The sequence below is a fragment of the Rhipicephalus microplus genome, chromosome 1 (assembly GCF_043290135.1).
Source record: "Rhipicephalus microplus isolate Deutch F79 chromosome 1, USDA_Rmic, whole genome shotgun sequence".
NCBI lineage: Eukaryota > Metazoa > Arthropoda > Arachnida > Ixodida > Ixodidae > Rhipicephalus > Rhipicephalus microplus.
In genome coordinates this window covers 103943484-104011382 of record NC_134700.1, presented here as the reverse complement: position 1 = coordinate 104011382, position 67899 = coordinate 103943484, and the positions used below count along the sequence as shown (strand labels likewise).

The window sequence follows — 67899 nt, the reverse complement described above, 5'->3', positions numbered from 1 at the left end:
TAAATTTCTGGAGCCATCCACTACGGCCTATCTCATAATCATATGGTGGTTTTGGGGCGTTAAACCCCACAAATCAATCAATCAAGCAACTTGTATTCAATTTCTATGTAACCAGTGTGTTGATTTTCGTCTGCTTGTGTCTGTGCTCATATTGAAGCATGGCACCGTTACGAAGCGCGCCGCCGACACGGTTCCGAAGGCGCGGCTTCTCCGAGCTCCACTGCCAAGGTCACCAGCCATTTGGTATATATAGCGTGTGTAACCGAGCTCGCGACTGCTTCTGCGCAGAGCTGATAGACGAGCGGACGAGACGACGGTGAGTTAAGGCAAGGTTAATGCACAGCATAGAAATAGAGGCATTACAAATTCGGCACTGGGGCCGACAGCTTAGGGACTCGAAGAGCCGAGGCGTCTTCTCTCGCACGCATCCGTCGGCTTCTCTCTGACTCAAAGGTCAACTGCTGGCGACGCGCCGCAGGGATTTTTTATAGGCACCGGGTGGATCTTTTGAGTCAGCAACGTTGAACCAGCGCCGCTGGCCGTCATATCAGAATCTTCCAATGGGGCTCGCTGCTGGGCTGCGTCATGCTCATAAATCCGGAGCTGATGCGCATGGTTGCAGCCAAGGACGAGCGACGTTGCCACGCGTTGCGTAAGACTCGCCAGATTGGAAGGCGTTGATTGCTTCAACGGGCTCGTGGGCTGAGGGAGCTCGCTGTGCTTGTCGTGACAGACCAGCGCCGCAGCTTGATGACGTCGTTGAGTTGATCGCGTCGGGTGGGTTCGATCGTAGGCCTTGGCACAGATTGCCTTTGGAGAGGTATTGACGTTCGCTGTGGATTCCCAGGCGTAACAGCACCTCCACCGCCAGACAATGTGCCGGAAAGACGAGCTGCTTCCACGTGGCTCGGATGTCGGGCGCGCTCGTTCACCAGGTTCCTCCAGGTTTTCCTCCAGGGCATGTGGAGAATGTAGCTCTAGGCTTAGTTCGGACAAATCCCAGCTCCACTGGCTTGTCACCACAACTTGTCGGCCAGCCTCACTCGTCTCTTCTGACGATTTTCGGTTTCAGCACTTGTCGATGGTTCTGCAACCTTTCAAGACTGGTTCGACAACAGACAACACACGACACAAGGAAGTGCCCTCGGTCACCCGACAGAACACCAGACAAAATATAACCCGACATTTACCTAGCTACGTGTCTATCGGGATTTCGTTCCCTCTACATCAAGAAGCACATGTGGGACACAAGACTCTTAAAATGAGAACTCAAATTTTGACACGTACAACAACGTAATGAAATAAAATACAACATAAAGTTGGCCCCTTGGATCACTCTGGACGAGAGCGCTCAGCTAAGGCCGTGATGAAGATAACATTTTGCCCCGAATCACCAGCGAGAAACCGAAAGGTGGAGAAGGTACTTACCAAAACGCACGGCTCAATGCGTCTGCATTAGCGTTTAGCTTTCGTTTTTTGTAGCGAACATTAAACTCGTGCTGTTGGAGTATCATGCTCCACCTCAGTAACTGGCCACATTTAGGCGACAAGTATTTAACCAGGTTAGTGGACAGCGGTCCGTTTCGACCACAAACCTCCAACCGGAGACATAACAGACTAGCTTTTGAACGGCACAAACGAGGCAAGCGCATTCTTTTTCAGAGGTACTGTGTGCCTCTTCCCTGCAGCTGAGTTTTCGTCCTAAATAAAAAAACTGGCATTTCGTTACCAGCACTGTCTTTCTGGCACAATATAGCTCCCATGCCCTCATCACTCGCGTCACATTGAATCACAAGTATCTTACAGAAATCGGGTGCCATGAGAACGGGCCTTTTGCTTAGAGCCTGCTTCAGCTGGCGAAATGCATTCTCCTTTTCTGAGTCCCATACTACTTTAACCGGCTCGGACTTTCGAAGTGCGTCAGTTAGAGGGCAGGCAATGCTAGAGCAGTTTTGCACGAAATGCTGATAGTATCCAGCTAGGCGCAAAAATGCCATTATCTCAGATATTGTGGTTGGTCGTTGATAGTTCACGATGGCGGCTACCTTGTGTTCTGAGGGTCTACGCTGCCCACGCCTCACAACGTGTCCCAGGTAAGGCACCTTGCCACACCCTGACATTTAGTAGGTTTCACGGTAAGACCAGCTTCTTTCAACCTGTTCAGCACGACTCGTAAATTCTCGACGTGTTCTTCCCAGTTGTCTGAGAAGATGGCGACATCGTCAAGATACGACAGAGCGAACTCAGAGAGGCCTTCAAGAACGCGGTTCATTAGGCCTGAAAAACAAAAGGGCGCATTTTTCAATCCAAAGCTCAGCTTAAGTGGACGATACGTTCCAAATGGAGAAACGAATGCGGCATAGTGGCTAGCACGCTCCGTAAGGGGGACTTGCCAATACCCTCGCACGAGGTCTAACGTGGAAATATAGCTAGACTGTGACACAGTTTTTACCCTCTTCTCTAGGTTTGTATCGGGTAAGTTTGGTCTCAAGTTATGACGTTAAGACGCCGATAATTGATACATGGCCTTGGATCTTTTCCCAGCACTTGAACCAATATTTGAGGGGATGTATAGTCACTCTCTTCCGGTGCTATGACTCCCAACTTCAGCATTTTATCGATCTCCTTTTTCATGATCTGCTTTTGCACAGGGGAACATCGATACGGCTTGTTACGGATTGGCTCCTCGCAAGTTAGCTCGATATCGTGTTCAATCACCGTGGTGCTTCAGGGACAGTCCGAAATCACGTCTTCAAACTCGGAAACAATCCTTCTCAGGTCCTCTTTCTGTACTTCCCTTAACCTAGGCGCTAGGTTCAACTGCTTCAAGATTACCTCCAATCCCCTTTCGAGTACATCACTAGAGGTCAAAATTTTTGCTATCTCTCCCTCTGAAGCATTCAAAAGCAGATTTGCGACGCTTGACGTTCAACGTATATCATTTCATTTCATTTATTTTACCCTCAGTCGCACATAGCTTTAGAGAGGGGAGTGGGGTACAAAAATAATAAACTGTAAACAAGAGCAAACATAGTAACATCAAAATAATAAAGATTACAAGACATGAAAATTCGATGTTAAGCAATACCCTGAGTGTATGTGCAAGTATCATCAGAAACATGGGGGAAACAGAGTACCATAATATATAGCTTTTTCCGCCCGCCCCGTCGTATCATTCATTGTATTGATGCGAAAATAAAGTTATTCTCATTGTCATAACGTATGGTTTCATCAAGTTACTGTGGTAAATTTTGTTCGGCCACTTTCCTCATTTCACTTAATAATTGGTATCCCAAAGCTTCGATATTACTTTGGCGGGCCCTTCCCCGTGAACCTCAAGCTCTTTTTTTTTTTTTTGGACGGCTGCAGCGGCATTACCTGACTACCTACTTCAAAGGTGCGCTTATTCGCCGATTCGTCGTAGTACTCCTTCGACAACACTTGTGCAGCCTTCATGTGGCTTTCCACAAGATTTTTTGTTTTTCCAAGCATCTGAAGGAGGTATAGAACATACGCAACTACATTAGGGTCCTCATCGAATCCCCCCAGGACTCACGTAGCATTCGCAATGGTGTTCTCAAACTCCTGCCATACACAAGCTCTGCAGGGCTAAAACCAGTGCTCTCATGAGGAGCTGATCTCAAAGCGAACATAGCGGGAGGAATACACGCTTCCCAGTCACATCTGTGCTCGTAGCAAAGAGCTCTCAGTATCCCTTTCAGAACGGAATGCATACGCTCCACCAGATTAGATTGCGGGTATTGGATCTAGCTGTGCACTACTTTTACTCCACATTTATCCAAAAAGGTATAGGTAAGGCGGCTGGTGAAGACACTACCATTGTAGCATTGGATTTCACAAGGAAGTCCGACGCGTGCAAATATAGATAGGAGTGCATCCTTGACATTAGGGAAATTGAGATCCTTAAGTGGTATCGCTTCCGGAAATTTTGTTGCTGCAAAGAGGGCCGTCAGGATGTACCGACAACCTTGCATTGACTCTGGCAATAGCCCGACGATATCAACTACTAGGCGCCGAAAAGGTTCTGTGATAATTGCCACAAGCTTCATGGGTTCCTTCCACTTGTCCGTAGATTTCCCCTTTCTCTCACAATTGTCGCATGAGCGTACAAAGTCTTCGATATTCTTCCAGCATTTCGCCCAATAAAATTCAAGGGAAACTCTAGCCTTGGTCTTTTTTATGCCGAGATGCCCTGCCCACGCGTTTTCATGCGCCAGTTCCAATAGTTGGCGACGATACTTTTGTGGCACCAATAGCTGCTCATACTTGCGACCTTGATCATTTGTGTAGCTCCGATACAGGAGCCCTGCTTTCTTAAAAAAGAACACATTCTTTTTCTTTTTTCTCAAGTTTACGCTTTTCATTGGAGCTTTAATCGAGAGGTCCTCACGCTGCTCTCGAATGAGCGTTTCTCGATCAACCCTCGACAGCTCACTCAAACTTTCCGCTACAAGCGAGAGCGTTGCACCCCTCTCGCTCTGACTCAATGGCGCCATGTCGTCTCCTCCGCAGACAGAGACCGCGCCTGTCGCTTCGGCGACGGGCCGCACGAGTGACTGCTCAAATGACTCACACGGAGAATTTCGTGTATGAGGTTCCGTAGACTCGCCACCAAGGTCACTTGAAGGTTCACAGCATTGAACAAGATCAAGCTCCTGCGAAAGCTTCCGCACTTGCGATCACGTGAGGGCCATGTACGCTAAGTTGGGGAAGAACGATTTACCCTGCTCTTTGAGAAGCTGCTCTAAATCGTTAGAGAAAAGATAAGGAAAACGATCGGGAAGCGTGGCAGACACAGCCGATTCGGGGGGAAGCTTACCATACGAGCCTTCAATGACAACCGTAGCGATTGGTAAGCAAGCACTCTGCTCCTCGGCGACTTGTCTGATCCACGCGCATTCTCCTGTAAAGTCATCTGGATACACCAACGCAGGATGGATGTCTATGAATGCCGCTGAGTCTCGAAGTGCTCGACACGTTTTCCCATTGACACTAATTTCTGGGAGATACGGCTCTAACAACGGCATGTTCTTTTCCGATTCTCGGATTGCTGCAAAAGCAAACGTTTGCTTACAGTTTATCGGGATGTGCCCTTCTTTTTTGCAGTTGTAGCAGATTAGCGGCTTCCGTGATTCAAACGTTCGTGCGGTATCAGTGCGCTGTTTAGGAACCTCACTGGATTTCTCCGCTTCCGTTTACTCTTCTCCTACAGTGTCCTTCGTAAGAAACGGGTCCTTCCTGAAATTACGGTGTAGAGTGGATTTCCACTGATCAGTTTTCTTTGAAAAGCCCCCTTTTCTTTCATCCGTTTCAACGCGCACTGCCCTACTATGCAACTTTTAGCGAGCGTAATACTCCTCAGCTAACTCTGCCACCTTGTTTAGGTGTACGTCACCAAGTTTGTCCTGCAGCCAAAGCTTGGCATCCTCCTCAATGCAGTGCTATAATTGCTCCAATGCAATGCATTCTACCACTTTATTGTGATCGTCATGAACAACTTTGCCCTTGACCCATTCTATCAAATCGGCTTTATGACTAAATGCGAATTCAACGTGTAACGCATCACCCTTTTTAGCATACCGGAAACTTTGCCTGAAAGCCTCGAGTGACAACTTATAACGTCTCAAGAGCACTTCCTTAATCTCGTCATAGCTTTCAAACGCTTCCCTCGACAAGCACGATATCACGTCGGACACTTCGGCGGAAAGAAGGGCTAACAGGTTCTGCGCCCAAAGACACCGCTCCAAAACATTTAGCTCACAGACGTCTTCAAACTTGACGAGATACTTCTCCATGTCCTCGCCTACTACGAACGGTGACAGTTGGTCCCGAATTCTATTACCGCTGACCTGAACTGTCGAAGAAGCTACGCTAGGCACCTGCGAACACTGTAGGATTGTCCATTCTATTCGTTTCAACTAGAGGTGCTCCTGTCTATCGGCTTCCTCGTGCTCGCGACGTACTCGCCTTTCAGCCTCCTCGCGACGTGCTTTGATATCCGCCCAGGCCTCATCGACTTCCTCAGCCGACACTCCTTCATCCTTCATGATCTCAAGGATCGCTTGCTTTCGTTTCGCACGGCCCAAAGTAATGCCAAGTTCCTCACAAGTTTCGATGAGTTCCTTCACTTTAAGGTTCTCCATCGTTCACACAAGCCTCTTGCTGTTTGCCCCTGTTAAGAATCTACTTGCCGTACCCACTATAAGTCTACTAGCAAGATACGCAAGCAATTTTTGACACTCCCGCGTTTACACACTCCGCTATACCTCGTGTTTCAAAGCGCTTCGATTGGCTTTAAACGATCAAAGCTCACTCTAATGCTTCACACAGCCCTTCTCTAAACTACTATAACCTGTGCTAGGGTTGTCTGGTGAACTTAGGGGAAAACATCAGGCACTCACCGCATCTAGGATGGCTAGAATGAGGTGGTGTGATAAGCGGCCGCTGAAACCGGACCCCAAAGCGCGCTGATGCCTCTTGGAGCGCTGCACGCAGAGGCGTGGGTACCCTTGCGCAGGTGACATACGAATGAGCACGCGCTGCTCTACGCAAAAATCTCTTTCACGCAGTTAGGCGCAGGCCCGTAGCCGGGGGGGGGGGGAGGGGTACCCCCTAGTTTTTAGCAAGTTCCCCCCTCCCCCGATAAAAATTTCTGGCTACGGGCCTGCTCTCACGCTATATGGCGGTCGCCTATTTTCGGTGAAAACCTTTTTTATTGAGTCAATGTACGACAATACTTAGGATACTTAAGTTACGTAATGTCTTACGTGGCTTAAGTACCTCTATATTTTCTCGCCTCTGAAAACAACGCTCGAGAAGGCATATGAGCGAGGCCCGACACCAACGTTTGTGGATTTCGTAATATTGCGGTTCCTCACGGCAGATCTGCAGGGGTTTTACGATACGTTGCGATTACTGGAAGGCTTCATATTACTTAGGGCACGTTAAGTTCCTTCATCCACGAGCAGAAACATCGGTACAAGAGCCTCGTTTTGCTGCTCCGCCGCGAACGCATAATCTTGTGCGAGTCGCAGCGTAAATTCTCACTTGGCATTCAATTATCGGTTTCCGAACGTAGACGTTTTAGCAGCCTACAATTGCTCATTAACTTAGACGAGTAACGCTGTAAGAGCGCTAAAACTTACGTATGCCGCGAAGCCTGTGACTCGAGAATTGTCCCCAGCAGCAGAAATAGAGGAGACACTTTTTTAACAAAAATATAACTTTATTTTCATGCATGCCAAGGTATTCATGCTCTGCCACTAGAGTACACATGGCTTAACTCTCCGCCCTTTCTTTTCGTCTTCTTTTTGGTTCATGCCTTAAAAAAAGTGGACACGAGTGAGGCAATAAAATCGCACCATGCACCCTTTTGGTCAAGAGAGCATCATGCTTTGGGATGCCGATTTGTTGTGTCTCGCCAATCCCCTTCAGCATCTCTACGGCCGACTTGGCCTGAAGACGTGCTGAGCTTAAGAAGCGAGTGATTTTGTCCTCAAGGTTCAGGATGATGGTATAAAGGGAATTCGACGGATGCAAAAGTCCGCCCAGATCTCACAGCTTGCTTGCCTGGGCTGGGAGATTTCCTGGCACATTTTCTCTCGAGACAAGACAGGCGTTCTTGCTCTTATCACAATTATTGCTAAGTGTAGCCTGCGACATAATATACAAGGCGAAAGTCACTTCGCTCAGCAGTGTATGATGCATGATCTATCGACACTATCAGCACCCAGGCACAAAGCACCAACGCTGGGTCTTCTTTTTTACCGTTGACATCCTCGGGCATTTCAGAGGGACCTAGCGCAAACACTGACTGATGGCAAACTTGCAATGTAGCGACTTCTTGCGAAGAAAATCCCAGCGTACCTGCAGCAAACACAGGGAAGTGCGCCGCTCCCTACCCACGCCGCTGCTATAGGCGCCCCTTGCGGCATCGGCGCGCCGAGTGACACTCTCCGACAAGCGAAATGTTCCCCGCTCATCCCACCTCCCCATTCTAGCCACCCTACCGCATCGACGTCGCTGACGCCGGCTGATCCCGCGGCTGCCAACCACTTTTACGAAAGCGCGCCGCCGACGAGGTTACGATGGGCGCCACAAAACTCGCCGCCTCCGTGCTCGCCGCTTACAGGGAAATCGGCCGCGCTGACAGCGAAGGGGCTCGAAGCAACGAGTGGCTTCTCTGACACATAGGTCTACTGCTGGAGACGTGCCGCAGAGCTTTTTTTATAGGCACGGGGTGGATCTTTTGAGTCACCAAAGTCCAACCAGATGCGCCGCTGGCCGTGATGTCAGAATCCTCCAATGGGGCCCACCGCTGGGCCGCGTCATGCTCATAAAATCCGGAGCCGCTGCGTGGGGTTGCACCCAAGGACGAGTGACGTTGCCACGCATTGCGTAAGACTCGCCAGACTAGAAGGCGATTGCTTCAATGGGCTCGTGGGCTGAGAGAGCTCGCTGTGCGTTGCGTGACAGACCGGCGCCGCCGCTTGATGACGTCGTTGAGTCGATCGCGTCAGGCGAGTTAGATCACTGGCCTTGACACAGATTGCTTTTGCAGAGGCATTGGCGTTCGGCGTGGACTCCTAGGCGTAACAGCACAAACTATGGAGGGACAGGGACATTTGTCAGGTTAATTGCCTTTAGCCCTTTACACCTCTATTAGCTCTGTAATGTGCTTACTGTAAATAAAGTACTCTTATTTTTAACTTTGCAATCGTAGTCCGTTGCTAACTAGTGTTTTTAATGCATCAACGTTGCACACTTCGCGAAGTGTTAATGTTTCATGTAGATTAACAGGTGTTGATTTATTCTAATCAGAAAAAAATGATAGAAAATTGGGTTAACCTTTTTGTACAGCCTATTGACATGTTCGACATTATGTAAGTCAGACCGTCCCCTGCATACCTGCATGCTAAGTTAGTATAGCACTGGGGATCTACAACTGCAACAAGGAAACTTGTAAGAAGCAGTTGAAAAGCACACTGCACTATAGGTGACCTCGACAGTCTGAACGATAGTGCCTGCTAGGAGCCAACTTTTCCATTGAGCATCACAGTATCGTGCGATAAAATTGCAATTCTCGTCTAGTTTACCACATGTCAGGGTGTGTTGCCAAGAAGTGTGTGGAGAAGAATCGGTGTGACACATGCCGTGCCCTCCTCCTTGTTTAAGCGTCAGAAGACAGAGCGGATACAAAGTCTGCATTTACAAGTTTTTGTGACAAAGGTGGATCACTATAACCATCAAAAGAGCGGTTGGATATTCGTCGAAAAGGCATATTCACGGGCTGCTTCAGCACGAGCCGTCTGCGCGCCGACAGCAGTTTGTACGTACTGCCACTTGTGGTGGGCAAGGAGAAAATTATTGACTGTGCTGTTCATAAAGATCTAGTGAAGGCGAAAATTGGGCACCTGTACATTGTTACTCGTCTGCACTTCCTAATAAAAGGTGCAAACACGGCGAAAGAAGAAAGACGCAAAATGGCACACCATTTGAAAGTGCGCAGGTACACATTACGTCACTGAAATAAAGTCACGGCTTCAGTTTCTGAGTGGTATATTAATTGGTTCTTGTGAATAAATACGTTGAACGGCACTTCCTTGCTGTGTTGACACAAATGGTGAAAAATTTCGTAGACTTGGTTTAGAGCCGATGTATGGTTAAGTTGGCCTTTCTGTTTCAAATTTAGACCCTTGCTCATTTTCTCCTAATTGATGAAAATACAGCAATATTACAAATTCTTGAATAATGCCTTAAATTTCTTTCGAGCATTCTTCTCGGCAGTTTGTTTCTGAGTAGCGTATTCTCCGATTATTTGAATAAACTTGCGTCTGGTCACGGCATGCTCAAAATGTTGTAAGTAACTGCAATTGATGGATGAATGGATGAATTTTATTTGGTCCTTCGGAACGTGCCTTAGCACGTTGCGGGCCGATATCACGTCGGAACCGAAAGACCAAGCCTATCTGCTGCGTCGCGGGCCCGATGGACTGCCCATAGCTGTTGTTCAATTCCGGAGCTTGCAATAGCACCCTTACATTTGGGCGACGTGATGAGTTCCCCACAGCCTAACGTGGGGCACTGCCAGAGCATATGTTCCAAGGCATCTGTATCGTGGCAGTAGGAATAGGTATCAGTTGGCAGTATTTCGGGATAAGTTTTGTTCGATAGCGCGGGATTAGGGTACGCCCTGACCTGAAAAAGCCTGAGTGTCAGAGATTGAGGTCTGCTTAGTTTTCTGTGCGGTGAAGGGTGTCTCCGCGCAACGTAAAAATGTTTTTTCAACTCATTATGCGATATGGGAGGGCCATGGTTTTCCAGGACATCAGCGCCGTGCCCCGATAGCTACGCGATTCACTAGTCCTCGCGCAGCTATGGGGGCTGACTCGTTGAAGTTGGGTGGGGCTCCCTCAATGCGTCCCATATGAGCTGGGTACCAAACGAGTGTGTGGGGCTCGATGTCTTTGTCCCGAAGAATTCGCAAAGCTAGTTCAGATGTTGTTCCTTTGGCAAATGCTCAGATTGCCGATCTCGAGTATAGCTGTAAAAATTGGACCTCCTGTTATCCAGCAAGGCCAACGCTATCACCACTTGCACTGCTACGTCAACCACCGTCCTCTGGACTACTGTCTAGTTGGTGATACCCCCTTCGTGGTTGACGCTCAGTGCCGCATAAGCCTTCCCCTCGGGATATCGGCCGCATCGAAGAAAGAACAGTCACCGACATGTTCTTGAGCCCTTTGTAGTGGAGCCTTTGCCCTTGCTCATCTTCTACCCTCGTTATGCTCGGAGTGGACATTTCGTGGGATCTGGACAACGATGATTTGTTCTCGTTGTTGACGAAGAATGCTGCAGAAGTGAGACTCGATTTCCATTGGTTTAATCCCCAGCTCCCGCGGGATATTTCTACCAGAATGCGTGGTGGACAGCCTGACGAATTGCGCACTCTCCTATGCCTCTGCAATTTCTTCCAGCGTGTTTTGCATGCCGAGACGAACCAGTCTGTCTGTGCTTGTGTACATGGGAAGTCCGAGAGCTCTCTTGACGGCCTTTCTTAATAACGTGTTGAGCTTGTCACTCTCCGACCTCTGCCAGTTGTGAATGGCTGCAACGTAGGTGAAATGGCACATCAAAAAGGCGTGCACCAACCTTACGAGATTACCTTCTCCAAGTCCCTGTTGTCTGTTGGCAACCCTTCATATTAGTCTGATGGCATTGACAGTTTTTCTGGCGAGACTCGTGACCATCAGGTTACAGGAGCCGATCGACTGGATGGTCATACCTAGAACTCGGGGGGATCCCACCCTGGGGATCAAGTTGCCCTTATCTGTCCTAAGAGTGATTTCAGTATCCTCTAATAGCTTCGAACCTCTTGGTTCGGGGCCCCTGCGCTTCGGCCTGTACAGAAGCAGTTCCGATTTCTGCGGCGCAAACACCGAAGACCAGTCGGTTTAAGGTTTTCCGGGACCTCATTAGCTTCCTGTAGCACAGGCTCTATTCGTCCACCACTGCCACCGGCACACCATATGGCGATGTCGTCAGCATAGATGGTATGAATAATGCCATCCTCATCGGAAGTAACTGCAATAATTAAAGAGAATACAAAGGTAGCACGACAGTTTTGAAGTGTGTGATAAAAGCTGTGCAAGCGGTACTGCAATGGTAGCGATCACTAGAGAGTTATAGTATAGTGGACTTGACGGGATAGCGGGCTTGCCGCAATAGCGGGGTCGAAGTGCGCATGCGCACATACGTACTTTACTGGTACCGCTTATACGCATGCTATGTTTCAGATTTAACGTTACCGCGTTAGCGTGGAGTACGCAGTCTACGAAAACATGGCTGCGTGTTCGGACGCCCATCCCGGGGTGATTTTGGTGGGTTGCTCGAAAATTCACTTCGTACGCAGCAAACGACTGTTTAAAATGACTTCGTTTGCCTTTGGTTAGTTTCGATGACAGAGTAATATGAATGGGCTAGCGTAATTTTCGAGATAGCTTCCCAATCTAAATGTATCTAGGACTAACTAGAAGAACAAAGTAAACAAATTGGCAACAGAAAGGTTCTCGCATTTGGTGCGTGTACGTGGTTCATATTTATTAACTTTTATTATTACTAAAACAAACTTGTAACAATGCTTCGCGTGGTGACAATGACAAACATTCCCATCTATGACCGAGACTGCTGCGCCGCGCGGTGCACGAGCCACACCCACAAAGAAACGCCTGAGCCGCGCCGCACGGAAGTGACGTCATGCACTTTTCTAATAAGGCGCTTCGTTTAAATAGTCGGAGTCTCTAGTGGTATGTCTAGACCTAACGATAGAAGCCGTAAAATTTACTTCCATACGTAAAAGTAAAAAACAAGTTAGTTAGGTCCAACGGGAAAACAATACAAAACCGGCTTGTTAATCGTTCCGAACAGAATGGCAGCTGTGGCGTAGTTGGTTAGAGCGGCACGTTAAGAGCTGGTGAGGTCTGTTGTTCGAGCTCCATTGCAGTTTTTGTTACTTTTTTCTTTTCACTCATGTATTGTTTTAACATTTGCGCCTCCTCATCGACCTTCCGCCAACTTGACTTGATGGTCCTGTCCACTGCAGGCCCTTTATTATTGGATGTTTGATGACTCTCGCAGAATTGGCTATATTTATTATGATAAAAGATTTTGCGAAATAATGTTCTTAATCTACGAGACGCAGAAGGACACGAAAACCTCAAATTCAGCTGGCTGCATTGGTTTCTGCGGCACACGTGTGAGGAATGTTGATTTTCACGATTTATCAAAGTTTTGATGACAGAAAGGCGCACTGCAATGAAGCCACGGGAAACTTTTTTATGTCGCTCAGTGTATGTCGCTCAGTGTATTTTTTATTTTATGTCGCTCAGAGTAATTTTATGTCGCTCAGTGTACTTTTTTATGTCGCACATAAAACGATTTGGTAACTGATGAAGCTACCTGACGAGGTAACTGACATGCCAATCCAAATACTGATATGCAACCACAATGCTCTAGGCAATCAGCACTTGATAAAGGATGCGCAACGGCAAGTGCCGGTGACATTAGTCGATCTAACTACAAAACAGCTTGTTAACCTTGCTGAATAACACGCATGGCCTCTGACAGCACGGGAGAATTTACGTAACAATGGATGAGAACGGCCGTACGTGTTCGAACTTCACAAAACAGGCAGCAATGCAGTACCTTCTTTGTCCTTGGGATATCACAGGCTTCATACGAACACTACAATAAAGTTGTTTCCATCCATCGTCAGAACACTTCGCAGACGCATTGGGGTTTCATGCATGTGCGTCTGCGGTCAGTCACACGTGAACTGGGCAAAAGCATTTATTTCATTGTCGACCTTGCCCTTCGCGACAAGCAAAACTCGGCAGCAAGGACACTTTCACCTTTGACAACACCACGCTGGCTGCCATTGCAATTTAGAAAATGCTGCACGTCCAACAAGAATAATCCGCACTTCATACTGAGAAACTTTATGGCGCACACACTCAGATAAAGCTGCGGCGTGGTGGATGGCCGCGCTAGCTCCAACGTACAGGTTCAACTGCACATCCAGCATTTCCATGAAGCAGCGACGACACAGGGTCTCCGGTCCTCCTTGGGGGCGGGCTAGGCCCAGGCCACGGTTTTGCCGGAGTTTTCAATAAGGTTGTCACCACCAACACACATCGCAGGGAGCTACCAATGCCTATACCATCTCACACTGTTTACCTTTCACAGCCACAGCGCCCATGATGCAACTGTATTTAAAATGCTTGCAATATCTGTTTATCTAACAAATATAGGCTAATTGAATCGTCAAACACCTGTTTAGTGACATTTCTACAAGTCTAACGTACTATACAATAATAATTCCTACATTTGAATAGCTTTAAATAATAATTTCTAAAGTGACGTCACTTTAATGGGGCGCAGGAGCCACTTCTGGGTTGGGTGGGCTGCTGCGCCACGCGGAGCAGGAGACGCTACCGAGTATTATAGCACAGGGCGCTGCATGGAATTTTCAGTAAGTTCTAAACGCCAGCTAAAAACCGCTTTCTGTGCTCTCGTCAAATGATTCAACACACTAAACAAACAATGCTTCATAGGCCAAGTATCACGCCTACAGTGTACTAGAATAGAGGCAGTGTGCTCACAGGCGGCGGTGGGTGACTCACTTTGTGTCGACGCCGAGAGGCGGCGCGGTTCGCAGTGTCACCTGAAACTCCTTTGCGCGCCGAAGTAGAGAGCCACAGCGCAATTGTTGAAATGCCAGAAACTATGCAACGTTCGCGACATGCAGTGCACGACACTTCTTTTGGGGCATCTTATCAGTGTGCAGGGCGTGAAGCAACTGACATCGTATTATTTTCCTGCCGTTTAAATGTTCAAAGTGGTTTCGCTAATGCCGCGGTCATGTCGACTGCGGTTCCGAGGTGCGAAAAACACTACGCACTTTTTTTTCGCAATCTCAGAATTAAAATTTTGGAGTTTAACGGGCCGAAGCCACACTTCCGCTATGAGGTGTGCCATAGCGGAGGGCTGCAGGTTAATTTAGATCCCTTTAGAATTTTTAACGTCAGCCGAAATGCCGACACACGGCTTGTTTCGTTTTTCTCCTCCGTCAGGAGAACAGCCACCGTAGCTAGGATCGAACACACGTCCTTGGGTTGAACAGTACAACGCCTTAGACAGCCTCCACGCCGGGTTTTCTTGATTACGTGCCTGCTGCAGGAATGCGCGCCCTAAACCCAAACTTTAACCACCATGACAACCACGCACAACGTTTAACATTCTAGCATCCCTGCTTCGAGACTTTAGGTGATGATTGGTGTGTGCCGTGATTCTTGCTGTAAACAAGACGTAGCATCATTATTATCAACAGCCTGTTAGGTCCTGCAGGACGGAGACCTCTTTCATTGACTTACACCCGCTCCTGTCCTTCACTGCCAGAGTCCATTCCATTCATTGCCTCTGAATTTTCATATTTCGTGTATCCATCAAGTTAATGACGTAGCAAATTAAAAAAAATGATAAAAATCCATGTAAATTGATGAAATAATGTTTATTTACAAATAAGTGATGAAAGAATTTGCACAAGAAATATTGGGGTAAAAAAAAGGCTGAATAATGGCAAATAAAAACATTCACACATTGATATGCACCATTACTTGCAAGGAGTCTTTAAAACAATAACAAAACGACAAGCGATGCTCGGGCTCCGCTGGAACGTCATCGTATGTCAAGTCGCAGTCCTCCCCTGAATCACCAACAGCAGCCCGTGGAAATTCAGTGCAGTCAGTCTCGAGAGCACTTCAGCTCTTTTTCTTTGCGGCTGCATGGTCATTTTCGCACATCTTCCTTTTAGCTCTAGGTTTTGGCATCTTCTTCGTGAGGTACAGCGGCAAATTTGGAAGAATCGTGGGGACGGCGTTTTCCGACAGCATCGGTTTATCACAAGGAATGCGTACCTCTTTGCCATCTATATGGTGCACGAACTCCTTGATAACGAACCTCGGTTCGAAATGCAGTTCGCAGACCGCAGAAAACTCATCCAGTTTCTTATCTGCACGGTGGAGATTTCTTTCCCACTCCTTCCGCCGTTCTTCATCACGCGGGACGCTGAACAAACACGCCTGTGGTGCATCCTGCACACGACTGTACCCAGTTCGACAACCGGGCGCAAAACAGTAATTTCGACGGCGGTTAGGCATCTTCACGAACACATACTACAGAATGATCCAAGCATAAAGCACAGAACACGCACACGGGGTACCCACGTTGATCCAATCGAACCGATCGAACTGAACTGAGCGAACCAGCCTCGTCCGCCAACACGGCCAACACGAACCAAGAGAAGTTTTTCAGGTGCGTCAAGCGTCAGCGCCCCTGGTGGGCATCGTGGAAGTCGACACAGAGTGCGCTACGGCGGAGCGCCGCAAGGATAGGGCAGTGAGCACACTGCCCCTATTCTAGTACACTGTAATCACGCCGTTGTATGATTAGACCATGGCAAGGTCGAGTTACTGGAGCCACCGCGAGAGGCCGCGATGTGTCCCCCACGTGACAGGAAAAGAAAAGAGGAGAACAGGAAAAGAAAAAAAAAACTTTGTGAGCACTGTTAATTTTTTATTTTCTGTCCACGTGCTACATTTATTACTCTGTTAAATTGTTTTTTTTTCTGCGAACGGAACAATTAAAACAGGTGCACACGTTTTCCTATGCATAGAAAAAACTTCAATGAAAGCGAACAAATGCTTTTCTTTGTACGTTATTCCCATTGAAGCCGTGCAGCAGAGTGGCGCAGTGGAAGCGTGCTGGGCCCTTAACCCAGAGGTCCGTGGATCAAAACCACGCTCTGGTATAATATTTTTTTATTTCTTGCACTTACAAAACAGGGTTTTTTTTTGGTTTAGAGATGTTATAATTGATGATTGGGACTACAAGCACTTTGCACTTACAATATTTTTTCCCGTTTCGTCAAACTGAGTCGGGTGGTGGCGACATCTCGGGACGTTTTTCTCAGCCTGAAAACACATACCACGGCCGGACTGGAGATGTGCGCTCGGCCTGAGCAGCCACGGAAAGTGGTCTCTGGCCACGGTGAGTACAAGGACAACGGCGCGTATCAGCTGGAGAGGGGAGGGGGTTGGGGAGGGGGGCGTTTTCACTGAGAAATCTTTGAGGGGCTGAGGACCCCCACTTTCGCCAGTGGTCACTCTTGCTGCACGCTGGTGAAACGAACAGGTGGAATATTTTGTAACCATAATCCATCATGCAAGATGCTATAAGTAGGCGCTGCTTATGTGATTGGCAGCTCGCCTATTGAATTACATTTAAATATAGATACTCTCGGCTTGCTGACGTCATGTAAAATCAGGCAATTTTGTGGCACACAGAATATATTAAATGCCGAAGAGCCAATGGCAAACAATATGCCGTGTCGGAAATAGTTTATTCTGTTATTTTTTACGTGGTCGTGCATAAGTGGTCATTACGCAATGGATCATTTTCGCGTGATTTGTTGCCTCGCGTAACAAGTTTGTGCTGAGTGCATGACAAATACTGTTTACACCAATCATATACATGCTCGCGACCATTTCGAAAGAAAGCAACGGGGGATATAACATTATACTTGCCCACATTTCTTTCTTTAAGGAAAATTTTGTTTGTACCGTTTGCATTGACGTATGTATGCAGGTGCCTGGGGGCCCCTTAAGAAATGTTATACAAATACAATGAGTTTAAACAATGTAGTACGCCCCTAAAACCACAAATTATAAATTTGAAGGGAAACGGTCGAGAAGTTCATAATATGTAATTAACAGTAATATAATAATGACATTATAATTAATAATCTTACGCTCCAGAAACAGTGTTAACACTATTAGTGAACGAGGCAAATTATAATACACATTCGTTGAAAAAAAACATGGCTGATCCCTCCTTCATGGGAATTGGCATATAAAGTAAAACGTACCTTTACAGGGGTCATTAAATGTTTACTGTTGATAAAAGAGGGTTTGCTGAATGTATATTTTGGTGTTTGGCAGCTATAGCCCCCTTCGACGTGGATGTATTCTCGTTGATGCTTGGTACAGCTCCATCCGGATGACTAACATCCATGATAAATTTATTAAACAAACTATTGTGGTATCAGTAGATGTTAACCGCCAAAGCATACGAAGAGAATGAGACGGTATAGCAAGAAGAGCGTCGCATATTGGACGCGGGAATTGGGCTAAGGGCGTTATTCCTCGGCCATGTTGAAGTTATAGCGCAATACTTGGCCAAGGAGCGCAATGAGAATCATAAAAGAATGTGTGTGATCTGCGATTTAACAATGGTATATAAAGTACGTTAACTATGAGATATATGATACTGCTACGTGGCCGTAAAGAGGCTTAAAATCCCGCGCCGTGAGGCAAGTTCAAAGATAGGCATATTAAAATCATGACAGTGACGTGAAATGCCTGATAGCCTGTAGGCTGATGAGTAAGGTAAACTTGACCCCCCCCCCCCCCCCCCCCACGAAACACGTGGCAACTTTTCAGAGAACGTTTCTCTCCATACGCTTCGTATTATAAACCATCTGCTCCCTGGCACTTTCTCGTGCTAGTTACTTCTTCGGCTTGTAGGAAGCAGCGAGAGTAGTAGATGTGCGTGTGGGGACAGCTTGACTCTTCCGGCTCCTTCGCGTTCGGCGGCGAAGACGCGCACACGCAGCGCTACTACAAATATGACTTTTTGCAAGGCTCGAACTCCTTTTATTCGATGAATTCGAACGTTTTCGAGGCCGATGTGCTTAGAATAATTTAGGTGCATGTTTAGAAGCCCCGTGAACTAGTTGAAATTTCTGGAACGTCCACTACGGTGTCCATATCATAATCACATTGCAGGTTTAGCACATTAAGCCCCAACAATTATTTGCTATCCCCATACTATGCCACAAACACAAAAGGCAATGCAGATGACGCGGGGTGACGAGGAGCATCCGTGAGGAATTAACATTTTTATGCGGCAACACGACCGCACCATAACAGACTGCCGGTATTTTACACAGTAAATCCGAACTCTTTCGTTAACAGTGGTATGGTCGCATGATGATGCATATATAACCGACTGTGTCCATTCAGTGAATTGCTACAATGAGTCGTGTAATCTCATACTTATGGCCGCTTGCTTGCTTGCTTGCTTGTTCCTTTCTTTTGTGGCTCTCACCCACTAAGGGGGATTGGCCAAGAAGCCGGTGGTTAATGCTCTCAGTCGTGGGATTGCTCACGTCATTGTTTTTCTCTGGGTGCCCCACAGATATTGCAGGGGAATGGCTGCGAGTAGTGGGCGATTTTTTGAAAATTTCTGCAGTGTATCATTTGTATAGAAGATACAGCTCGAATTAATCATCCAATTCTTCGGTGTTACAGAAAACGAAAAGAAGCTTTGTTATTACCTCGTATGTGCTTCCCCGAGCAATAAGATTGAAACGAGTTCATCAGTGGCTTATTTTTCTTCTTTCTTTAATACTTGTGCCTGCCTTCGACTGCGTAGTACTTGCTATGTCATGTGATTTTTTGCTTGTGCCTTTTAATTTGATCATTGTTACAATTATTATTATTATTATTATTATTATTATTATTATTATTATTATTATTATTATTAATATTATTATTATTATTATCAGAAATAATATATTGTTGTTGTTGTACAATGGCGATATTTTTCTTTATCTATATTGTAGCTAACAAAGTAAAGCGCCTTCGGAAAACTTCTACTTATTTAAACGATCCGACCCTAAAGAGCAAAACGACTCTTCGCATTTTAGCGAAGAACTGTTTCACAATCACGAAAACAGCACTCCTGGTGGGACAGACACTACGTACTATTCTAGGCACTGTAACGCTTGGTAAGCGAAAAGAAAAGAAAGAAAACGCGGGAAAAGAGAACGCGGGTGCAGACTGTAGACGCTACTTTCAGAATCCCGCACCAAACACCGTGATATGCCATATACTTTGGAGGAGTTCTGTGCGTCCACTGGGTCACACGCAGCCTAATTGAGGTTCATTGTCATCTGGGGGGCCCATAGACCTTGCTTATGGAGATTAAGATTTTTTCATCCAGCCAATGTCACAAAAATACAAGAAATATATTTTGAGAATTTGGACATCACGCACCGAGATATCAGCATGAAATTTAAAAATGAAACTTTGACCTTTATTTTCTCCGCTTATGATGAACCTGTGACAGGGAAAAGTATCACGTAAGACTTCTACAAGTGCACTATCGTGAACCTGCGCTCATCAACTGAAGAAAACAACATTTAGATGCACGCCCACGCTCGCTAGTCCGAACCTCGTCGACTTGTTCTACACTAAGGCTTTCGTTCGGGCTAGCTCGTGCTTTCTTAAAAACATATTTGCGTCACTCGAAAAGAAAATTGGGGAACCCGTCAGCTCCGCCTTTAAGAGTTGAATGCGATAGCGAAATCCGGCCCCTAGTGCACCCTCAACCACTAAGTGCATACTTATTAATATGTTTTGTTGCATACATGCGCACGCACACAAACACGCACACAGTAGATTGGCACAGCGCGTGCTATTATCACCGAGTGGGCTCGTTTTTGTCGTGAGACCTGACGAACAAAATGCCCTGAAACATTTTTTCAAGGAACTGCGTAACGAATTCAGTAGAAGAGCTTATTGCCTCACGAATTGAACAGCTGCAGAAATTTTAGGAATCCGTCCAGTGCGAGTGGAGTTGCAACAGTTTGTAGCATGCTTCAATCGCATTATCTATTCTCTCGTCCCGACGAAAGCGCTGGAAGCTAAGCAGGGACGGGTGGCAGGGTCAAAGAAACTACCGCGCCTCGTCACCTTGAGCACATTTTTTTTTCTTGGAATGCCCGACTTTTCCAGTAAAGTGCGCGCGCACGCGTGGACAAGTAGCGGCCTCCCGCGGCTGTCTCTGTAACCTTATTTTTCGGTCACAGACGCACAGACGCTCACAACCAACGGGGCCGACGGCGGCAGCGGTATTTCTGTGGCACGAGCTCTTTAACCCCATCGCGTTAAAACACGGACAAAGGTCAGTACACAGGAGGGGCACAAGGTTCAACTGTTTAACGGCAGGCCAATGCAACTCAACATGAATAGACATCCGTCTGACACGTGTTCAATAATCGCAATAACAAATCAACAAAAAAATTGTACGCATAACAAATCAACAAAAAGAAATCGTACGCATAACAAACTACAGTGAAATGGCCAAACAAGGTTCTTTTGCGCACGTGTCGTCGCGTGCCAGTCGTTCCATGATTCGTCACTCTTCTAGCTTAAGGTTCTTCAGCAGTAGTGGGGTGGCACGCTTAGTGCAGCTAGAGTTTACTACTACAATGTAGTCCGGCATCGCATTGTGAGCTTCGTATGCCACTTGTGTGGCGGAATTAGCGAAAGCGGTGCGAGACTTCAGTGAGTGTCAAGGGCGTCCGCGGAGCCTTATCGCACGAGGATGCATTGACGGGGAGTGGAGCTAGCATGGAATGGCGTGTCATTCCGCCGTGTCGTTACCGCAAAACTTTTAAAAAAGTGCGAAGTTGGCTAACAATCCTGAACGCTGTTTCAAACGAGTATGCTCATTTCCGAAGGAAGCGGAAATGCTGTAGGCCTGTGTGCTGAGATTTGGGTGCACGTTCATGAACCCCAGGTGGTCGAAATTTCCGGCGTGCTCCACTACGGCGTCTCCCATAATCATATTCTGGTTTTGGGACGTTAAAGCCCACATATCAATCAATCAATCAATCAATCAATCAATCAATCAATCAATCAATCAATCAATCAATCAATCAATCAATCAAACGAATATGTGGAGCTTGACTGTGCAAACCGACGTCTTCTGCAGCCTCTCGCAACTCCATACGATAATATTATCAGACGTCAGACATTCCGGGGGGCAGGGAGAGGAGGGCAGCTCACCCTCCGCTTGCACTCCCATTCCGGCACCCCTGGCTACAACCACGAAGCAGACGTCGACGTATTGGAATCTTATCGCAACCATTTCACCAATGATTACAGCTACGTGTTGGTGAAGTGTCGGGCCGATTTTCGAAGACGAGTGTGGGACGCCCAATACGTTTTCTGCATGGCGACATGCTAAAGAAGCTAGACACAGCAGCGTGCCAGGATGTAGTACACCAGGTCCACGCTCCCACAATTTTTTTCACTAGTTTAACACAACACAATATTACACTGGATCACATCTCTCTACCGGGTCCCCACTTCCCCACGCCCCTAGATAGAAAGGGCTTTGTTTTGTTCTCTACGTCCTCCACCCCTGCCAACAAGGACTAATATAGGGATAAAAGTAAAATGCACAAGTTCTCTTTGTTGATTTCGCTACAAAATGTTGTCCGTTGAACCAAGTGAAGGCGCATCGTTTAAAGTGGGAAGGGGGGAGCGTATTCGCTGAATGAATTGGCCACCGACCGGGGGCACCTCGCTGACGGCGGTTTTCGTGGTGTAGCGGTTATCACGTGCGCCTCACACGCGCAAGGTCCCCGGTTCGATCCCGGGCGGAAACAAATTTTATTTTTTCTCAGTAGATACCTCTTTAGGCTTTCTTTTTTTGTTTCGTCTAAGGCGTGTCGTTAAACGATGAGCTGATGAAATTTTCTTTTTTCTTCAGAGATACTTGTTTGCGACTGTAAGGCATTGAATAATTCAAACAACAATAGCGAACATTGACTCAGTTGCAAGGCATCAAAACGTAAAACGATGTCGGTGCTTTTTCAGTGTCGAAAAAAAATCATGGTTCCGTGAATATTCCATTTTTTTTAGTTGAGCGAACTGAATGAATATTAAGGATGATATTAAGTTTTTTATGTAGATTTCATTCAGTAGATTTATAGTAGGTTCATCAGAGTGAAAGGTATGTACTCTTTAAAACGTTTCGTTAGCATATTAGTATGACGCAATTTGGCAACAATTTTTGTCCTATGCTATAAAAAGTGGGATGGCTCAGACATCTAGGAATGTCAGATAATTTCTTTGTGGTGGGTTGCTCAACACCTCCAAAAAGTCGCCCGTAAATTTGTCTTACTAATTAATTTACCGCGAGGCCTTACGAGAAAGAGCGACGGAAGCAATGGATCACCGCCGTGGGTTCACATTGTGTGACTTAATTCGTCACCTCTTGTTCTCAAGCTATCGTTCTGCTGCATCGGTGGTCATTGGATACACTCGATCATGTTGGCGCTTTTAAACGACAAAAGTTATCGTAGCCTGAGAGTGTGTTGGTACGGTTCGGACCCCCGTAAAGAGCACTTCGCCCGAACGTTCTGTATTTGTTATTTACAGAAACGGCAATGGGGCAATCGCTGACTTCGAAAAGAACAACCATCGATTAGGTGTCGAATTTGTAATAAAACGAATCGGATGTTTACCACGAGCTTCGCTTCATATCAGGACTGGCTTGACGATTCACTCCACCGCAGCACTGACGGCTCGGTCTCCTTCGCAGTAGGAGATGATCCCAGGTCTCCTCGGCATTCCTCTTCAAAACTTGTGGCTACTACCACGACGTCATCTACTGATAATTTCCAGCGGCCCGACTGACCGCACTACATCATAAACATGCCTGCTGTCGTCAAGTGAACCACGCTATCCCTTGAGCAACAGACTTCCCTAACTGACGCCTCAGTGACTGACTTACCCTCGTGCCTCCGTCGCCGCGCGCATGGGCCCGGACCGGGAAGCCAGGGAAGCTTCAGAATGATTTGTTATGTGTAGCACGACAAAAGCTGTGGGGAAAGCGCCACATCTTTCTCATAAATTCGTCTTTAGAATCACACGGTGGCACTTCGATTTCTCAAGTTTTCTTGATCTTGTCCGGTGTTGGGGCTCAGAGCTCGGAGTTGAGGATGATTCACCACTGCCTCCAGTTTGTTGGGACCGGGGGGGGGGGGGGGGGCGATCTCGACCAGTAGCTGGCCCTCATCACATGACCCATCCACAGTGAAGAGATGTACTCTTGCAGGACAGACGAAGATTTTTTAACATCTCATGAGGATAGAGAAGATAAAACGACGAACAGAAGAGGAAGAGAGTAGGACAGTCTTCGGCTTATATAGCCAGCCGTCGGACAACCCTGAAGCTAACGGTTGCTACCCTACCCCCGGTGTGCACAGCTCCCGCAAGTCGAATGGCTTGACGACCCAGCGGCGTGGATGAGAGTCTGGAAGGGTGAAAAAGGAAGGAAGAGTGTCGTTGACCTCTTGTGGTGCAGGCACTCATCCGGAACGACTTCCTAATGACTCTGCACACGCATCTCCTTGAAGCTTTGTTTGAGTGACGCCTCAGCTGTCAACGCCATTTAATAGACCTTTGGCACAATTTGCACTTTCTTTAGGCTGTCACCCAAAAGGACAGCAGTGCTGAAGAAACATGTAGCCTGCAATGGCATTCAGTAGGCCGCACTGATATTGTGGTTGGTGGAACACCTCGTTTCAGTTGCATTGATTGGAGAAACGCTTTTTGAGATCACCCACTTGAAGAGTTCATAGGCACCTTCTATGAGAAAGCAACAGCGGTCACTGCAGATTGTCTCCACCTGTTCGAACATCTTTTGTATATGCCTCGTTGTAAGTGAGATATTTTTAGGTCTCACACAGCACTTGTCTCTGTATATGCAGATCCCATAGATTGACATGAGCGGTGTCTTGGAGCAGGTTGATGGTGCTGACTAAGCTGGAAGGGATGAAAACTAACGCAGAGGCAGAAAACACAGTGGCGGAGCTTGTGTGAAGTGCGAGATTCCGCGAGTGGCAGGAACACAGATATACCGAGCAAACTACGATTGTAGTTCTGCGGAAAAGTATGTCTTGTTCATTCCCTACATGGATGACCTAAAACCTTCTTTCAAATGGTGCTTTGCAAACCATCGCAAAACACTGGAAAGTTGGCAATTTGTGTCGCCAAAACACGCCTCCAGAGGTAAATATGAATCTGTGCAGTGGGCCTTCGATTTTTACCTGAGAGATATGACAACAGCCTATATCTGTACACTCACAGGTGAGTGGGAAATCTAGAAAACTAAATGGCAAGTCATGCAAATTGACTAATTTCTCCGCTTTGGGACGGACGCTTTAGCTCAATGCGACAAAGCCCTCTTCCCGAGCATTCATGCACTCCTTAAGATATGGGCAATGGTGCGATCGAGTACAGTTACTGCAGAACGTAGATTCTCAACACTGTGACACCACAAAAAGAAAAAAGAAAACGTATTTAAGGAATCAGACGGCTGAGGAGCAGCTTGATGATCTGGCTCTAATGTCCATTCACCGGATGCAGTGTCTACGAAGTTATCGTTGTGTTTGATGCATGCAGCCGGTGTGATGCATCCAGTGCTTCATTGGTGTTTCAATTTTCCTATCTTCATTGTTCTTATACATTCCATTGCCTCATATCCTTCTAGCGTAACCTTTTGGAGCGTAGTTATGAACCTCTCATTATTCAGATAATTGAGATGATCCCAAAGCATTGCAGCTGACTTTCTATCCTTTTTGTTTACTTCCGCCATTTATTGGGCCCCCTTTCTTCTAATCTTTTCACTGATCAGATTGGACGCTTCCTTTCTGCAGCTCAAAAAGTTATTCCATTTTGGATTGACATCATCTTCCGGTTCACCTCTCTATTTAGCATACCTAAGCTTCCTGACGTCTTACTATGGCTCTCTTAACTTCCTCATCCTACCAACTCATGGGTTTGCGTCCCTTTTTCCCGGTTGATTTGACTCGCACCTTAGGAAGCTTTAACTCAAACAATCGAGTTAGATTGGTGTACGCCCACTCTGTTGTAGTATCCTCGGTAAAATATTTTTCAATCTATTTAGTGTCTGTTTCTATTAGTCTTTCTAAAGAAATATTACAGTGTGGTTGCTCATAATTCCTACTTCCCAATTTCTTTTTTCTTCCAAGGCTCAGCATGATGCGTTTGTGATCACTACCCAAAATTCTGGACCCATATTTATTCATGGTTATCACCCTTAGCCGATCATACATTCTATATGTGACATCACTTCGTAATCTATCGTCGACTGCAGCATTCCCGCCTCCGATGTTATCTGCCCTTCACACTTCTCGGTACTGTAGCAAATGATTAAAGCATGCCTTTTACACATATCCACTATGAATCTGCCTGTTGGGTCAGTATATCCATCCATATCTTCAATGTGTGCATTCATATCTTTAAATATATTTACCGCTTCACTTACCCCTTACCAATCCACTTCGCCCACAGCGCCCCTATTCAGTCAACAAGCACTGCCTCGGCAAGAGCGGTCCATCCCTCCGAATCAGATCCTTCCAGTACACTCTAACGCGGCACCGGGCCCGTTCCACATAGAAAGGGCATTGGGCTACGTGAAGCTGCACGCTCTCTCTCTCCAGAGGATGATGGCACGACACCGCGTCAACGCCGCGTCAAGGCCTTCACGCACAGCGCGGCCGCGAAAGCGTCGCGTCCAAATTTGAACATGAGATAGTAGGGCGATGATTGGGGTTTGTTGCTTCGTTTCGAAGTCTCAATTATGCGCTGTTTTAAAAACAAAGATCAAGAAGGCGTTCTGTCTGTGTCTACGTCTTTTTCGTCTTTGTTTTTAAAACAGCACATATTTGACTTCGACTTGAACTTAAGTTTCCAATATACGATTCAAGTAGAAGGCCACACAGTATATACACCAGCCTCCGCGACCTTGAAGCTGACTATCAGGTTACTAACTCTGCCCGAGTGCTCCATTTCGTTTCCGCAGCGACGCCTGTCTGTGGTTGTCTCGCCCAGCGATCGTCACGGAGAAGCGACTGCGCGGCCGACTTCGACGGCGACAGATGCGCGCATTCCGCAACGCCCGCGGGGTGCAGTGCGTGCGGTTACCGGCTCAGCGTCTTCATCGACATGCTCTGGCGATCTCGCGGAAACCTGGGCTCCGTGCGAAGCATTTTTATCTACACTGGAGCTAGCGAGCGCACAACAGTGTGCGCGAATGCGACTCGCAGGCTTGAAACGTACCGTATTTGCTCGCGCCCAGCTGGTCCCTTAAACCTGTTCAGTTTTACGAGAATTCCGCTGCAGTTGTAGAGAGCGAGGATCCACGCACTGCCCGTAAACCTCTCTTCAACGACGTGGCCTACACACGGCTGTCGTCGTCCCGTTTTCCTTTATCGTAACAAATGTTTTCGCGAGCTACACAGTCATGAATAATCTAAAGCATTTTGTTCATGATCCACCCACTGCGGTCACCCCATGTGCTGGTACATAGTCGTAAAACAGCTACTCTACTTCAGAATGGGCGGCCAGGTTCTGTTGATTTCGGAGTTCGTTATCGATAGAATCATGGCGCGAAATGCCCTCCGGAAATGGCGCGGACAAGGCCAATTTTTTTGCACCAAGACGCCACCGCTGACAGCGATGACGGGATTTCCGAGAAACCAGCTCTTCAACGCTACATGGCGTAAACACCACCACCACCACCATTACTACTACTACTACTACCACTACAGCCATTACTGCTACTACTGATGCTGCAATAATAATAATAATAATAATAATAATAATAATAATAATAATAATAATAATAATAATAATAATAATAATAATAATAATAATAATAATAATAATAATAATAATAATAATAATAATAATAATAATAATAATAATAATAATAATAATAATAATAATAATACGATCTCAACAAAAATAACATTTGACTGGTGCCGGAGCCCACATAAGGAACATAGTCGACAGGCACAGCAATAGTATAAAGATAAATGGAACGCTGATAAGTGGATACCCAAACGTGCAATATAATATTGAGCACAATATGTGTAGCTAGGCATAATATATGTTTTTTTGGTAGGGGGGGAGGGGTTAAATTTGATTGGTTGGTAACAACTTTATCGGTATTCTGGCAGAGCTTTCACCAACCGGGGCTGTGATCTCCCTCGTGGGGACGTCAAGGCCATGCCTGGTCGCCGCCTCGAAAGCCTCCAGAACGGCCCAGAGTTGTTCGCCCTGGCTAAAAAAATAAAAAAAGAACACATAATGTGTTTGAGGATTTGAAACAGCCATAACGCGAAACGCTTTTTTTTATTTCGAAAGTCTGCTGCTAGAGGCATAATTTTTCATTCAAAAATACACAAGCAGCTTTGCTTCGAGTATAAAGTCCAGTAAAGAATGGTGGTGAGGTCCATGAATCCAGTGGTCAAAGTTGGGTGGTCGGCCTGGCCTGAGGCCTGTTTCACAGAGGTGACGACGACGGTTTGATTGTACACCAATGCTGGTTCACAGTAAGTGTGAGGCAGTTACACCCCGGATGGGGGCGTCACAAAATCGACATGATGTGCCACACGGGCCTCGGTACTTTTGCGCCTAAAGAGTGGTCACGAATGAGGTAAACGCAACACCAACACGAAGACTCCGCAACGTAACCTCCGTTTGGCGGGTTAAGCCACCAGAGAGGCCTGATCCACACGGAGGTATAAGAGCTCGTGTGCTACGTCGGAAGATTTGGTTTTCCCGGAGTATCTGTCCTTGAGCGTCCTCGTTTTCTGAGGACGCTCAAGGGCAGGTGCCTAATTAGAGAAAATCGGAGCCCAGTCATTCTGGATGAACCACTTCTCTCCTTAGTGTCTCACTTTTTGGCTTGTTCCCATGCGTGCGAATATGCGCCAACGGATCCGCAGAAGGTCCGAAAGTCTTTCTTGCGAGGGCAGCTCGAAATGCCTACTGAACCACGCGTTCCAGCTACTTCAAGGATGACATTTTGAAACATTTTCTAATGTGCACCCACACAAGGAAATACGGAAGTGCGCAGAAATGCGCGTGTGCACACAGATTTCTGATCTTTCTATACCTAGACTGGGACTGCACAAAAAAGATTTGCCAGATTGTAGGTTGGGCATTTCGGCCATGACCATTTTCATACATTTTAGTATCTCTTTTGTCTAATAGCATTTTTCAATAAATTAAGGGCGAATACCTCAATGTAACTTACATTTTATAAAAAACAATTATCCTTCTCTGTAGTTTATGCATGTTTATAGCAATAAGATAACACTGTACAATTTTGTGCTGAGGTATACGGTCCAGATCACGACGTGAAAAGCAATATTTTCTGCAGGTTGTTTCTGGAATTTGACTGCGGCTATACTGCATAAAATATATGCACACTTGCTTCTTAGGTGAGTGCAAAAGGCTGCTTCCTCTGCCGTCTTCTGCGAGTTATTTTTTGACTGTTACGTTATTTGACCAAAACGCTTGTGTTTCTGATGTATTTTTAGTCTAACACGTAACCCCGCGGCTTCAAAGAAGAGCATTCAAACATAACTCAGAAGGATATACTACAAACTATGTCTAATACATCAAGTGATCATTTAAAATTCCAAACAGAATCTGTTCATTCACGTCACGCACGATTGAGAGCTACGTAAAGATACACCTTTCTCATAACTTTTGTGATGCAAGAGTTTCCTTCTCCACACATTGGCTCATTCCTTCACTTGAGCACTTCCGCACGCAAGGAAAACATAATCGTTGTTGAACTGTATGTATATGGACGTTATACAGTAAAAATGAATGCAAATTTAACAAGAGAGATAAGCACAAATGTTCTTAGCGCCAACAAAGAAAGACATTTATCATAGACAGAGAAATGCGCCTTACACATTAGTAAAATTCTGTGCAATGAAGCTGGGGGAATGCAGAAGGAGAATGTAAAGATGAGAGAGAGAAAGGAGAGAGAAGGGAACGAGAGAAAGATAGATAGAGAGGAGAGAGACGGAGTGGTGGCACTATATCAAAGGCGTTCACATAGGACCCGTAGAAATGTCCAAACGAAAATGCGGGAGGAAGAAGGAAACAAAAGTACATATATGTTACACTGATAATCAAATGTTCCAGCGCTTTAATTATATAAAACGCTTATTGTTCAACCACAATTAGGGCACATGAAAGAAATAAAAACTGGCAGAACCTACGTACAGTGGGAATCGATGATATGCGAAGCATGAATGAGCAAGGTTGATATGTCCCTTTACAATCAGCACAACGTTATGTGGCGGAGGTTATTTATGCTGTACATGACTTTCACGCCATTATTATCATGTTTAGACGTGTATTCACGTCCCCTGATACAAAATTTGGTATATGTGTGGCATGTAGTCATGTTGTTACATGACACGTATATCGTGATTGTCATGTTTGGACGTCTCATTTACATTCGTCGTTCATTCACGTCGCGTAATACATGATTTGGTATATCTGGAACAAGTAAAACGGCCGCGAGCGAGTTTGGACGTAGCATGTATTCATGTTTTACATGATAAGCACGTCATGATTTTATGCTTGCACCAGTTAGATACCTTCGTCACCTATTCACGTCCCATAATACCAAATTTGGTATATAGGTGAAGCTAGCGAAATGGCCACAAGCGCATCATGAGCGTGGCACGTAGTCTTGTTGTTACATGACACGCATCTCACGATTATCATGTTTGAAACCAGTCACATGCCTTCGTCATCTATTCACGTCCGGTAATACCAAATTTCGTATATGTGAAACTAGCGAAATGGCCGCTAGCGCATCATGAGCGTGGCATGTAGTGAAGTTGTTACATGACACGCATGTTATAATTCTCATGTTAGGGTCTGTGGCTTGTGTTCGCACTGCAGTCATGTCATGCCGTACCAGTTTTGCAACACGTCATGGGAACGCAACCACCGCAAGAGCAGGAAGACCATGAAATGTAAATCATGACAGTCATGACATACATATCATGATTTTCATGTTATGACTAGTCACTTATGCTCGGCATACAGTCATGTTATGCCATACCAATTTTGGTATCGATAGTATTATCGAAACTGCCAGGATAGCTAAATGTCGTAGACGGCTAGATAGGTAGATAGATAGATAGATAGGTGGATATATAGATAGATAGATAGACAGATGGTTATATAGATAGATAGATAGATAGCTAGCTATATATATATATATATATATATATATATATATATATATATATATATATATATATATATATATATATATATATATATATATATATATATATATATATATATATATATATATAGATAGATAGATAGATAGATAGATAGATAGATAGATAGATACGCTCAATGTCACCAAAGTTCACTAAGAAATGCTTCATATATAAAAAACAAAACGCATCTATGGCATGAACCAAACGTTGCTGAGCATTTGACCATTTGCGGGATACATTCATTGACGACGTTATTCAGAGACTTTACTATTATTCTTTTATTCCTCAGTGGGCGAGCAGAAGGAGGGGAGTGAGATGGGTATGCGTCATGCAACTCCGAAGTAATGTTTTCACTCTCCGGAGTTCATTGAAAGAAAGCTTTCTAGGTTCCGCTGATGACATTACTGTCAAGAAAAGCTGCTGAAGGTTGACGACCTGGTTTGAATGATTCAGCATAGTTTGAGACGCGGCTCTCAGTGCTTCAAGGATATATTCAACAGATCTCACACGTGACCCAGAAACAACTGTTGGTAGGAGCAAGAACTGTGCCACATAAAGGTGGCTATAGGACGGGGGAGGGGGGGGGGCGCTTGTCGGTACGTATACGTAGTTATTCCAAACAGCGCTTAAACCACATACAAAAGAAACCACTCAACACGAGCGCTATGTTAGGCTGTTTGTGCACTGTTTGGAATAGTGCCACAAGCCTGTCTAAGGAAAGTTAGCGTGGTAGATTCTGAGCACGTACCTCCCTTTCTCCTCTGCTAAACTCTGTCTACGTGCACTGCTGAGGATTGTATGTACTAGCTTTACCGAAAAAATTTTTGCCAGTTTGATCGACCCAATTCTCGCTTCGGATTTCATGCAGTGAACGGCCACGAAAAACTCCTTTTGGAGGTTTGTCCTTGCACCCAGTACCACTAAAAAAGCAGGCCTATCCGACAACTCAAATTGTGTAGATAGTTTTACGCGTTTCAAAACTACGGGTTCACTGTGCTCAAGCCCATACTTCATTGTAGAACTTAGTGTTTTATTATGAACCCGATAAAAGCAGTCCCGTGTCCACCATGCATAGTGCGACATAGTGCTCCAGCCAACTTTTTCATATCGGTCGCACTGTACTTGAGAAAATCTGAAGAGTCCTGACAGGTTTTTCGCACTGGGCAAACAGCTCCTTGCCATGCTCAGTTCGAATGGAGTCTTAAACTTCTGTGGATGTTTTTAAATAACTCTCGCAATCACTCTCTGATCATCCTTAAGAGATTCTGCAGTTGTAAGGGTTGCTGCATTGTAGCCTTATCATTTCGTAGTTCTTTCATAGTTATAGGTAAACCATTTAACCGAATTTACCCTGCATGTCCACCTAGTCGGACGCAGTGGTATATATTGGGTGTGACGTTCATCGACGCAAGGATTAAAAACGACGCCGATGTATGGGGCCTTACAGATTGCAAAAGTAAGAACAGTGTTAGAAACATTTGTTTACAGCCCTTAGCGCATCTGCAATCAATAAGCTAAGACTAATGCAGTCATGTTACTATCGAAACCAGGGGTCTAAAACTCACCTTCGATAGTGGGCCACAGTGACGAAATTCAGTCATTCGCAATGGTCGAAACAGTGTGAGAGATTGGAGCGGTGGCCGGGGTTTCTACAACACGTCGCCCAATGTTGCCATTTAAAGGAAAAAAATCTCTCCTATCTCATATCTGGGCCATTCTCGAGAGGAATTTTACGTCAGAATTCGACAAACATATCGACACTGGTCTCAGAAAAGACTAAAATCTGAGATGCTGATTTTGAATTATAGTGGTTGTTCTACAATTTTGATGTAGCGCACGGTGTCCGTAACGAAAAAAAAATGTTTGAGACTTGTCATGTCTCAATAGCTTATGAACATATTTATGAAGTGAAGAAAATATGGGAGGAGAAGAGTATATGAAAACTACCACGAACTCACATACAGCAGCAACTAGAACCTTAGAAACATATTGGAACTGCAGGATGAAATAGGGAGGGACTGTAGCATTCGCAGTGCGACTTTGTCAGCAGCTTCTAAATAAACTGATTTACAAATTCCACAACATTCAAGTGTAATCATCTCCATGGGTATATTGGTTAATGACTGTCTCTTCGGCGACACTGGAGCTTCAAACAAGTAGCGTTCATCATGTAATCTACACAGCGTCGATGCTTGCGTAAAAACTTTGACACTGCTTTGCATTTTGACCATTCAATGTTAAAGACAAGAGCGACGTTACCCGTCCCTGTTGCACTGTTTCTTTGATTTGATGCTTTTCCACCGCACCTTATCGTTCGAGAATTATTCGATCAATATTCCGTAGTTTGAATACTCATGATTCGATTCGAGTGCCTAATCAAACAGAATGGTATACGGCTCGTTATGCGAAGTTCTGGAATATTCGCGCACACCTAACTCTACTGCGTCGTTCACGTCGAAGTCGATTTCGCGATGTGCACAACACCATCGTGTACCACAATAAACTAAGCCAGGCTTGGCTGAAACATTTTTGTTTACTTCTTCGTATCGTCTTTGTTTGTTCTGCAAGGCTTCGAGAGTTTCAAGGTGTTAGGGCGCATTCGAACAGCGATCCTTATGTGCGAATACATAAGGCAGCCTCGCGCCGCTATTCTCTCCTCTCACCATTTCCCCGGTTTGCGCGTGAACCCTCCTTCATTTTCGCCGTGTCTTTTCACCCCTTACCCCTTTCCTCTTTCTTTTCGCGCTGTTTTCGGAGAGTTTTCAGAGCACACAAACCGGGTTAACACGTTCGTCGCTGTCCTCCTGGGTTTCAGATAACATCGTCGAGAACTCGCCTCAGCGCGAACGCGAGCATTTAGATCCACGTCTTCTTTCTTTTACTTTTCTCAAAACTCGCTTCTCCGGCGGCCCTTTGAGTCGGGTTAAAAGAGTGCCCGCGTTTCCTTTTTCTCACATTCTTCACACGGTGGCTTGAGCACGTGTGCGGATTCATGCTGGAACGTCGTGTCTCCCGACTCATGGAACGATGTGTATCCGTGAAGTTAATCTCGCTGCCCAGGGGAGTGTTAACGCCTCCGTCAAATGGTGCACGCGTGATCACCGCGACAGAGACGAATGGCGAGGTTGTCGGCCTGAATGCTGTTTACGGCCTTAGGACCAAGAGCGGCGAGGCTCATGTGACAATATTGCGATTTTTTAACACAATAACCGTAAATAGCAAGAAAGAAACCATTACCTGAATAAAAACTACAGAGGGAGCTCGAATTACGAACGAGGAGACTATAGTCTTCGTCAAAGGTTGCGAGTGAAAGCTTCTTCTCTTGCCGTATTGGTGGTGGAGGCGGATTAGCTTGCTGTACATCAGAACCCTGGTCCGTACAGACGAAGGTGTCTGGCGTGAAAAAGTTTCGTAGGAAAATATTGCAGTCAATCCTGATGTGAGACATATCAATTGCATAACAATGGGGAAACGAACTTAACAAAGAAAAATATTTTAAGCTGTACTGCTGAATGAGGAAAATAGTTTACTATTATCAACCCAAAACGTCGGCGCCAGTTATAGTCCTTGTCCGACTACTTTTTTCAAATCAAGCCTCTATCTTTCTATGGAAGTTTGGTCTAATTTGACGGATAAGTAAAAAAAATAAGGAAATCGACGCACTCTGCGATGCTAATTATAGTTATAATTGAAAGTGCATGAACCACCATTAGAGTATCACAATTAGATTGACTTTTCTCGTCGTAAACGGACCGTCCTTTCGCAAAAACAAAAAAACAAAAATGTGGCAGTGGGGCAACATAGATACAGAATTATCGGATTGAAAGCGTTATGAAGAGCACGAAGTCATCTCGTATAACAGGGAATCACAAATGCACAGCTGAAGCGCATGCGCAGTGCCAGGGACAACCTGGTGTTCAGTCGGAACATTTGGCGGTGCTATCGCACACGGCTCCTAAGAAAAAAAAAAACACGTCGTGCAGTTTCGATCGACTAGCCATGTCTCACTTATACGGTAAACGCCTCAGCATGCTGTTACACAAACTGCACACTAGTCGCTGTTGCAACACCGATTCATTCGGATATTCCCCTTTGATCTTTGCATGCTTATAGGTTATAATCGTATAAGAATTAAGACTTGTTACTTATACGGCTTTCAGTGCTCGAAATAAGCGCATTTACTCAGAACTGTACTTACAGAGACTCCGCGGCCAAAGGCTCCAAAACATCTGAGCGCCGATTACTTACAGGTCAGTTTGCATGATACAATTCATACCCCAAAGAACACTGGCAGAAGGAATGCCTCAAATTAGAACCACAGCGCATCACTACAAACTACCCTCGTTTTTCCAGAAAAATAAATGTGAAAACTGCAACAGTACAGGTAAATCACGCAGGTCCACAAATCAATCTAGGTCTTTCGGCTAGACTCACACATCACTTAGGTACATTCTGTGGGTCTGAGCAGTTTTAGCAGAAATAAAAGTCTCCCCAGATGAGACTGCGTCGCTCTGGATGGCTGCGCTGCTCAGCTCTAACCACCAGGATCAACTGCGGGACATCCAGCAAGCCCACGAGGCTGCGAGGAGATAGGGTCTCCGGTCCTCCTCGGGGGCGGCCTAGGCCCAGGCCACGAATTTGCTGAAGTTATTAATAAAGTTGTTACCACCCCCACTACCACAAATGTCGCTATACTGTTATAAGCTACGAATACTTTAAGCATTGCTGGCTTTATTAAGATTTTTTGCTTCACTTACACTACAAAAAATAATCATGTACAAGCGACGAGTACAGTGTGCTGGATTAGCTGAAACATAAATAAGTATATAAACAGACTAATAAATAAAGCTTTTTAAATAGGGCTGATAACGAATATCACCTCAATGACATCTCTAAACTTACTTGGTGAACACGAGTACAACACAACTTCTGTGGCCTGTAGGAGACGTACACAGAGCGCATATGGTATGTATACCGCATATGAAATAACCAACGATTAGGAACGCAACCCCCAGGGGCGGAGTTTTCCCGACCTTAATGTGGACGCTGACATCACGTTTCTTATTGCACTGCGCAAAGCCCTGTTTGCATGTCTCGTGCGGTGCGCGGCAGAGCCATAGCATTCGTGCCTTAACATATTCGCAGCCCTGCACGAATTCGGTCGCTCCAAGTATCCGTCGCGGCACACGCGCTATCGGGCTTCGTGTGACTCGCATAGACAAACATATACGAACGCGTGCACGCCTGTCTGCCACGGATATACGCGATGCGGCCGCGTGCACGTGCCGGTTGCAGCTGGCGGAGCACGCGTGTTCAGGGATGTCACCGGGGCCAGGCGGCCGGAACGGACAGGCGCCGCTGACCGAGCGCGTCCCAGGACGTCGCCAACGAGGGCCATGCGCAACCTAGTCTGCCGGCTACAGGCCGGCGAACTTATATAAAGGACGAAGGCATATGGCTCCGCGGGAAGGTTTCACGGTCGCCTCTGAAGAAGACACCGACCTCTTGTAAGTGTGCGAGCGAAGTAGCCCTTGGAGGAGGGCTGTCTCGAGAAGAGCTGGTTGCTGTTCGTGGACTCAATCGGTGCCCGGATTTAGGAAACGCGAAGACGACAATAGTGGACGCAAGTTGTAAGTGAAGCTGTGCGAGGCTAGTGTATTGGTCGGTTTTGATAAGTGTGCACTAGCAGCGCTCGCCCTTTCCCTGGTGGTTTTTGTGTTTCGGTATTTGTCACGCTCGTGACACTCCATGAAGGCTTCTAGAAGCGCACGACGACGGTAGGTTCCGACCTCGTGGCCATTGTAAGTTTCGTAATACTACTATAACAACACCTTTAAACCGACTTTATTAGCACAGTAATCCTATGGGCCGTGGACCCCATATTTTTCCCACATCGTGTTTGAGTTGCGGTTATTTCATACAAGGACGATGATGATCGAACGCTTACAGGTTCGACCATGGGAAAATATGTGATGCCGGCATGGCGTGCTGGCTGCTTAGTCACGCGACAAATCTAGGCGAATTCATCGCGCTAATTATTGATATGCATGTGCCTCTTCGACTGCATAGACAGACAGTATATGCAATGGCGAAAACCGTGAGCATCGGCAGAATTGTCTTGCTGGGGGGGGGGGGGAGGTGCAAACTTGTGTTGCAGCTCGATAGGAGAAAGGGGGAGTGCTTGATTAGATGGGGTAGGGAGCAAGTTTTGTTGTGGCTTGGGAGGGGGCTGGCATGTGCCTTTCCTGCACCCCCTCTTGATGTCCATGGCTGGGACATAAACGTGAAGTCACAACCTTACTGAGCCCGGACAAGCTTCGCGCACCTTCTTGTTACCTTTGAAAGTAACTAAGATATTGCCTGCAGATGCGCCTTGTATGAACGATACTATTTTGCCTCCTTCCTTTCCACTACATTTGATTTTGTTTCTTAGATATCGCATTTGAACCTAAGCTGTCATAGATGCGTCTAATGGTTCAGGTTAAGTCTGACGATGGTTCTTGGGAACTGGGGTGCAGTTGCACCAGTTGCAGAGGCTTCTCACTGACTTCATACTTGCACAAGGCAAGCTTTGCGCAACTACAAATGCCCGAAACAGCTTTGTTGTCATGGAATAAGCCAGACAGAATGAACTTAAGGTGACAGTAAGGGTACTTGCATCTCTTAACCGTTAAAATAACGATGACTGGGCAGAATATTTTCGCGCATAGCCTGTTCGATGGTCAATCCTTACGACGCAGTGTATGACGCTCTCCTACGCCCCGAAGACACTGGTGCCACTGCAGTTTGGTTTGCTAGTTAAACTTGCAGCCGGGTTTGTCACCTTCTCTCTCATTCTGAAGCAGGACAGAAGAATCAGTTTAAGTTGGGGAAAGAATTAAGAATAACTGTAATTTTTTTCCCACAAGGTTTCTTCTTTTGTTCAGCCGACTGTGTTCGCAACGATTACCATCAGCGGCGTGTACCAAATCTTCCTCCAGGAAGTACAAAAAAATCGCGGCATATCCACGAGGTTGGTGATCAATGGGCGAAGCAGTTGTATCGTTTGGTGTTACCATAAATCACCCGAGAGATTGGTCACCCATGCATGTAAATGAGTGCCAAGTGGTGTACACTTATACATAATGTTTATTGGCCACACCTAGTATGTTCTCTTGAGTTGTGACTTTCTCTTTACCTTCATTATTACGGCTTTGTGGTATCAAACATAACCTGAAATTGACAAGCACGAGGACTAGCCACGTTCCCATGGTGGGTGGTGGTTGTTTCCAGTCATACGAAATTCATCGTAGAGCATATAGAGACGTTATCTTCTGTGCAAGCCAGTGGTTGTCCGTGATTATCTTCTTCACCACCATCAGTGTCATCGTCATCGTCATGGCGTATAGTGGGTACCTTTCATGTGCTGTGCGTGATGGCAGAAAGAGGACGTGTGGTATGAACGTGCTTGTCCTCCATCGACAACAGCATCATCGTCAGCGGTGGCTACGGCACATGCCAGTGTCTACCTTAAGGAGCTTTGCCTCTCAGACTTAAAGGGGTCATGAATCTGCTTTCTAACTAATGATACAAGTTACGTAAGGGTTGCAGTTAACTGCAACACGAATCGATATCCACAGAAGTTTGTCGAATCCATCAAGAATGAGTGAGTTACACGGGTTTTTCAGGCACTTTAAGCGCTTTTCTCTTCTCTCGTCAAGACGGGAGTGCAGAAAGCTATGCAAGGATGGATGGCACGGGGGAAGAAAAGGTACGACAGCCTGCATCCTGACCTTTAGCGTGCGTAATAAACGCGATCACTCGGTGCGCGAGCGTGGCTTACTGTGTAATGTTTATAACGATAATATTGATATACGGGGTTTCGCGTCGCGAAGTCACGATATTAACAGGACTCCGGAAATTTCGACCATTAGGTGTTTTTTAGCATGGACCTCTACCAAGATCTAAACAGCTTTCAAGTTGCAGTATGAACCTCTCGCTTTTGCGCGACCGTAACAGGAAGTGCAAAATTACTCCTCAAACATACTTCAACTAGATTGCTAATTGCTTTTAAAAATTGTAAAATAAAGTTTGTTACAAAACAAATTATGGCTGGATGACACGGAAGACAATACATTACCCTTGCTTCTGAAAGTAATCAAGTCACTTTGAAATCACGTTAACAAAAGGTGGCGCCATTCGTTTTGGGGATTGGCAGCTGAACCGTCACGATGACAACTTCTCGCTGTTGTAGTGGTGCGACTCTTAAACTTGTGGCGAAGCTTGCCTGAGCTTGCTTGACTGCTATATAGTTCCACGGGTGCAGTGTCTTCGTTCTTTTTGTGTTCTCAAGATTACAAAAATGCTCCACCATAAGGTGTGGTGGAAATCAATCAATCAATCAATCAATCAATCAATCAATCAATCAATCAATCAATCAATCAATCAATCAATCAATCAATCAATCAATCAATCAATCAATCAATCAATATTTAACTTCTGTTCCTATCAGTGCCGTACATATAGCTCGCGAGCGATGGGTACTTTCTATGGAACTGTTAGTGGCAGCCAGCAGTCAGCACGTATATCAGTAGCTGCTTCCCCTGCATATGTTATATTTATTGTGTGTGGCGTTAAACGCGGTGGAACACAGAATTTAATGTAACTCAAAGTTCCGTACCAAGTATCGCTTTGACTTCGGGAAAGTTTTGTGATAGTATGGTAATGTGACTGGACTAATGAAATCATGGGGCTTGCTACAGCTCAGGGAAGCTCGAGAAACATAGCACAGCTTCATTCGCACGTCTGCTTAAAATTGTGCGATTGTGCAGCTCTGTCGTTAGCACGCCCTATCTTCAAGAAACAAAATGCTAAGACGGAATCATCTGCACACTAAATGATGCGCATGGAACAGTAACCTTATAAAACAATGACCCCTACGTGAAATACACAATCAATGTTAGTTGGAATTGAGCTCATTGAATCTGTCATGATGTGACAATGACAGTCACCTGAGTATGAAGGTCCACTTGTAGCAATTGATAGCGAAAACAAAGAAGTATGATAGTGTTTCGCGTATGATGTGCGTATCGGTAGGCATATTGCGCGTCAACAGACAGAAAAAAAAATACTATAGTGTGTGAGAAGATATCGCGTCTTGGTCTTGCTGTAACTTCGAAGAAACTTTCAGAAAAATGTTCAAGAAAAAAGTACTTTGAAGTAGCAGTTAGCTGTGGGGCCTTGTTTGTAAAGATGCTTCATTACGAGCATCTGATCTTTCGCTCAACTTTTATAAAAATGACACCTGATCTTAACGGCACCATTTCTATTTCATAAAAACCATGAAATATGACGCAAATTTTGCTCCTATTTAATGACTTCACTTATTGTGACCATCGTCATCTATGCAGTACCAATTCAGGATCATTGTGGAACGAAGATCTCTAGAAGCCGTTTGCAAACATCAGTGTCTTCAGTCATAGAAACCCATCGCCTGCCAGACAATGCCTTGATCTCATGACACCACATAATAGCGTGAAGTCTTCTATTGGGTTAGGCCCGCTCTCATTCTGGCATGCATGACTTGACGAACTCAATTTTTTCTTCTTGATACGAAGTAGAATATTGGCCGCACATAATTTTTTATCTATATTTATTGATTTGTCTCATGGTCTCACAGATTGCGAGTAAGAGATGTCATAACGGCGTGATGCAGAAGCGTAGACAGAAACGTAGCCATATCAACAGAAGGTCCTTGTAAGCTCTCACTTTCACATTCTCAGAAAGTGCTTCTCATGAAGTGCAGCACACGAAGAGAAAATTCAGCAGCAGATCAACGGAAGGTCCAAGTAAGCTTTTGCCTTAACATATTCACAGAGTGCCAAGAACCCCCCGAATTTTTTCTCAGGATCTGTTTATTGACAGCGCTCGGAGTTGGCCTTCCATTGCTAGCTTATTTATTTTAAGAGCTTGTTCGCCAAGCTTCTTATGCTCGCGCCTTGTCCGGCAGTGGCATGTACACTTATCCGGTGATTTCATAAATACTCTCGGCGCACGTGCCAAGAGTGTTGTGCGCTGCTCGCGGCTCACAGCACTCTTGACACTTGCGCCCAGTGCTGAGAGTGTTGTGCATCCGTGTGTGGTGCGCCTCGAGTGGTGGGCCGAGAGCCGAGAGTGGTGCGCAACGCTCGCGGCGCACACTACTCCCGGTACGTGGGCTGTCTTTTAGGGGCGAAGCTCCTTATAGCGACACCTGGTAGGTGTTCTGTGGCGAAACCCATTTGTCCTTCGTAGTCGTTGTAGTAGTGTGTAACAAGTATAACATTTTGACCTCCAAGGTGGTGCTGACGAGAGATTTCTTCTGTGCGTTGTTCAACAATAAAAGATAGTACTCAACGTACATGCCAATGGCTGCTAAGGGGGAATGAGAGACAGGAAAATTCGGCTTTAAGTTAACGTGCACGCTGCGAGTTTTTTATTGTTAAACAACGCACACAAGACAAAAAAGGGTTGCTACGTTATACTTGGTGGGCGTAACCTCCTCGCTTTTAGAAAGGTTTAGCGAGCGTTCGGCCGCAGTGCCATGAAAACAGTGAACTAGTATATACCATGAACTCGAGGTGGTTAAAGGTGGGAAGTAGACACGAAGCGCAAGCCGCAAGAACGTGTGCGTGTGCCTCCTTTCGTTCAGTCCTTGGAAGGTCCGCTGGATGGTGGTGCTTCTATATGAGCAATATATGATGAAAAGATGCGAGATGGTAGTACTTGGAGTGTTCAATAGGTGGACGAACGGACACACAGACAGATGCATGGATGGACGCACGGATGGCTGCATGGACGGACGCAGGAGCGGATGCATGGACGAAAGCAGGGACGGATGCACAGAGGAACGGGCGGACGCACGAACAGACGCACGCACGGATGGGCGGATGGAAGCACGGGTGGTCACACAGACGCACGCATGGATGGATCGACGATAGAACGAATGGGCGGACGGATGCTTCGCCCCTTTATCCATCATTCACTCCACGGATATGCTGCCATTTTTTTTTTCGCCTGGAGCTCATGGAGTCGAAATCTTTGTTACCGCTCGGCTGCATAAACATCTCAAAAGCCAAGGCAGCAGCGCTGCAGGCTCGCAACGAAGCAGCAGCTCGGGCTCGCTGGCAAGTCACTGCGGTGACTGCCTGGAAGGCTGAAGATGGCTCACCGTCTAACAAACCCGTACCTGCGAAACAGTGAATCTGTGTGAAACGGCTGCGATATAGAACCATCCTAGATACCAATCGAACCTCGCCAGGTCAAGCTCCCCCTCGACTGCAAGACAGGCGTTTCCTGCAGGCTGAAGCAGCTTCCGTTAGTACAAGCCAGTGCCATTACGGTACACAAGTCTAAAAAGGGAACAAACTCTTCGATACTATACGAGTACAGCAAGACGCACCAGCAGGCACTTGTGCACGTGACACTCAGTCGCTGTACTAACGTCTAGTACAAGTACCTGACCAACGCCAACGGGAACCGCCACCTCTACCACGAGTACTACAGTGAACACAGTGACACGCTCGGGGATTCTCGAGCAGCACAGGTGGCCCGCCCTAACGGAACGGTACATTCGTTCCTTTCGAGAAGACGTCGACCGCTCAACTGAGTTCACCGTTATCCTTCTCTACACGCAGTCCCTCAATGCACACGTTGATGACATCAAACATGATCTCGGCCTGGCCCCAACTGACGTGCTGTGCCTCACAGTGACGTTGAAGGCTGAAAAAATCGCATCAATGAATTTGTTCCAGCCATCTGCAACGAAAAAGCGGAGTGTCCTGCGAGCAGTTATTAGGTGCGATGCATCTCTTTGGCTCACGTGCGTAACGCCATAGGTACGTTCGTACGAATGCGCCGCAACGCATTCCCCTCGCCACAGGTGTTGGAGCGGTGCCAAGTAGGTGACGTCACAGCCGTGCATTGACGTCGCCCTCTTTCTCACCCGCACCAGCTGTCAGATACTCCGTCCGTTTGCACATACTTCTCTCTCGCTTCATCCTGTTCATCACCCGCAACGCTCTACCACACGTCGAGTGGAAACACTATTTCGGCTCGTTTATCTGCGATGAAACTTACAAGAAGCCTAACCTGCCTCCGGTGTCTCTGCGTTTCAAACAAACGTATACTAGAGTAAACACTTGAATTACTTTCGCTTGAAACCGTTCTTCCAGCACCCGCGTCGACGCCCCTTTCAACCCGGTGAACGCCGTGCGCCCCGCTGCTGCTTTGTATTCCATGAAGGTTCCCTTCGGGGTGATGGTGCATAATTTTTTGTATAAGAGTCCGCCTGGGAGTGATGAATTTTGTAAAATAACGTTTCTGGCGTATATATAATTATATAGTTCATGAAGCATAAAGCAAACATCTTTAAAGAGAAACGAGTTCCCGGGCTCATCGAGGGACGTCCTTTTGGTACTTTGCAAAAGAACATATCTTGTGTTTATATAATGTCTATAGTTCATTGAAATGTAAACGGTTTGTAATGTATATATAACAACGTTGTCAAGTCTATAGGGGACGGTAGAAGTTGTGCACGGAGGATTCATAGATTACCCAATATTCCGAGCAAGCTTCTCGAACATCATCCACTTTGTGGATATGGCGGTGATATTTTTTAAGTATGTTGCGTAGCAGTCACTAAAGCCCGCTCACTATGCCCTTATCGATTGCTTTACCTACATTTGATTGCTCTAGAGTTCAACCAACTGCAATCCCTTTGTCGTCTTTGTCCATTGGTTCCCATTTAAGCACCTGTGCCGGAGTGATAGTTCCATACGCGTGCCAATATAATGTACTATGGCAGAACTAAATCAATACATGACTCACGTATGACGAATGTGCCAACCTAATAAATCCTAATCAATGGTCAGCTTAACAAATACCATGCCAGAGTGAGCGTTTGCAGCGAGGGAAAATTGATTGATTGATTTGTGGGGTTTAACGTCCCAAAACCACCAAATGATTATGAGAGACGCCGTAGTGGAGGGCTCCGGAAATTTTGACCACCTGGGGTTCTTTAACGTGCACCCAAATCTGAGCACACGGGCCTCGACATTTCCGCCTCCATCGGAAATGCAGCCGCCGCAGCCGGCATTTGAACCCGCGACCTGCGGGTCAGCAGCCGAGTACCTTAGCCACTAGACCACCGCGGCGGGGCGCGAGTGAAAATGAATATTTCTTCTTTTCTAAGCCGTTTCATGAAGGGTGCAGCTTGTAATGACACTAAATATCCAACTAAGACTCCTGAATACGACGCAAATGTGTTTTGTACAGCATTTTAGTCTCCTTTTAAGACCAACTAAGCCTGCTGCTTGAGTACATTCGCTCCGTTCGCACGTGATCCAAGTAGTTAGACTTAATCTCAATGGTGTATTTTGACAGTGTCACGGGCAGTGAAGACAGGCAGTTTATTGGTGAAATGTAATTCCCTAAAGGTCCCCTCCAAATTGTAAGCGTCGACTCAAATAATGACAAAATATCTCTCCTTTTGTGCGTCAAAGTTTACGATCCCTTCGAAAATGGCTGTGACGACCCAGAAGGTAATCTAACAGCATCAGGTCACTCCAGCCTTTTCATGGTTTGTGTAGCTTTTATGGATCGAGTTGTACTTGAAGAATGTTGTTGTTTTATACTTCAAATTTATTTGTAATTTTCACTTGTAGAAGAAGGCAACATTGTCGTGGTGATTTCCTCCAATTTCCTTAAGAAAAACTGTGCCCTAGAGTGCATAAAGTGCAACTTATGTACACAACTGGCTTAATTAGTGAATGCGGGGATGAAGCTGCGTTGAATATAACCTTTGTTTGCATGGGTAGGTAACATCCTTAAAGTAGAAGACAAAGGATGCGCACACGATGGGCAAGGAAGGATGGGAGCGTGTACCCGCCCATGTCGCGAATTTGTTGTGAAGTACCATCGTCATAAAATACTCATGACGCTGATACTGAACACTCAGACATTACTCACAACGAAAGGCTACCGGGTATCGTGTTCCCAGACAGGTCTCCCTTGTCGCACAGTTCTAACGTCTGGCGCTCTTTGTTTGCGTATCGTCTGCAGAACGGGAATATTCAGCGATGCGTACCGGTCTGTCGGCAAGGTCCGTTTCAGCTCCGGTGGCCGTGGCGTGCGCCGTCCTTCTCGCCTCGTTGCCGCCGTCGTCGCGTGCGGAAGCCATGACGGCAAAAGAAGCCGACACCTCAGCACCACCGTCGTACGGCAACCGCACCCTTCTGGGTGGCGTCCCCATGACGCAACAGCCGGCCAACAGGGCGGCGCTCATGGCGACCGCCCTACCGGCCACTCTGGGACTGGGAGGCATCCTGTACGGGCTGACCGTGCTGCCGGCGCTGCTGGCGCTCTTCGGAAGCGGAGGTGCCTTCCCGCTCACGGGATTGCTTGGTAGCCTTTTCAGAGAAAAAAGGTAGGTGGCTGCACCTCAACATGCCTCAACAGTGCCATGAAGGAGGACTGCGGGAATTACGACCATCTGGGGCGGGGGGGGGGGGGGGGGGTTTAAAGGCAATAATCTTTCTTGGAGACATTCGACGAGAAAATTTTAGTCGTTATGTACATTTGCCTGTTTGCCCACCCTTAAAGACACCCTACAGGCCTAAACGACACCACACAATATTCCAAACGGCCGACCTCATCCACAGCGCCCACCAATATTGCTCAAGGTCTAGCGTTCATACTTCTACGATTGTCAATTAAAAAACAATTATCGCTCATATCTGAACCACCATATCTACACGTCAATATTCTGTATGTGCGTCTTTTACTAGAAAATGCATAACTAAGGAATTCTAAGGATCGTAGCGTTTGTCACGTTGCGCTTACCACGCAGCGCTTGCACGAAAAGGCAAGTGTTTCTAACGTTTTGCTAAGACGACACTGTTGTGGAACCTACCCCTCCCCTTGCGTTCTACACTTTATCACCTGCGAGACGGGCTCGTAGGGCGCGCGCGCTTCTTTTTCGAAAATAACTGCCAGATAGCGCTCATGTACCACGTGTGACCTGACTTGATGCACTCGTTTGCCTCCGCTGCATGCTCGAGGCACTATAAGGCGGTGCCTCCAGAATATCATTCACCGATTTTCTGGAGCAGAACATCAAATAAACGTTTTGTTCACTCTCGCCAGACGCAAGACTATCGTCTTTCGACGAAATTTGCAGTGTAACATGCGGATATGGGTCGATGTTTTTTAATGTGTACCTAATTCAAAGTACAATAACCTCAGGCATTTTCGCTTCCCACGAAAATGTGGCCGCCGCGGCTAAGACGCGATCGCACGGCTTACAGGTGGGCAGTCGATCACAATGACCACCACTATACTACTTTGGCGGGTAATATAAGACGGGGGAAGAGTTAGAGCAGATAAACTGGTAATTGCATTACGACAAAATTGTCTTCCTGTGTTGTTTATTTTTGTTTTCCACGCAGTGAAGTCGTTTCGCTTTACAGAACTTATGTTTGCTGTTGTCAGTCGCAGACGAAGACAAACTCCAGAAATCGAAATTGAGACTGAGGAAAAATATAGCCGTAAAATGAGTTCAGTGCTGAGATCAAGTGGCAAAAGCATATTTCTCAGTGCTGATTCCTCAGTTTATTGCCTGTCCTTACACGTTTACGTGCTTTTGCCGGATGGGCCTCGGAGCACGCGCAGATCTATGTCCAGCGATGGCGCCAGCGTCAAGAGGGATTCCAGCAACATGCTGTCCGTCCTACAAGAGGCGTTGAAGCGCTGGGACGGAGCGTCTGAGGCCTGCCGCAGCATGTTCGTGTGTCAGGTGGCTAAGGAGGCCCTGAACGCCGGATACCTGCCCGACATGAGGCCTTTCGACAGCATCTTCTCCCTGTTCTTGGGGTGAGGAAAACTGAACAAATGAAAAAAAAGAGCACTGTGCAACACGACTGAAGAAAAAAGAAGTGTTTGTACAACGTATAGGCCAGCAAAAAATGTAGAGGTCTCTTAGACTCACTCAAAATATATGTTTCGCCCTTTGGTCTCACTCGATGAGGGTGGCGATGTGGCGTTATTAGTTAGTCACACATCTACGAGTTTAGCACGCAAGAACACATAGACAAAAGTAAGAGGCAGTGTGTCTGCGTCTTTACCTTTCGTCCGTGTCCTTCTGCACGCTCAACTCGCACAAGATCTCACTCAGACTCGCACTCACCAAAAAATTTCTCAACCAGTCTAACTTGAACTCACACACACTAAAGTTATGTACAACCGAACTAACTTGGACTACTAACCCACGCTAAAGTTATGTTCAACCGAACTAACATGGATTAACACACACTGATGTTCTTTCCAGCCGTACTAACTCAAACTCACACACCGCAATAACTTTGTCTGTAAGGCACTAAAGTTCTCGCACACAACACAGTGTTTTCAATCGGACTAACCTGGAATCACACTCGTTAAAGTTCTTTCCAACCAAATATCTAGGACTCAAACACAACTAAGTTCTTTTCAACCATGATAAGTTGGACTAACACAAACTAATGTTCTTTTCAAGAAGGCTAACTTCGATTCACACATGCTAAGTTTTTTTTCACCCGGACTCACTCGTACTCAACTCGCCACAATATCAGCTTGTACTCACTAAGACTTGGGCGCACAGCTCGATCTGAGCCGGCGTGAGTCTACACGAGTCTGCCGAGAAACGATCCAACATTAGATATAAAAAAGCTTGGCTGCACGAAGCAACGAAGCAAATTTCCTTAGATTTCTCAGAAAGAGAGAACTCCCCAGCTAAAGCTACATATCTTTTTGTTTAAAAAGTGGAACCCGGCAAACGACACCTCTTTTAGGCGTTCTCCCTTAAATTCAAGCTAACCTGAATGCTATGCTATAAGGAAGCCCTATGGTGAATTAATACACAACTAGAAAAACGCGGACAATAAACATGACAAATAACTTAAGCAGAGGCTCGTAAGGCTGGTGGAATTTCATGAGAGGAAGAAACAAAAAAGGCATCCACGCTTATGTAGATCCAAGCTCAACGAAAATCCACGTAGATATTTGAAGTTGCAAGTCTATTTCGCTTTCTCAATGCTTCAATGAAGAGGGTCCTAAGATCGGCAGACCATTTAAGGGACTTTTTTGTTATGAATGAGGGAGCCACATTACAAAAGAAGCAGAGAAATTTAGCTTTGAGGAAGAAAAGGGAAGCGAACGTAACAAACAGTCTACACATTGCACGACAGAGACATTATATAGCAACAGGATATGAATAACAACTTTAAAAGTATGTAATAAAATATGACAATGAAATATAACAGAAATACAACTACTAAACGTACGAATAAGAAGCTGACGGGAACACCAACAGCGTATCATGGTCATATAATGATTACAAAACGCAATGAACAGAGGCCAGCACAACTGCCGCTTGTGCGTAAGAATAGACCGTATACATTCCAGCGTTGTTTCACGTCCTCGAGTAACCTCAGGAATTGGCCACTGCTGTAGCCGTAAGCGCAATCTGATGGTAACTCTGAAACAGTAATGCATATTCTATTCATTCTCGCGTGACCTGCGCCAAGTGGCCACCTCAACAGTGCCGTCTTTGTCACGTAAAAATAATAGAAAAAAGAAGTGCACACAGTAATATGCTCACGGTGCTCGTCGGTGTGTCTCTTTGCTTTTCTTTGTCTTTTTTTGGCACTACCCCCCCCCCCCCCCCTTCAAACTGTAAGAAGCGATCCCAACGAATAACGTTTACATTTTTCTTGTGTGTAAATATGCTTACTCAAATGTTATCAGCGCTGTTCTGTTGAGGGCTGAAGTTTGTTATTATAGGCCAAGTCAAATCAGTTGGCTCATCTCTATTCAACGACTGAACTGCCTACTCCTTCTAATTTTTGTTTTTAAATTACTTCTATAGGGCGTAATTACATCAAGCAAGCTACTTCATGTGAACCGACTGGCGCTTTTTGAGAACAAATGACCCTTGTGTTAAAAAAAGCAATAAATCATGATCAAATTAGCCTATTGCTCCTTCGTACTGATCATAATAGATGATGGCAAACTGGGTGACTTGGTTCGGCAATGCCAGTTAACACGTTTTTTTTTTTTTTGCAGGGACTACGGAAAGTCACCGTCTACCAGCAAAGACGCCAAGGCTCTGTTTCCGCACCAGGCGTTCTTTCACGCGATGCGGGACGGCTTCCGAGGTTGCAAGGCCAAGTACGACTGCGACTCCCCGCTCCAGCCACCGCGATACCCGCGCACCAGGAAGCCTTGACGCCTGGCGACTGTGAACGATGATCATCAACATCACCTCCATCGGTGGTAGAAGTTACCAAGAGTGTTTGCGCGCTATTTATTCACAGAACTGCCAACAGTGTATTTACCTGTTATGCTTTTATTGCCCCTCATGCTCGCGTCATGTGAAAAATACCAGGATTTTATCATCTGTCACAGACTACAATTCTCTGAAAATTCTGGTTACAAGATAGGTATCTGAAAAAAAAAACAATATTTGTGTTGCTTGCTTTGATATCAAGCAAAAGCATCCCGGCCACACATTGTAAAAATATGGTATTCTTCCTTCGAGTTGTTTTCTGAGCTCTGAAAGTGTTTTTAAGCATGCGTAGTACGCTAAGGACGCCCCATACGAGCTGAGACAGTGCGTGTGCCATAACAGGTCTGCGTGCTCCGAAACAACATGGCGTTTCTGTCGGAGTTGTTGCCACCACAAAATTTGCCTGCATGTACTTCTTGATCCTCGCACTGGACGTTGTCACCGTAAAGTGTATATGCCGTTATATTTTTTAAGGTATACCAACCAGCGAAAATTTACCCCCCAGTGAAAGATGCATTTGATCAAGAACCAAGCAATTTACGAGAATCGCACGGCACTCATTCAATATAATTTTGAAATATAATTGAAGATTGTGGAGTTAATGCAAAGGAAATTCTTAGCGAATTGCTCAAGAAAACAAATCAAGCGAGAATAAACCTTAAAAGAAAATAATTGCGAGTGTGGTCACTCGTGTAGAGCACTTTGACCTATTCTCGCATCATGTTAAAGCATGCGTATATACAATGCTTCACACAGTTTTGATGTGGCTGCGCATGCATGGGCTATGGTTATGGTGACGTTAAAACTGCTGTCGAGTAAACCCTGGCGGTAAGCATACATGCTGTAAAGACAGCCTATACACTCAAGTGATCATTAGTTCAACCCTACCCATTCTGCCCCTGGTGAATGATGGTTGTCTCCTACAGAGAATAAATTTATGGCCCATATTTGTAAAATTAATATTTTACAACATTGCGCATCCCTGCTTTCATAATCGTGTGTTGTCGTAAATCCTAGGTCGATGGACTAATAGTAGCGTATCATCCTTGAGGCCGCCACAGTATAGTACTGCCGCGAAACAATGTCCTTCAGGTGTAGGAAGCGGCATCTCATTGGAAAGATGTGGCGCTGCCGTGTGAGGAATGGACCATATGCGAAATTTCTTTGTGTTCTGGCAACACTGTGCATTTTGACCCCACCGCCATTTTAATGTGGGCGAGCTGTCGACGGCAACGCGTTCGCTAGTACGGCCGTAGGACTCCTGAACACTTGCTTCACTGCGCTGAGCTACTGCGATGGCCACAGCAAGACGTTTCCCTGTGCCCAGACATGTGATGTGGACAAACTGTTTAGGAATCTTGCTACATCTTGCCACTTGTATGTCATTACATCTTTCGGAAAGCGGTGGAAGGATACCTACAAGATATAAGCAAACAAACATTCATTGCGACGTCATGAGCTATGTTTCTCTTAGCTGTTTAAGCGATTGTTGTTTACAAATACAGTCACTATCACAAATTGATCTCACAGGGAATAGAGGTCACACTTATATGTGCATTGCAGGACTAATGATGCACTTCTAATGTGACCCCCTCCCCCTCAGTTTTTTCTGTGCACACTCCCGTTTCCTAGCAGCCTTTCCTAGATATGGCCCTTCACAGCAAGCCTTAAGAGGCATATAGTCACTTGTGGACACTCGGGGGAATTTAAATCAGTTATTTTTTATATCTAAGTAGCTTCAAAGGTTTCTAGGAGCTGCGAGTGTAAGGCAGCCAAAATGCTGAATCCCATACAACTAAGTTATGGCTGTCTCCACAGCTGTATGTTTTATAATGCAACATGAAACATTTTTCAAGTGAGGTGAGTTGCAACTCAAAAAAAAAAAAACAGCTGCAACGCAACTGAGCCAAAGAGACTAAAATGCAGAGAATGAATCCCGTCTTATGAATAAATGGGACTGCCGCGCTCTGAACTCATGCAGAACGTCATTCAGTCAAGCCCTGGCGATACTCATGGTGCCAGTTTTCGAAACCTACGGCAGTGCGCCTCGCTATCTTTTCGATTTTATTTCGTTGGTGAAGGAAAATTAGTGAGGGAGGCCCCAATGGAAAAGTTGCGTCCGCGCGCGTTGGGGGAATCGAAGTTAAGTGCCTGAGCAGATACTTTTCTGTTCCAAAGTGGGCATAGCCCTTATCTTCCGAATGACTGTTTTATTGCTGCGCGGTGACCGTACTTGCGGACACAACGGAGCTTGAACGCGGACAAGCAACCGAGCTGCCTTTCTAGGATGCATGCACGGCATGTTACTCGGAGTAGCGGAAGCTCTGCACGTCTCTGTGCGCAATCCCCTTCAAAAATAACATTTCTACGTCATCTACCTACATGGTGTAATCTCGTCACAAAAAAAGCCCGTCCTAACAGTTCGGTTCTGTCACACTAGTTACCCAACCAGCAGTGGCGGACTCTCTATTCGACTGCAGGGAATCACCGGGGCTCTTCGATTTACCATCTCAGACTCACCGCGGATAGTCTGCGGGTAGTCCGAGGCTTCCCCAAAGTCATAAGAAAATTTGAATGCCGCACAGCTTCTCAGCGAGTTCGAGACGGTAAATCGAAGAGCAGCACTGTCGTGTAGAGGCCCGACGTAGTGCAAACACCATAGCCGCAAAGCTGACAAACCTATAAAAACACAGCCTGTCCGCGAAATACAGAAAAATGGTTAGTCCTGCATTGCTCTCGTGCAGCCCGCGCACTGTGGAGATACATGCATCCTATAGACTGTGCCCATAAAGCTTGTGCACGCCATACCCTGTTTTGCGTTTAAATGATCGCTGCAAAATCGTAATTCATGCCACATACCTAGCTCCCATCGCTGTCTTTGACTCCGCGCTGCTTGCACAGCGGCACACAGCAGCGTACTGACATTTCGCCAGCAAAAAGAAATCTCACTGCGAGAGTCGAAGCGTTGAAACACGCACGTTCGCATTTGGGTCCTCCGCGCGTAGTGGTCAAGCCTCGCCAGCATCAAAATGGCGGATATGGTACCTGCTGCGTTTACTAGATGGCGCTGTTAATTTCGCATATTGCCTATTGTGTTAGCTTATGAGGATATCAACCCCGTCCCCGCGCGATCGTTAAGATCACATCCAATGCAAAAGGAAAAGTCAAAAGCGTACTTCGTTGCGAGAAGAGTAGGCGAAGTGGCACGTGCCCAAAAGAGAATAAACTCACAGGATGCCTTATACGTTAGCAAAGATGACTCCTTACTCATGACCCAAACCATGTGTAATTTTCGCTTCATTCTGGGTTCACTGTTCTTCAAACAACGTCAAGTTACTTCAAGCTTTCACCTTCAATGTCGCGGTGAGTACCACGCAGTTTGCTAGTCGATGCTTCGGGAAACCAAACAGTGATTAGCTGACCATGGGGGAGTGCTAGACATTGAGAAAAGTGGTACGAGGTGGTTCGACAATCTTCGTTTTGTTGTTGTCTCTGTTTGTGAGTTGTTGGGCGCTCGATGCATGTTTACCAGGCACATAAACTACGTTGCTAGGACTAAACATGACCAAGGTTTGGAGACATTTTATAAAAGCTTTATTAGAACGACTCCCGGTTCTACACTGCAGCTCTATAAGTAAACGTTCTTTTATAATTAGTGTCACACTGCATACCGTGTAGCTTCATGTGCATCCGATGGGCAGTGTTAAATTGTCCTGGAAATCCCCACACACTGCAGTAAGATACTGCCATTTCACCAAAATGTTCTCGTAGGTCATTGCTGTATAAATCCTGGAGTATTTTTGATAACTAGCTTATTTAAAAAGATATGATATTTTCCCGCTGGCTTCTCATTCATGTATAGCAGGAAACTGTTGCTGCTGCTGAGTGATGGCACCGCGTACAGATGTCCCCAAATGCTGGGAATGTGATAGCTTATATTCAGACGATGTGTCGGTACACTTGCGTTCGAGCATTGACACCACCTTCATTGAGGCTAGATGAACGCTCGATTGCGGACGTACATATCAAATGCACTTTTGCGGGATTCATGAACGCTTGGCTAAGTGTAAGCGCCGTAGCAGTAATTCAAACAACCCGGAAGTTCACACGTGAGATGTAGGCTTGAAGGTGTGGGAAATCATTGTACCGGGAACATTGCTGCATCCAATGTTGCGACAAAGAACTTGTCTTCGAAGAGCAATTCTTTAGGCAAGTTAGTGTTACACGTTAAAAGCTAGCAGTGAAAAAACAACAAAAAAGTAAAAGGAACAACCGCTACGCTTGGGCTGTTGTGTTAGATGATTCTATTCGTTTTTTCCGTGTCTGTTAGCTCTTGACTTGTTTTGGCATCAGCCCTGACGATGAGGAGATATTTAACAATGAATGAAGAGCGAAGCAGGCTAGCAAATAGTTCCTTGTTAACCCCGTACCAAGGTCTACCATCATCATAAGGAGTACGCGCCACAGAAATAAGATAAATCCCATCAGTGGTCTGCTAAAAATGCAATAGTTGGCCCAACAAACGGCTATGAAGCGATGGCGACGAGCCGAAGACCCCGGTCACGTACAACGAAAGAAGACTGCAGAACGGGAAATGCAATGGCGGCCGTGCAAATACTCTGAAGTGGCGAAAGGCCTACGCCAACGCCGACTTTCCAGCGTCGTGTCTGTGACCACCTTCGGCTTAATGCAAGTATTTCTGGGCAGAGAATCAATGTAGAAACAACCGATCATAACCTAAATAAGCCCTAGAAACAACCTAGAGGCAGCCGGATCGGTCTTCGGAATCTTCCAGTTTTGCTGTTTCATCCTTTGCTTGGCTTAGGGCAAGGTACGCCGATATTTTAAAATCGAAACATTGACTTTAGGGACATTTCCTAATTAGAGTATAGTTGCGCGTATGCAATACTTGTCCCAGTGTTGCATTAGCCAAAACTAGGAATTACTAGCAAGGACCAGCCAGCAGTCAGCCACCACTAGCCAGCTCTTAGCCGCGACATAACGTTGACTATTACTGGTCAGAGTTCTTCGATTATACGAGTTTCAAAGTTTTCCATAGAATTCGTATGTATAGTAGCCCGAACATGCCATTGGCCGAAATCGCCGAGGACTGCAGATTGCAGCGCTATATGTGGGTGAGAAACAACATTATAAGTGACATTCCGGTGTGTTCCGATACTAAAGCCGGCAAAGAATGACGCACTCATGAAGCGAGGGCTATGTTTTTTTAAGCTTGCGTGAGAAATTTAGACACTGCGTTTATAGAGTTCGTCAACCTTTCAAGCGCTTCTCGTAGTTGTTGATGCGGCAAGTCACGCAGTAACAACGGAGACTGCAGCGTCTATGCGAATGTTTTCCCTCATTGCCTGCAGGTGGCACGTCAGTTTGGAGTGCTTGATCGTTGGACTCCTTTACCATGCCTGGATTTCGGAAGGCAGTTTTGTTACTCGTATGACCTTGGACACTGGCATTGGCCAGTACTTGCCAGCACCATGACATTTCTCAACCCACCTTAGTCGTATTGTTAGTAAATACTACAGCCAACAAGATGTGACAATGAGCCAGTGCTATACAGGGATCGCCAACGTTAGCCCATAGTATCCAGTACTTACACAAACTTTATCTTAAGGTTGGTGAGTGTTCAAGCAGTGCTCATGCAGCACTAAGTTTCCTTGGCCACTATACTTTTCCTCCGCTATCTTCCTTTACTTCTCTTCGTATTAGCTCACCTGCGCTCCCAGTTCACTGCATTTTATCCTCCCCAGTGCCAACAATTTGCTAGCTTATGCAGTGCAAGACAGGTCCACTTGTCAAAATACCGGATAACGTCACAAATATTTCTGGTTGGACCACACACACTGACGTCAGTGTTCAGGAAGGACCTGACTTTATTGGTACGTGATACCATTATACGTGTCCCCGAGATCTATTAGATGATGATGACGATGATGGTGATGTTGGAATACGAGAAAACATTAATTATCAAGTGCTGTAGAATGTGTGCCAAAATAGGACGTTACAAAGATTGGAAAACAACTGGCTTGCGTGCATAATAAAACTTGAAACTATGTACGCGTAGAGGCTGGCCGTTTTTCTTCTGGACTTGGAGACGGGAATGAATGATGATGATGATGACCGTGATGCTAACGGGTCATGTCGCCGATAAAGTTTACTAAAAAAAGACTTCTTGTTATCCCGTTCGCTAACCTAGGGCTGAACTTCACAAGTGAGAACACGCTTTCCTTCGTTGCTTCGTAACTAGACTTCAACCACAAGAACGCTTTTGATGTCGTTTGAAATTATCTTCAGGAAACGAAATGAATGCGAGTTTAAATTCCTACTTGTGCATTTAATAGTGTTGTAGTAATGAATAATTTTTGGAAGCTTATTTTATTGTATTGTATTTACTTCCAGTTTGGTTTATATTCAAAAGAAAAAATCTTGTACTTTATCTGGCGGGCGAAAAACAATTTTCGTACTATTTCTGATTTGCGTACGTTGTTCTGTTGGTTATCAAAATTCACTCATCGAAAAGTCTAACAAATTTTTATAATCAAATTGTTAAGGAATTTATTAGCCCGCAACCAGCGATCATAAGCTATGGCGACAGACACGGCCAAGCACAGACTCACAGCGCGAGTGGCGTCCTTGTTGGGTAGCACCACTAGAAGGTACTCAACAAAGTTCGGAGGCTTCACTACAATTACCCCTGGGTCGAAAAGGGAGCCACCTGGCGACCTAACAGCTTGTTACTATGAGCGGGTCAAAATAAGCCTTCAGGCACTCCACGTTGACGATGTCACGCCCGCGGCGGCGCATGTCCGAAGATTGTTCGACGTGTTCGATCAGATAGTTGACTGGAGATGTGCGCTCGATGACAAAGTAGCGGCCTTCGTATTCGGGAAGTAGTCTGGAAGAGAGGCCAGCTACAAAGGTAGGGATCAAGAGCCATACAAGCGCACCAGGAATAAACGTGGGCTCAGAAGTGGTGGAGCCATCACGAATGCTCTTGTGCCACTCTTGCTCATGCGTCGTAAAAGTCTTGGCAAGCTCGCGACGCTCTTCAGCAAGCCTGGCTGTCTCAAAAATAGGTGCACACTCAGATGGATCCGGCGTGTACGGGAGTATCGTGTCCATTGTTTGCGACAGGTGCTTTCCGTACAGGAAGAAGAAAGGTGAAAAATCTGTCATGCTCTGAGGGGCGGTGTTGTAGGCGTAGTTGACGAAGGGCAGTATATTATCTCAATTCGTGTGGTTGGCGGCGACGTACATCGAAAGCATGTTGCCGAGGGTGCGGTTAAAGTGTTCGGTGAGGCCATTGGTCTTCGGGTGGTAAGCAGTAGTTTTGCGGTGGACAAAATGGCACTCCGTTAGAATGGCTTTGACGACTTCCGACAAGAAGACATGGCCTCGATCTCTAAGAAGCTCTTGGGGTGGTCCGTGGCGCAGTACGAATTGATTCAGCACAAAGTACGCAACATTGCGCGCAGTAGCCGCAGGGAAAGCGGCGGTTTCGGCGTATCGCGTTAAATGGTCTACGGAAACGATGGTCCAGCGGTTACCAGCCGACGTCAGAGGAAGTGGTCCATACAAATCAATACCTACGTGCCAAAACGAACAGTTAGGGCAAGGTAACAGTTGCAGACCGGCGTGTGACATGTGTGCTGACGGTTCGCAGCGTTGGCAAGCAAGGCAAGAGCGAATAAACTGCTGCACGTAGCGGTACATCCTGCGCCGGAAGTAGCGTTGTCGAATGCGTTGGTAAGTTTTGGATACCCGAGAGTGCGCGCATTGTGGATCAGAATGAAAAGATTCACATATCTCCGACCGCAGACTGCGGGGTATCACGAGTAACCATTTCCAGCTATTGGCGTCGTGATTGCGTCGGTGTAGAAGGCCGTCACGGATTGCGAAATGGTGAGCTCGACGAAAGAAGGCACGCGTGGATAGTGTTGTGGACGGGTCAGAGAACGAGTCAATCAGCGGGGCGATCCGATTATGCTTTCGCTGTTCGGTAGCAAGGATGTCAACATTGATAGCAGAAACAGCAATTGAGGATACTGAGCAGGGCGCGTCGTCTTCAGGCAGAGGGGAGTGCGAGAGGGCATCGGCGTCAGCATGCCGGCATCCGTTGCGGTACAGCACGTGGATGTCGTGGTCTTGTAAGCGAAGAGCCCAACAAGCGAGACGGCCTGAGAGATCCTTCAGTGATGAAAGCCAGCATAGTGCATGATGGTCCGTGATGACATTGAATGGGCGACCATACAAATAAGGTCGAAACTTTGTAAGGGCCCAAACGCTCGCCAGGTACTCTTTCTACGTGATGGTGCTGTTTGTCTCGGCTCTCGTGAGCTTGCATATGTATATGCATATGCATTTGCGGCTTGCATGTGCTCCGACTTATTCAGAAAATCCAGGTTCGCGCTGTGCCAGCACAGCGCCGAGACCTAAGCCACTGGCGTCCGTGTACACCTCCACTGGTGCCGCAGGGTCATAGTGGCGTAGAATGAGAGGAGACGTCAACAGATGGTGGAGCTTTGCGAACGCTTCATCGCACTCGGATGACCACGAATTGAGAGGCACGTTACTTACAAAGAGCTTCGTCAGCGGTGATATGATCGTGGCAAAGTTTTGTATGAAGCGTCGGAAGTATGAGCACAGGCCCACGAAACTACGCAGTTCTTTGATGGACGCAGGTTCGGAGAATTCGGCCACGGCCCGAAGCTTGGCCGCATCAGGAAGAACCATACTTGGACACGACAGACCCAAGGATGGTGAGTTACCGTGCTGCAAAGCGGCACTTCTTCAGATTTAGTTGCAAGCCGGGATTGCTCACACGTGCGAAAACTTCTTTCAGACGTGAAGGATGCATGGAGAAATATGGAGCGAAGACAACGACATTGTCGAGGTAACACAAGCGCGTGTATCCTTTAAAGTTGCACAGAATGGTGTCCATCATGCGCTCAAAGGTCGCAGGTGCACAACATAGACTAAACGGCATGACGTTGAACTCATACAAGCCGTCTAGTGTGACGAAGGCAGTCTTCGGGCGAGCGTCGTCAGCCATGCATACTTGCCAGTAACTGGAGAGCAGATCGAGAGAAGAAAACAATTTGGCTCCGTGAAGGCTGTCAATCGTGTCATCGATGCGTGGCAGTGAATAAAAATCCTTGCGAGTGATCTTACTGAGCCGTCTGTAGTCCACACAGAACCACACAGAACCGTCTTTCTTCGCAACAAGAACAACAGGAACGCCCATGAACTGTTCGAAGGCCGAATAACGTCACGTCGCATCATATCGTCAACCTGCTCGTTAATTACCTGATGTTCAGCATGTTTTTTATTGCGTGTAGAATAATGTATACTTTCTGTGTGTTTATACTTCTGTACACCGCTTTCTGTATGCCATCAGTGCATGCTGAACTGTAATCAGCTGGGAAGCCTAGTCAAGCTCACAACAGCTTTTTCTTCCCATGCCCTCTACTTCCTGAAGTGGAAAATAAATGATTGATTGATTGATTCATTGACACGCGATATGGACGTTGCCGTAAAGCTAGATGGGCACCATTGTCAATGCGATGCGTAACAGCGGATGTGCGGCTGAGAGAATTTCGCCCGACATCGAAAGAAGAACAATATTCTTGCAATAGGTCGAGAAGCTGGGAACGTTGTACCGCCGTAAGGTTGTCAGCAATGGGGGGGCCAAATGCATCAGCAGATGACGGATCAGAAGTGGAAACAGCATTGATGGTACGCGAACTGGGACAACGCGAGAGGTACTGGGAACGTTACCCAGCGCCTTCACCAATCGGTTAAGGCGCTTATTAGCAGGCAACCAGAGATCATACGCTATGGCGAGTGTCACGGGCAAGTGCGGATCCACAGCGCGAGCGGCGTCCTTGTTGGGTAGCCCCACTAGAAGGTACTTAAGAGTTCGGACGATTTCAGAGTTCGGAGGCTTCACTACAAACTTTTTACCAGTCCCCCTGAGTGGGTAAGAGACATGTTAGAGACGACGACGACGACGACGACGACGACAACAACAACAACAACAACAACAACAACAACAACAACAACAACAACAACAACAACAACAACAACAACAACAACAACAACAACAACAACAACAACAACAATGAAGACGACGACGACGACGACGGGTGGCTGTGCTGCGGCTGTGGAACAGCGTAAGCAGCAGCCTGCAGCAGCGTAACGCACCAAGTGAGAGACAACGCCATGGCATCGCGTTTGAAGCCAAGGCGAGAACATTTTCTTTATGAAGTTGAAGCGTGAAGCTTATTTGATCTTTTCTGCGGCAAGGCAGCACGCAAGGCTACAAGAATGTGGTATAGTATCGATGGCTGCAGAGCCGAAGATTCGTTTAGAAGAAAAGAAAGAGGAAAGGGCCGGTGTGCCCGGTATGTAAGGTAGCCTAGAGTTCCACCGAGAGCTTGACGCCATCACCGCTGATCTTCCGCTGAACCGGGCTTCGTTCTGAACCGGGCTCGTCCCTTCGGACTCTTTCGGACGGTGGTTTGGCTGAGTTTTTGGGTGAATTTGACCTGTTGAAACTAGCTGACGTGGCATATTACTTCTTTAAGCAATCGAATTAGTGCTAATGTCTAATTCATCTCCTGGCCAAGGGCATAGCCCTTGGTCAGCCTCCTTGCCTAATGATGAATTGCCATTGGAATGTTTTTTCCGCAGTGGTGTTGGAAGCATCCCTGTTGCGCTGGTGCCCTCGAGTGGTGGATTTATTAGGCTCAATAACCCGAAGGCGATCCAGGTGGGGTTGCAGGCGATGACGCCGCACTTTCAGCTGATAAGTGATGTTCGTCAGTTCGGAAGAGGTGGTTTGGTATGCAGATCGTCAGATCCTTCGTGCGTTTCTGACATCCTAAAATGCAAGACATTTGCTTCGGTCCCGGTAAGTGCATTTATCCCGCCTCATTTAGCGTGCACTAAGGGAATTGTACGAGGAGTCGACTCTACATTAACGCCCGCTGAGACTCTGGAAAAGCTGTCTGATGCTGGGGTCATAGCTGTGTACCGATGCAACCGATTAGTTAACGGTGAGAAAGTCCCCACTGAGTCGGTTATTGCTACCTTTGCCGGCACTTCCTGTCCATCCGAGTTGAAAATATGGCCGCTCATTTTCAGAGTCGAACGTCTCGCTTCTCGTCCTCTCCAATGTCAAAACTGTTGGCGTTTTGGTCACAGTGCAGGGGGCTGTAAATCGAATTCACGTTGCCGCATCTGTGGCGATACCCACCCATCGAAGGAGTGCATCGCCGAAATCGAAAAGTGCTGCCTCTGTGCAGGAAATCACGCGGCCGATTATCTGAACTGCACCGCAAGGTCCAATGAAACGCAACTTCTAGAAATCATGGACAGACGTCGTTGCTCGCGGCGAGAAGCAATAACAGTTGTGAAGGATAGAGCCTTTGGATATGCCGGAGTCGCGTCGAGGCACGAACAACTAAGTGAGACGAAGATTCTTAATCTTATTGAGGCTGCAGTAGAAAAGGCGATGTCGAAAGCGCTGGAACACATAGTTACGAGCGTGAGTGAGTGCATCTCTCAAGTGTTTTGCTCACAGATGACACAGCTGGCTTCTGCGATAGCAGTACCGATGGCCAAGTCGGCACCTTGTGCAGTGGAAGTTATACCGAATTTAGCCCCACAGCGACAATCCCGCGAGGAGAAAACCCCAATTTCGTCCGTACCATCTACGTCGACCCACGTGGAGGATCAGAATGAAATGGACGTATGCCAAGATTTCAGGCGTCAGAAGCGCACTGGATCTCCATTAAAATCTCCTTGCCCAAACACAAAACCCAAAAAGGGCAGCGAAAATGCCAGTGCACTTTTTAAGGAGAATATTTTAGAAGCTGCCGTTGCTGAAGTGTTTCGCTCGTCAACATAGATACCTTGAAAGTACTACAGTGGAATTGTAGGTCTTTGATTTCTGCTTCTACTGACTTACTTTGCTTAATTAATCAGTTATATCCGGATATAATCTTATTACAAGAAACCTGGCTTAACCCTGTTAAGAATTATCATTTAAACAATTTTAGAGCATTTCGGTTAGACCGTCCATCACCAGGAGGTGGTCTAATTATACTAGTCTCGAATAAATTTTGCCGCACAGCGAGCATAGCTTTTCAGCTTATGTCCACAGACTGCGAAATTTTGGCAATAGACCTCTGTCTGCCCGGGCACCACCCTTTTTCACTTATAAACGCATATTTTCCAACGGGTTTGCATAATACTCAACAATTAGATACTGCCTTAGCTAATTGCAAGAATGATTTCCTTCTGACTGGTGATTTCAACTCACATCATGTTTCATGGGGATTTCGAACAGACCATTCTGGTACTCTTCTGTGGGATTGGATGATTAATAAAAATCTTACCTGCCTAAATGATAGACAGCCTACTTTTATTCGCGGACGGACACGATCGGTATTAGATCTCACGTTTTGCAGCCCAAGTGTTTCAATAAAGTCTTGGAAAACAATTGATTTCTCTTCAAACAGTGACCATCTTCCTGTATACTTTGAAATCTCATGTGCTGTGAAATCTATTGAAAGGACAAAGAAAACATTGATCAATTACAAAAAATTTAAAGACTGCTTGCGTTCCAACATTAGGGCAGTGTCCAGTGGTCAAAATGAAGACCTCGGCAGAAATCTCTGTTCTGCTTTAAAAATCTCCAAGAACACTTCAGAATTTGTAATTGCTTCGTCGTCATCCAAAAGTGCCCAACCTAGTAGATGGTGGAATGATGAGTGCACACGAGATTATAGAAGAAGAAAAGCCGCATGGAAAAGACTTATATGTAATCAGAGTCCAAAAAATTGGAAGGATTACCAGTTCATTGCGGCAACATTTAAACGCACTGTATCGCGAGCGAAAGAGCAATATGACCAAGAACATTTCGAGTACCTGTCTAAATCAAATAACAAACGTGCTTTATTCAACTTCCTTCGTGGTAGGAAGAAGACCCCTATACCAGGAAACGTTGACTCAGTAGTTTACACCTCACAGGAACTACAGGAATCTTTGAATCAGTTGGCTAAAGAATTAGAAAACAGGTTCTCAACGCACCTTCCTAATTCGGCTTACACAACAACCATCTATGACTCCACAGAAATATCGACTTCCGAATTAAATCAGGCTATGGAAAGATTGCCAAATGCAGCACCAGGCCCCGATGGAATAACAAATACAATGCTAAAAATACTTCACAGGGAATATCCGAATGATCTGTTAGGTCTCGTCAATTATTCCCTTAGAAGAGCATGGATCCCTTCTGAATGGAAGATTGCGAAAATTATACCATTGCTTAAGAAACAGGGCGCAGGCTATAATTTAGACAACATACGACCGATAGCCTTAACATCTAATGTAGTAAAACTTATTGAAAGGGTACTTCATGGTCGTATAATTAGGTTTATTAACGAGAAACAACTGTTGAGTTCTTCCCAAATTGGCTTTAGATCTGGATATTCCATATGGCATGCACATGTAGATCTGGAAAGTCGTATTCATATTGCCCGTCACAAAAAGCACTTTGCGGCTTTAGTAACGTTAGACATATGTAAAGCATATGATAGTGTAGAGTATTCTATCTTGACTAATCAGTTATGGAGTCATGGACTTCCACCTTATATAGTAGCATGGGTGACGGAATTTTTAAGTAGAAGAGAATTCTATTGTTATCAAGGCGGTTTCTCTTCCTGTAAGCACAAGCAAACCCGAGGTGTACCTCAGGGGTCAGTACTTTCCCCGGTTTTATTCAACATATTGCTTAGTACCATCCCCGTTCATCCAGAAGTGAAAACCTATGTTTATGCCGATGACATTGCTTTCTTTGCTATGTCACATGACTTCCACTGTCTCTACACTATCTTGCAAACATATCTTAATAAAATAGAACATTGGTTGGATGGATTGATGTTGAACCTCAATACCGGTAAATGTGCTATTCTCGTTTTTCCAATCAAAGATCCCGTGCACATATCTATTAATTACAAGCTTCAAGATATCCCACAAGTACAATCATTGAAATATCTTGGAGTTATGTATAATGAGCATCTAAATTGGCGCCCTCACATTGAATACATCGCGACAAAAGCAGTACGCGCGATGGGGGTATTGCGGAAGTTGAGCAATTGCAGATCAGGTATGAGAAGAAAGGCACTTTTGATTATATATAAAATGTATGTCCGACCTGTGTTGGAGTTTGGCTGCATTCTTTTTTCTGGTGCGCCAGCCTACAAACTTCGGCCGCTCGTTCTGTTGGAAAGAGAGGCTTTACGGCTCTGCTTAGGACTTCCAAAGTATACTGCAAATGCAGTGTTATACCTTGAAGCACGAATACCAACCTTATTATGTCGCTTTAACATTCTTACTGTGCAGACCTTTTTACGACTATATGAAGCACCGTTTAACCCTGAACAAATTATTTTTATTTCCAATCCTGACCTATTCTTCTCCGTGCATTGGCCCAGATTTACCAAACCACAAATAGTATTTGTTCAATCGTTACTTGAGCCCCTAAATGTACACGTTCGTGATCTGATTCCTTTAACTGAGCAACAAAATTCTCCAGAAATTGTTTACCATGATATCTTCCCAACTCACGCAAAGCTATTACCTACAGGCATTTTAAATGGTTTATTGCAGGACCATTTAAGTACTCTGCCAACAAATGTCATTATAGCAACGGACGCATCTCAATCACATGAAAAATCAGGCGTTGGAATATATTGCCCCGTACTTGATTGGTCATTTTCACTTCGCTTACCGGACTTTCTTCCTGTCTTTCTGGCTGAATTCATGGCAATAATGTTAGCTTTGCGAAAGGTAAATATTTCCGTTCCAGTTGTAGCAGTCATAACTGATTCATTATCAGTGTGCTCTTCTCTGTCCGCATCTGGTCACTCACCTATAGTGAAACTTTTTAAATCGTTAATCCCCTATCATCTCCGAAGTATTCATTTAATCTGGACACCAGGGCACAAAGGTTTGTTGTTAAACGAAATAGCTGATTCTCTTGCGAAGACATCCCTTTCGACACCAATTATTCCTATTTTCCCCCATACAGTATACATTACGGTGGCGCGATTTCGCACACTTAAAATCAGGCAAAATTTATCTGACCCTGCACTGACGGCTTCTCCAGAGTACAAACACTAGTTATTTCTCTGGCGCAGTGAACTGACTAAATCAAGGATGATGGAAGTTGTCATCACGAAATTTCGTTGCCGCGTTACCTCCCTCAATTTTTACTTGCATAGATCAGGCATATTGAATTCCCCTATGTGCATTTACTGTAATCAAGAAGAAACGATCAGTCATTTTTTATTACATTGTCGCCGTTTCGATTTATTCAGGCAAAGCATACTAGCACCACCTCTTCAAAGACTGGGCTTGCAACTATCACAGCCTGATCTTCTTTCATTTGGAGCCTCTACACTGGGTTTCAGCCACAGGGATGTTTTATTCGCCGTTCAAGAATACATCACTGCGACTAAACGATTTTCTTGCTAAATTGCTGTCTCAAAATTTGTCTTATTTTTTTTTTCTGCAAACTTGATATCGGTATTTCAAATCAAAATTAAGTTACAAAAAAAAACTGTAGGAATGACACAATGCTGAAAGTTTAGGGCAAATTCACCTTAAAATCGGCCAATCCCCTTCTTTGGGTACGAGCCATTTCTACAGGGAAACAACAACAACAACAACATAATGTAGCCACCCAACTCTTGGCCCATTCCCCGCAGTGGGTATGCGCCACTAGCAATAGGTGAACAAGAACAACATTTTACAAGACCACTCGGTTCTTGGCCAGTCCCCCGCAGAGTGAGCCACAAGAGTAAGCGAACAAAAACAAGAACAAGACATGGCCGCCTCTTCAGCTGGCACCGGCAGCACGTCGGGATCGGCCCCTACGAGCGTGTCAGCCCTGTCGCTGTCTGAACGGTGCCTACGCAACGCTGAGAGCGAGGGCGAGTACGAGTCATCCGAGTCCACAGGTCAGTACAGCTTCAGCTTGCCTTCAACTCTGTATGCTGCTGGAGAGATGACACCCTTGCACACTTGACATGTGAAACTATTGCTATAAAAGCACGTCACGCGAGTGATGTTGGCGATACCGTCGTGATATCTAAACACTGGACGCAAAGCGTTGAGCGTAGATGACGATGTTGTTCCTTTCAAATGTTGCCTATCAAAGAATCTGAAAGTTGGCCATGAATCACGTAATCTAACACGAAAGTATTTAGAGAAAGAATGGAAGGTTTTTATGGCGAAAACCTTACATATGCTTCATCCGTGCTGAAATGCACAGAGTTGAAACAATGCGAATAATATTTAAAGCATTTAGTAAATGTGTGCAACCAGCGCGTTCAGCCGTCCTCAGCAAAAGAGTGTAGTGTGGCTCTATGTACGACCTGACACAACAAACACTAAACACTTTGGTACTTGACCGTGTCAGGATGCCGTATCTAGTGCAGCCTTCTTTTACCTAAATTTAGATCGAACTATGGCCGCTCGCTTCTTGGTATTCATCTTTGGAATCACATACCTCCTCACGTCAAGTCACTGTCTTGGTAACTGTTTTTCTTTAAATAGAACATGAAAAACACATTGGTAAATGAGCATTTTGTTTTTCTGTAAAAACATTTCTCATCATCACTGCACTGCTTTGTATTCCTACCTATCAGTATTTAATGTGCTTTGTAATGGTGCTATGGAAAATATATATCTTTAATGCGAATTTATTTCTTAGTAGGTCTATGTCAGGCGTCCGTTAGGGTCCTTCCCCACCCTCTCCCATAGCAACAGCTGCGGGCACACGCGCTTGCTCTCGCCCCTAGCAAAGGAAGCATGTGGTGCGAGAGAGTGTAGCAGAGGGTGGGTGCAGTGCTTCGCCGCTCCTTCTCACGCCGATCTCTCTCTTCCCTGTGCTCCACTTTCTGGTTCGCTCGCGCCTCACTCTCGACTGTTCACTCGCTGAGCGCCTCTCAAGAACATACGGAAACGTGTTCTCGTGACGCCGCTGTGAAACGCCAATGCCGAGTCGAGAACGCGGTTTGTTCTGTTCGCTTCATAGTATTTTTACTGTGAACACCAGCTCCTAGAGCTCGAAACACATACCGCGTTTCTCGAGACAGGAAAACGCCACGTGCGGCGAACGGTGCTATTCACCTTCTCATAAACGCCTCCCTGGGCGCCGCCATAGCCCTCCTTGGGCTGTGCAAATTGGCGCGTCCCCTCGAAAATGCCATGGAAACGCTGTGCCCTTAGCTTTTGTACTTCCGCGCACAGCCCATCATGGCGGTGTTTCTTTTTCTTCCTGAGAAAAGTTGTATTGGTTGCATGGTATAAGAAAAAAAGGAAACACCATTCTTCTAACGCTAGGTTCTCACGTGCAAAGCACCGTTATGGACGCAACGAGATGTATTTGTGTTTCCTCACGGTTTCTTTCGGGGAGGTGAAGGCATTTTTTAAAATGCGAAGCATTTTTTAGCGAACTTCAGTGACTTTGAGCGTATCTATCTAGCCGTTTACGAATTTTAGCTCTTCTGGCCATTTAGATAATGATATCGATACCAAACTTGGTATGACATGACATGAATGTATGAAGAACAGATTTGACTAGTCATAACATGAAAATCAAGTCGCGGATGTCATAAATATTATGATTTACATTTCATGGCCCTGCAGCCCTTGCGGTGGCTTCGTTCACATGTCATGTTGCAAAACTGCTTTCGTATCACATGATTGCATGGCAAACACAAGCGACAGATCCTAACATAAAAATTTTGACATGCGTGTCATGTAACAACATGACTACTTGCCACGCTCATCATGCGCTCGCGGCTGTTTCGCTAGCGTCACATATACTGGATTCGGTATTATGTGACCTCAATGGATGACGAAGGTATGTGGCTGGTGCAAACATAATAATCATGCGATGCATGTCATGTGAGAACATGACTACATGCCACAGTCAAGACGCCATTACATTTCGACGTGACGCGGTGCACGTGCTCGCTGGCGTTGCCACGCCAGGCGCCGGTCCTGCCATATACTCGCAGGCACGCGCCACACTGCGTTGCTTGCTTTGACGCATGCACGTTTCAGCGCGTCCGGCGTCCCTCCGTCATGAAAAGAAAGAGACGCAGTGTTGTCTGGGCAACGCATTGGTGCGAAATTCAGAATGTCGCATTTCGTGCCAGCAGCCGTCGGGCCGCGCCAACGGACGCTGGTCGCGCCAGCCACGCCTTGCGTCAGACTAGAGAGTGCTCGCGTTTCGCCAACGTAGCGTCGCTGTGCCCAGCGTGCGCGCGTGTCAACGCTACATTATAGTATAATGGGCCCCTAATGATGCGCTCACTGATGTTTTGCTAGCTGCACATATACCAAATTTGGTTCTACATGACGTCAATGGATGAAGAAAGTATATGACTGGTGTAAACATGATAATCCTGACAAGCGTGTTATGCAAGAACATGGCAACATACCATGCTCATAGCGTGCTCGCGGCCGTTTCACTTGCTCCAAATATAGTAAATTTGGTATAATGTGACGTGAATAGATGATTAAGGTAAATGACACAGCCAAACATGATAATCATTCATGACACGTAGGTCATGTACGGCATCATTTACCTCAACTTCTTAAAAAAGTGCCAATTTTAAAATGACATATCAACCTTTCTCATTCGTTATTCGCATATCAATGATTCATACTGTACGTGGGATCTGACAATTTTTTTTATTGTGATAGCAATTATATGAGCACTCCAGGCGGGAGCTTGCCGCTGGCGTTGGCGTCGTTGTCATTCACGGTAAATGTATACGTAAATGTATATATATATATATATATATATATATATATATATATATATATATATATATATATATATATATATATATATATATATATATATATATATATATATATATATATATATATA

General features: G+C 45.8%; 2 protein-coding genes and 2 non-coding genes across 4 annotated transcripts in view; all 4 read left to right on the top strand.

Moving 5' to 3' along the window:
* The first annotated feature begins 16315 nt into the window (after positions 1–16315).
* Positions 16316–16387, top strand: TRNAK-CUU (transfer RNA methionine (anticodon CAU)). The gene has a single exon. It is a non-coding gene; the product is annotated as a tRNA-Lys (tRNA).
* Positions 16388–22023: 5636 nt separating this feature from the next.
* Positions 22024–22096, top strand: TRNAV-CAC (transfer RNA valine (anticodon CAC)). The gene has a single exon. It is a non-coding gene; the product is annotated as a tRNA-Val (tRNA).
* A 13953-nt stretch (positions 22097–36049) lies between these two features.
* Positions 36050–49159, top strand: LOC119178374 (uncharacterized). The gene is made up of 4 exons (XM_037429577.2): positions 36050–36201; positions 44651–45014; positions 46250–46459; positions 48686–49159. The coding sequence occupies exons 2-4, from the start codon at positions 44668–44670 to the stop codon at positions 48846–48848; spliced, it is 720 nt and encodes a 239-aa protein (XP_037285474.2). The 5' UTR covers positions 36050–36201; positions 44651–44667; the 3' UTR covers positions 48849–49159.
* Positions 49160–64818: 15659 nt separating this feature from the next.
* LOC119177921 (natterin-4) overlaps positions 64819–67899 on the top strand; it is a 26479-nt gene continuing 23398 nt past the window's right edge. Inside the window, exon 1 of the mRNA XM_037429105.2 lies at positions 64819–64951. Coding sequence (XP_037285002.1) covers positions 64819–64951 — 133 coding nt within the window. The remainder of the gene's footprint in view (positions 64952–67899) is intronic.

Excerpts from the sequence above, each read along its gene's own strand:
- LOC119178374 (XM_037429577.2), top strand. The coding sequence starts at position 44,668 with ATGCGTACCGGTCTGTCGGCAAGGTCCGTTTCAGCTCCGGTGGCCGTG. Across the intron at positions 45,015-46,249 it reads AGCCTTTTCAGAGAAAAAAG|CACGCGCAGATCTATGTCCA; the intron begins GTAGGTGGCTGC and ends TGGGCCTCGGAG. Across the intron at positions 46,460-48,685 it reads ATCTTCTCCCTGTTCTTGGG|GGACTACGGAAAGTCACCGT; the intron begins GTGAGGAAAACT and ends TTTTTTTTGCAG.